The sequence below is a fragment of the Vipera ursinii genome (assembly GCF_947247035.1).
Source record: "Vipera ursinii genome assembly, chromosome: 12".
Taxonomy (NCBI): domain Eukaryota; kingdom Metazoa; phylum Chordata; class Lepidosauria; order Squamata; family Viperidae; genus Vipera; species Vipera ursinii.
Genome location: NC_139525.1, coordinates 3,159,996 through 3,229,794, shown reverse-complemented (window position 1 = coordinate 3,229,794; position 69,799 = coordinate 3,159,996). Strand labels below are relative to the sequence as shown.

The following is a 69,799-nucleotide window of genomic DNA, read 5'->3' as shown; positions in this document are numbered from 1 at the left end:
CTCCTCCCAACTTAGGGGGGTCACATCACCACAGGGACCACTTTGGCCTTGACTTTCCACCTTCTCTCCAGTTCCTCCTTCAGCTTCTCACCCTCCTTCTTCCTGACGTTGCTGTCACTTGGCATTGCTACATCTATCCCCAGCATTGGCTTCTGCTTCTTGTCAACTACCAGGATGTCTGGTTGATTGGCCAGCCTCTCCGTCTGTCTCGATCTGGAAGTCCCATAGAATCTTAGTCCTCTTATTCTCCACACCCGTCGGTGGAATCCCATCTGGACTTGTGGGGGTGGGGTTCTAGCCCACACATTGTGCAGATGTTCCTGTGCACAAGGCTGGCTATTTGATTGTGCCGTTCAGGGTATGAAGCTCTTACTGTAGATCTGACACCTTGCCCCATATATTGGGGTTTTCTCTGAGGCTTTCCTGCATCGCCTGGACTTCTGGTCTGGTTCTGAAGTCCATGTGGCAAGAGAATTGTGTGTGTGTGTGTGTGTGTGTGTGTGTGTGTTACATCTTTTATGTGTATTTTAATATGTACGTATATTTCCCATGTATGGAAAAACAGGCCCTCCTGGATTCAGCTTCTTTTACTTCCCAAACGTAGGCACCTTAAAAAAACCACGGGAAATATCTCTTCTCCTCAAAAGGCAAAGAGTTTTCATACCAGGATCTGCCGCAGGCAAAAATGCCCTAACAATTCAGGCTGTACCTTTAATTATGCAGAGATCATTTCTCTGGAATGCTGCCTTAAACACATTTTAAGCGGAATTAAAAATGCGACTTCCAGGTAGGCTAACCTTTTCCGACGCCTTTGATCTTGTTTAGGTGGATTCTCTTCGGCAGTGGTCTCCCTTTGATTCCCTCCTCTGGTGTTTCACCCCATCCTCTCCGCCAAGTCTTCAGGCAGATTATTGGGAGACTTGAATACTAATTAATTTCACTTGGGGTGGGGTGGGGGAGGTGGGTGCGTGCGTGCTTGCCTTGAGATGGCACCCTTCCACGGGGATGGGGGCCTGCATCTCCCTGCCTCATCTCGGATCCTTTCCTCCATTTTAGCTGCTGCTAATAAACTTGCCTTTTCCCCGTGCATATTGATTTTGCTTGTTAAGTGCTGTCTGGCATTACTCTGCGTTTTAGGGCAGCCAAAGATGTCAGCTTGCGTTTTGCCCCCAAGCGCACAGATACGGCTGAGAACAAATCACTTCCCAGCTTTATTATCCCATGTTTTGGAACAAGCAGCCCTTCATTCTTGCAATGGCTCATAAACTAAAAGAAAGCAAGAGCGAACAGGGTCGGGAATGTGATGCAGTTGCCTATCGCTGAGGTCAAGGGCGGCTTGGACATATTGAGGCTTCGATGTAGTTACAGAGGAACGAGGGGACTGTCTTCATCTTAAACTGGTGAATCATGCATTTACCCTCTAAAGCAGGGGTCCCCCAAACCCCGGTCCGTGGACCAGCACCGGGCCACGGCCTGCCAGGAACCGAGCCACGCAAACAAGCAAAGCCCCATCCATGGGATGCAGGCAGCACACGAAACCACGCCCCGTCTGGTCTGTGGGAAAACTTCTCCCCATGTAACTGGTCCCTGGTGCCCAAAAGGTTGGGGGCCTCTGCTTTAGGAGGACTAGTCTGGTCTAGTCCAGGGGTAGGCAACCTCGGCTCTTTTATAACTCATGGACTTCAACTCCCAGAATTCCTGAGCCAGCATAGCTGGCTCAGGAATTCTGGGAGTTGAAGTCCATGAGTCATAAAAGAGCCGAGGTTGCCTACCCCTGGTCTAGTCAGCTGATGATCTTCTGGAAGGCCACAAGCCTTCCCTTGGTTGCATTCCAAGTTTAACATGCCCGTTCTTTAGTCAACCTTATACTCTCTTTCGACCACAAGAGATTTTTATCATTGTCCCAACTAATAGCTATGGCAGGTTATGAAAATGACGCTATTACATCCTCCTTCCTGATTTACGTTAGCAGAGTAAGTGCAGCCAGGTAGCCCTTGACGTATGGCCACAGCTGAGCTCAATGTTTCGGTTGTAAAACAAGACATTTGTTAAGCGGCCTATGGATGCCATGCAGAGATTCGAAGAAGGACACTTTGAAAGACTAATAAATAGCCAAAACCTGTTCAAGTCTCACTTAGAAAAAGCTAATTTGTAAACCTCTACTTTCCTGGCTCTTTAAGCTTGCTATCCTGACAATCCTAAAATAACCACAGGACAGATGCTTTGCAAGTATCCTACAAATAACATTTACGCCTGTGGAACGAGATTTCAATAGGTGTTTCCACACACACGTTATTACTATAAATATACACAAACGGTCATTTCCAGTGACTGAGACTTTTCAAAGTGAGGAAAAAAGCTCTTCTTTTGAGAAAAAATGGAAAAAAATATAAAGAAGCAAATCAAAATTCACAAGAAATGACCAATGCCACTCTAACAAAAGAAAAAAAAACAAAAAAAAAACCCTGGTGTTTTTATTCCTGTCTCTCATAAAGTATAGACCGAAAAATATGAATTAGCTCTTCAGATCACCAGGAGTAAAACATCATTGTGAAGAACAAAAGTCCAGGATTTACACAGTAATTTGGAATATAACGTGAGATTATTGCTGCCTACAAGGAAGGAAGGAAGGAAGAAAGTAGCATTTTCCAAGCTTAGTAACTTTAAGATGATGGGAAACTCTGAGAGTTGAAGTTCACACATCTTACAGTTGCACAGATTGAGAAACACTATGACGGTATTTGAAGTTGTTTTATTTATCTGTCCTTTTAGGGATTATTCTAGCCATGGCAGGAGAAGATCTCGGTTACAGCATATCTCGTGGCATCTTCTCCGTTTTTCCTCTCCGCTCACTTCCACTGGGTGCCCGTTTGCAAATACCCATTTCAAGATCCCGAACTTTCCTCTTGAAATCAATGGGAAGTCAATTCCCCAGATTTCTTAAACTTCCACTTCCTTATCCACCAATTTATTTATTTATTTATTTATTTATTTAATTTCTATACCGCCCTTCTCCCGAAGGACTCAGGGCGGTGTACAGGGCAATAAAATGCAATAAAAATACAATATACAAAAGTTAAGATAAGAATTAAATAGAAAAGCCCAATTGCAATAAAATTAATTAAAATTAAAATCCTACGTGTGACATGCTAGGATCTTCCCCAAAGGCCTTGTGTTTTCCAAGCCGCTGCAGAAAACTCTCCACGATCTTTCAAAAACGGTCCTTCCCTGCACTATAGTTAACCTTTATGGTTCCTTCTGCGGGTTAGAAGGGCCGCCTACTTAATGCCAAAGTGACGGCAATATGTAATCAATGTCTGAAGAGCACATGCGGTGCTAGTAGTCTTCCTTGCCCCTGGCAGCGGGTAACCTATCTGTCCGCTCTGCTTGAGGTCAGGGTAGGCGCACTGTGTGGTATCATTACCAGACACCGAGAGAAGTGAGATTTTTTTTAAAAGCATGTTCTTTTCCTCGGTGAGAAAATAATATACAATAATTTACCTTTCAAACCTGCAAAACTGGAGTGAGAAAACGTCCAGCGGTGAGAAGAAGCACATTGTCTCGGGTTCCTGTCTCTCTCTCTCTTTTATTTTTTTTGATCGTGGAGTTGCAACAGGAGCGTGTGGGTGAAGCGTGTATGCAATGGGGCATTTCTGGCATGTGCTGGCGAGGACAGAGCATGTTGCCCCCAACTCCCTGGTCTGTGGAAGTGGGTATTTTGGTGTGGCCAAAGGCAACAGGCAAGCTTGAATGCTGGTCGGGGTTCTCCAGCTGAGAAGAGGCAATATCACCGAAATGTGACATCTCCCTGGAGAAGAACAGCAGATGTTCTAGGTGGCCAGCATCCTGAGGAAGTAGAACACCACCAATGGCCTGAAGGATACGTCCATCTGGCCTCTGAGGCCCATGGGTCTGGAGCAGTGGTGGGATTCAGCCGGTTCACACTACTTCAGCAGAACTGGTAGCTATTTTTTTGTTGCCCAGGCCCAGAATGGACTTCTGGAAGTGGCATCCACACAGAGAACTGGTTGTTCACCTGTTTGAATCCCACCACTGGTCTGGAGTGCAGTTTAATCTTGTAGCTGAAGCTTCAGATAGCTTCAGGGTACCAATTGATCTTTTGGCCTCCTCTACTATGGTCCTATGAAATTACCACCACAGTCCATCAGAGAAGACAAGGTGGAATGCTTTTGATTGACAGCTACCCATTCAGCCAGTTTGGGATATCTATGGAGATTCTCAGTTATCCGTGTCACAGTTGTACCAAAGGTGTTTTTTTCAAAAGGCAACTGAATTTTCTTTGTATTTTCCTTGAAGACCTTTTGGTTCCCATCCAAGAAGCTTCTTCGCTTCTGAACTGCGAGGGCTGCTAACCAAGTTACTTTCTCCACCACCCCCCCCCCATCATTGTCCTAACTGTGAGTGATTGCTAAATGAGGACGTCCTGTGTCGAGTTAAGCTTGGACGTTCTTGCACAAAATAGTAATTAAACCTTGTTTAAAAATAGGACAAGACAGACAACAAGGACTCAGTCAGAGTAAGCAATAAACAGAATTGTTATTTTGATGGCAGATGAAAATGTCAACAAGCAGGACTGGAGAAACAATGAAGCCCACCAAGGCTTAGTTTGAATCCTCCGTTTGTATATGGATAGAGGTTTTCATTTAATAATATACTTTTCTAACTTTCAGGGTTGCGTGATAAATGAATGGCATACTGTATGTGGCTCTTCCTAGAGTCATAAAAAAGCAGAGCCTGTTTAATTTAGCCATTCTTAGGAAATTCAGCACACCTGTCACAATGTGGGGTTTTGCTAATTTTATGAGCAAGGTTTTGCCTCTGCTGCTTTCAATCCACCTTTTTAATGGATTGATTATTATGCTTTATAATGGTTTGAATTTTAACCGTATGTGGTTTCTGAGTCCTGAAACTACAAGGTGACTAATAATTTTGAAATTAATTAAATAGATAAGGTGGCTGGACCATGGCATACCAGGAATGTTAGCAAAGGTTTCCCAAAAAAAGGGGTCTCCAAACCTGACAACTTTTAAGACTTGTGGACTAATGATGCTAGGCTAATGACCTGTTTAACTTTGCCTCCTCTTCTCCAACCTCTAATCCTTACTGTAAGGTTAAATATTATCTGTTTCTCCTTTAAGTTTTGCAAGTGATGTGTGAAGCTGGAGGACCAGACCATCAAAAGCCAACAGCCATGGGCAAAACCATTTGGGGGACTATTTATGTGCCCTTACGTTGGTATTAACAACCAAATAGATGTTCTCCAGGATGATGTCCCCAACCTGTTACTTGAAGTCTTCCTATGGAGTACCCAATAAAAGAACCTTAATGTTTGTCATCCTCTTCTGCTCTTCTCTTTACGTCCCCAGCATTATGGACTTATTAAGAGAGCTAGGCCTTTCACAGCCTATATATCAACTTGATCCTGGTCATTTGTGTCTCAAGTGAGAACTCTGGAAAAAGTGGGTGAATATCCAGCGAATTTATTTACAAAGGAGACCTCTTTTCCACACCAAAGAAGTGCTTGCTTGTATTATTAATATGGGTGACTAATTGCTCTGCAAGTGGCAGAGTCCAAAAAATAATTGACCTAAGTTATTCAGCTATCCTGAGGGATGAAGAAGAATCTGCATGCCAAAACAAAGTGGCAGGGAGGGAGGGAGGGAGGGAGGGAAGAAGGAAGGAAGGAAGGAAGGAAGGAAGGAAGGAAGGGAGGGAGGGAGGGGTGTAATCAGGAAATGTAAGGTCATGTTACTTCTAAGAATCTTCCATAATGACCAGGTTGCTGGGCTGGAAGTTTAACCACCATCAATTTCCAATCCTTTCCTAAGGTGTCTATATATCGACTGACCCCTCACCCAACCATTTCTTAACCCCGCCTCTGATCACTCAGAATATTAACCAAGATTTTGGATGCTAAAAAGAGGCTCCCCTTTTGAACTCCACCCACGAAAATCAGCCTAACTCGCTTGAGTCGCTCGAAAAGCCTTGAAAAAGCAGGATTCTTATTAGCAAGTCATATGGAAATCCAGGCGCTTCGAAATGGACCCATTTATTCAGCATAATCAGCCAATTCCTTAGCTGCGTGTCTAGTTTTATAATAAATCTCATTATCTCCAATGTGAAGAGTCTGGAGTTTATATTATATTGTATTATGTGATTCTTGCAGTTGGCTGCTTTGAACACTTATAGGTAATTGGGGCGGGGGGATATTTACTATTCTAAATGTGTACATAACTGTGACACATTTGTATTTAGAGTGCAGGCGAAAATTGTAAATGAATATGCTTAGTACCAGCTCCCTTATAAAAAAACACTAAGCCACAAAATGGGTTTAAAAGGGAAACTCACTACAAGTTACGTTGTATTATAATTATATAATATATACTTATAAATATATTATATAACTATAATTACCTTATAAATGACTTACAACCTGTTGACTTATCATTCAGTATTACAACCGCCCTGAAGAAAAAGACTTACAACTGGTCCTCCCATTTACCATCGCAGCATCCCCTGGTCATGTGATCGGAATGTGGGCGCCTGGGATCAAGTGATCCCCATTTGTGACCTTCGCAGTTGGCTTCTGAACAGCAAAGTCAATGGGGGGAGCCAGATTTGCTTAATGACCACGTGATTCACAGAACAAACGGCAGGGATTCGCTTAAAACCACAGGGGGAAAAAAGGTTGTAAAATCAGGCACGACTGCCTTAATGTCAATCTTGCTTAGCAAAAGAAATTCTGGCCTCAGTTGGGAATCCTGGTTTTTATACAGGATGACAGGCAGGTTGGACAATGCCCTGGGCTAGCTGCTGTCCACGTCTCCATCACTGGAGGTTTTCAAGAAGAGATCGGACAGCCATTTGTCTGGAGTAGCAATAAGCACTTAGACTTATATACCACTCCATAGTGCTTTACAGCCCTCTCTAAGTAGTTTACAGAGTCAGTATATTTCCTCAGACAATCTGGGTCCTCATTTTACTGACCTCGGAAGGATGCAAGGCTGAGTCAACCTTGAGCCGGTCAGGATCGAACGCCAGGCAGTGGGCAGAGTTAGCAATAGCAGTAGCACTTATACACCGCTTCACGGTGCTTCACAGCCCTCTCTAAGCAGTTTACAGAGTCAGCATATTGTCCCTGACAATCTGGGTCCTCATTTTACTGACCTCGGAAGGATGCAAGGCTGAGTCAACCTTGAGTCATTCAGGCTCGAAGTCCAGGCAATGGGCAGAGTTAGCCTACAAGACTGCATTCTAACCACTGTGCCACCACAGCTCATTGTAGGGTTTCCTGCTTGAGCAAGGGTTGGACTAGAAGACCTCACCGGTCCCTTCAAGCCTATGATTCTATGTTCTATATTCTCTTTCTCCAAATCTCTGGCTGCATCCCTTCATTTCATCATCCCTACAGATAGCTGAAATACCTTTTTAGCCTGGGAACATACCAATTCGGATAAAACTTTAGTCCAGCTTTAATAATTTGATATAAACCCAATGACCTTTCTCCAAATCCACCTTTTAATCTGTCTCAACGACAAGAGACGACCCTCCGGGATTTGCCACAGGTTGTCCAAAGGTTAACCAAGTATCCACAGAAGCAAAACAAGCATCTTAACAATACATCCCACAAAGAGCTACACAACAGGGGGGGAAAGGGGGCCCTAACTCATATAATTTATAAGACACAATCAAGAGGGTGGAGAGAGCATAATATGTCAATGAATACTAAATTGCTGAGAGAAAACCATCTCTGTTCTTAAGGATGCCCCACCTGGTCTGCAAAAGACATCCACATGTGTGATCAATTCCCCCCCCCCCAAGCAAGAAGCTGTATGTTAAGAAAGAAAGATAGGAAAACAGGGGTCCAAATCCCATCGTCCACAACCCAGCATTCGCTCCAGAGATAGACAGTGTCAGCCTCAATGCCACTCCAGTCTCAATCTCCATTCTCTGGATGTCCTCAGAGCCAAGCAGATGCTAAGCTATTGTATCACGCAGGCCGGGCCTGAGAGCGGGAGGCAGCTGTGTCACAATGAAATGTTCCTCAAGATAATCGCCGAATATAAACACTCGACTCCTCAGCCCATTGAGTTAGGCTGAGAATGGCAACAACGACGACAGGACTCTTACAAGGCGAAGAACACCCTGCTGGATTTAGAGTTTACCCAACATAGAAGCCGGACCATTATCTGCATCGAAATGAATTGGAAGTAAAAAGTGACTCAAGCTGAGATGGTGAGACTCAGTTTCTGAGCTGTTCGAGCGACTGAGCGAGTCCAGCTATGACTGGTCTCTTTGACTCTTCTTTCCATCACTTCGTTCAGAGCAAAACAGACTTCAGGGTCTTCTGAGAAGCAGGAAAAGGTGATCCGATTAGAAAATAATAGTCCCAGGTGTACAGCTAGTGGTGGGATTCAAGTAGGTGAACAACCGGTTCTCTGCGTGGATGCCGCGTCCGGAAGTCCATTCTGAGCCCGGGCAACGCAAAATTAGCTACCGGTTCTGCCGAAGTGGTGCGAACCGGCTGAATCCCACCACTGTGGGATTCCCACAGGGTACAGCCCACTTTCAGTATCCCAGCTCCAATAACCAATTGTAGCTGAGAATTCAGGAATCGTAGTTTTTACAGCATCTGCAGGGATAAGCAGAAGGAAGCAAATGAGGAAGGAGAGATGGATGGAAGGAAGGTGGCGACCGTGTGCATTAATGTGAGCAAAATAACGTAGGTCCCAAAAGGTAAAAAAAAAAAAAAAAAACAACCACCAGAGATTAAGATGGACACAGAGAACGTTTGTATTCATGCTTATTACTTTTGGAGGAGGAGAAGGACAAATCTACTTCTTTTGGAGCAATATCCTGGCGGGTGTACAATTGAGGTCTTCATCATGAAGAAGCTAAGTGGGAACTAAGCAATGTTCACTTCTGCAAAGCTGTTTTATGTCGGACATTTATAACGTATCAATCCACATATAAGGAGTCCGTTGCAAAGGGTCTGCCTAAAACCTACAAGTAGGATTGATCCAATGAGATCAGTCTTAGCCTAACCTAACCTAACCACTCTTTTGGATTCTCTGCAGTTCTCTACGCTTCTTCCTGTCATATAAAAAGTGTATTTGCCCAACATCTGGAAACCAACATATTCATTTCGTTATACAGCGCTATACATTGAAGCCAGGATGCAAAGGAATGTGTAGGTCTTGCAAACCAGTTCATGGCTGCTATCTTACATTTATTGCCACTGAAAAGGAAGCTGTGTGTTTCACATCCTTAGTTCATTTGGAATGTTTCCAGTAATGTGAAGATGGTGCTTAAGGAGTGGAGCTCAGCAGCTTCTCATGAAAGTAGGAGCAGAAGCTGAGCAGTTGAAGGACGGGCCAGATACCAAACCTCTAGGCTTAAATTCCAACCAAAAAGTACAGCTACAGAAGGGCGCCATCTAACGGTCTGGGACTTTAACTGCAGGACTGGGAACCAGAATAGAATAGAATAGAATAGAATAGAATAGAATAGAATAGAATAGAATAGAATAGAATAGAATAGAATAGAATAGAATAGAATAGAATAGAATAGAATAGAACAAAATAGCTTTAATTGTCACTTCGAATGTACACTAATCAGCATACATTAAAATGAAATTTCGTTGCATACTCAAAGGGTCACCACCTCAACATACACTACATAAATACGATGAAAATAAATAAATACAGAGTTATTCATATACCCACATATATTATGTGACACAGAGAAACAACAGTCTAGTTCGGATTATCAAGCTGCTTTAAGACTCTATCCCAGTGGTTGGCAGGCTAGAGATTTTCCTTTTGGCTTCCTGAAATGGTGATGACCTATAAAGCCCTAAATGGCATGGGTCCGGATTATTTACGGGAGCACCTGCTGCCGGCGTCAACTTCCCATCGCCCCGTGCGCTCCCACAGAGAGGGCCTCCTCAGGGTGCCGTCGGTCAGGGAGTGCCAGCTGGTGGCCCCCAGGGGGCGCGCCTGCCCTCTGGAACCAGCTTCCTGTTGAGCTCCGGATGGCTCCCGACCTTGGCTCCTTTCGCCGCAACCTGAAAACTTGGTTATTCGAGCTTGCCGGCCTGGACTGAGGGATTGGGGTTTTAAATTTCATAATTTAATTTTTTTTGTTTGGGGCTAAATTTAATTTAATTTATTTTTAACTTTTGTATGCTATATTTTAATTGCCCTGACCACTGCCCTGAGTCCCTCGGGAGAAGGGTGGTATATAAATCTAATAAATAAATAAATAAATAAATAAATAAATAAATAAATAAATAAATAAATAAATACCCATCTCCATCTAATCTTATTTGTGGTGATGGTGGTGGTGGTGATGTTATCCAGTCCTGTCTGACTCCTGGCAATTCTGTGGTCCAGGTCTCTCCACATCGTCCAATCTTGCATTACTTCTTTGAGTTGTTCTATGCCCTGCCTGGAGTCCGTTTTGATGGGTGTCCAGCCATTGCGCTCTTGGTGGCCTGGTTTCCTTTTATCACTAGCTCTTTCCAACTTAGTTGCTTCCTCCAGCAAATTCTCCTGCACGACATGCTTTGTTTAGGCTGGTCTCCAACTTGAAGGATGAGCCTCAATTGGAAGGGGCTAGTTCATTTCTTGAAAGGAGCTGTAGCCAGCCAGAGAAGTCCACTGGGCCAAAAAAAAAAAGTCTTGCTGAGCAGATAGGAAAAGTGGAGGATCTGCCAGCTCAGATCTGGAATCCGGGTGAACGCTAATGCTTATACCAATATGGTACTTAATCAATGATGGGATTTTGCAGGAAACTCTGATGTAAATCAGGTTCTTTTTCTTTCTCTCTGCTGGGATCCTTTGGCGGTCCTGAGCAAATTGCAAATCGTGTAGCCTTATATTTCCTAATGTCCGTGAGAAAGAAATACCGGCCTGCTATTTGAAGGCCAGGAAAGCAAATAAGAGGCCCTGTGTAGTTAACAAAAAATAGCCCCATGATTTATTACCAGAGGCTACAATTCCAGGAATAGGGAAAAAGGAAAATCAAACAATTGGGTGGTTTTGAGCAGCATGAAATGCTAACCTCTTGCTTTTATTGGCTTCTGGGAGGGTGTTGTTCCTCCTTTTTGCTAAAATGGGATTTTCACAGTTCATCGCCAACAACTCTCTTCCGTGCCAACTTCAAAAAGCTGGACCATCAGCTAAGCAGATACACGTGTCCAGGAGATCAATATTGGTTTTTCTGCCCCATATAAACCAAGACGGTGGCATGGTCTCTTAACAGCAAGGAGAGAGGCTTAAGATCTACCCAATGCTCTCGTCCACCACTTTAACCATCATCGTCCACCTTATTACCTCCATACACCGGCTGCTACTCCAAGTAGCAGCGAAACAGTGAATCAAAACTCAAATGTTGAAAGGTTGACCCATCGCAACTGTTCAACCTTTGTCAACCCTAACCCTGAAGGCCCGATCATCTTCAGTGGTCAAATTTGCAACCTTAAACACATCTATCTCCAAACAAGATGCCCAGGAAGAAGCCACAAAAACCCAAACAAGAAAATGTACCAACAAGGTGGGAAGATTACTGTTTTGTGCCTTCTTTTGAAAGCTTTAGCTACTAACGCTAACATTAAGCTGTCAATAATTCAGCAGGCCTTCCAACGATGCGACGTGTTTGCGAGCAAACAATTTGCATCTCCAGGAATGTGAGGGTTGCACTGAAGAGATTCAAAAACAGGCACATTCACGTTTATTATGTCTGTGACAGACCTGCGTTCTAAACGTTTCTCTCTTATATTAGATGTTCAATTCAGCTGGGAAAGAAGGAAGAGAATTTACAGGAATTGAGAGGAATGAAAAGATAAAAAAAGGGGGGGAAACTATGCAGAGATAAAGTTCCACAGCAAGTCCATCTCAGTCTTCCACAATCCTAAATCTCAGCTTACAGTTATGCAATCCTGTTTATTGATGGAGCTAAATTTTAGCTTCCCCTTCATCCAGGAGAGATAAATTGGTCCAGATGTTGGCTTTTTGGTGGTCTCTGAGCTTAGTTGTTTTCCTGAAGATGTTTCACTGCCAGGTTAACAAGAACGTTATTAGTGCAATCGTCCTAGATACCTATATGGGTCTTGGAATGAGTGGCATTACCTTGAAACTGAATGCCATCATCCATGGCGTCTATCACTTCTGTTTCTTGGATAAATGCGAATGACATGATCGGGATAAAAAACACAAGATGTCTCAGATTCAAGACTCATCAAACCCGCTGTCTTTCTTCAATGATGGTCAACCAAACGATCAGAGAAAGTCCCCAAGAGCCATCTCCTATTTGGTTTCCTGTCAAGTGGCACTGAAAGATTTACTGTCTCTAACAGGAGAAAAGAAGGGACGCGGTGGCTCAGTGGGTTAGGACGCTGAGCTTGTCGATCAGAAGGTCGGCAGTTTGGTGGGTCGAATCCCGAGTGCCGCATAGCAGAGTGAGTGCCTGTTACTCGTCCCAGCTTCTGCCAACCTAGCAGTTCGAAAGCACGTAAAAATGCAAGTAGAAAAATAGGGACCACTACGGTGGGAAGTTAACAGCGTTCCGTGCGCCTTTGGCGTCCAGTCATGCCGGCCACATGACCACGGAGATGTCCTCGGACAAGCACTGGCTCTTCGGCTATGAAACGGAGATGAGCACTGGCCCCTAGAGTCGGAAACGACTAGCACACGTGTGCGGGGGAACCTTTACCTTTACCTTTAACAGGAGAAATAATATTTTAGAAGTACAACTAATGGTAGCCACATCTTCAGCAATGTATTCAGTCTTACACAGTCATTCAAGTTAGTAACCTTCATTAAATCTTAAACTCATTAAACTGTAGATGCAACAGTTTTCCATAAAATGTAGTTCCTTCTCCGACTTCATTTCGTAATCTCTTCATCTTCTTAAATTTGAGTGACCTCCTTGAAAATTAGCAGCACCACAGGTTTTCCAAAATATATTTAAGAACCTCACTTACCATCAACCTTTAACAGCAACAGGTGGAAATAATGAGCAGTTTTTGCCATGTAGCATAGATTAGATTTTCATTAGCAAATTATATTACTATAAAACAGAATTAACACTTTAAGCTTAACAATTCAGACGCATATTCTATTGAATTCAATAGGCCTTATTCTACTGAATTCAGGTCAATAAGATACATACTATTGCAAGGCAAAACTGGTTTACATTTGTTCATCTATTCATTTAGCTAAATATTTTCATAATTTGGGAGAATCCATATGCCATTTCTAAAAAACAATTACATATTTTGCATGGAACGATCAAAGAAGTATTTGGTTCACAAAAACACAACCCAGATTTAAAAGTGGTTGGCCAAAATGTGGCTGGTTTTTTAGAAGCCCGTTTTGGATTACATCGCCTTAGTCTTTTGTGCAACTTAAAATAAACCACCTACAATCTTATTCTTTACTTGTATCTTAAAGTAAAATCAAGGCTAGTTGAATAAGTAGTGACATTTCCTCCGGGTTAACAGCCCTCCCTATAAACTAAGATGAAGAGAAACAGACATACAATAACCTTTAAAAAAATAAGTTTTGTATGTGGCTCTCTATATCACGTACTTACAATTAAATATATATTTCAACCAAAATGCCCAATAAATAAAAATGATTGCATCCTATGCCGCAGTTTTAATATATTCCATCTTGCCCCTGAGGAAGAATTCCTTTGAGGATATAGTAACATAAAGTTTCTTGGGAGCTTGAGAATCTGGTTACTATGAGTGGTTATTACAAGTCACAACCAAACTACCTGTAAGGGAACTGCAAAAATATCTTGTTTCCTACTTGCATCAGTTTTGTCCATTGACAATGCTGACAATCTATTACAGATTTCTTAGAGACAGACAGAAGATCACTATGGATAATAAAGGTTTTTGGTTGTTGTTGTTTTTTGTCTCACCAAGAACAAGGAAGTGTAATCTTTGAAATATAGTACTGCTTTATACTGGTCTGGTGAGGCTAATCTTAGAATACTGTGCCCAGTTCTGGTCACCACGATACAAAAAAGATGTAGAGAGGCTAGCAAGGGTGCAGAGAAGAGCAACAAAGATGATAAAGGGTCAGGAGGTTAAACTATAAAATGAACAATTGCAGGAACTAGGCATGTCTAGTCTAGCAAAGAGAAGGACCACGGGTGACATGATAGCCGTGTTCCAATACTTGAGGGGCTGTCACAAAGAAGAGGGAGTCAAGCTATTCTCCAAAGCACCTGAAGGCAGGAGAAGAAGCAATGGATGGAAACTAGTCAAGGAGAGAAGCAACCTTAGAACTAAGGAGAAATATCCTGACAGTGAGAACAATCAACCGGTGGAACAGCTTGCCTTCAGAAGTTGTGGGTGCTCCATCACTGGAAGTTCTCAAGAAGGTGTTGGACAGCCATTTGTCTGGAATGGTATAGGGCCTCCTGCTTGGGCAGGGGGTTGGACTAGAAGATCCCAAAGGTCCCTTCCAACCCTATTATTCTATATTCTATATTTGGAAGATCTCCAGAGTAAGAACCACATCTAGAATGTGCCTAGATGGAGGTGTTGACTATAAAAATGTATCTGACATAAAGGTGAACCCCTTTCTCCAAATGCCTTGATAGCATCTGGCCCCAACTCAAAAATAGGATAAACATGTACTAAACTGTCAGGATTCTCCTAGGAGCTTGACTCACCGCAACTGAGAGAGAAGGCTGTGTCTATTGGACTTCCTTGTCCTTGAAGAATTTGTCATTAGAACATAAAAGAATTCCATTGCTTTTAACATTTGTAAAGAAAAGTGTTGGTTAACAGTATTGGCATTTGCATATCCTAATGTTGTAGACACTTACAAGCTGTAGCAGGAAGTATGCAAATGTAATACATGTTTAAACCGGTGCGATTTTAATTATGGATGAATTCTATTTTATTTATATGTTGGTTTGCAAAGGACACACACGTTCTATTTCAGTGTTAATTTTTTTTTAAAAAACAACCTTGCCTTGAGATTTGGTACAGATATGGAACAAGACGATCAAAGATATATATATATACACACACATACATACACACACACACACACACACACACACACACAACTATATATAACTATATAAACCTCTACAACTCCTGCTTGAACGGGGTGGGTGGGTGGGGTGGACTAGATGACCTCTAAGGTCCCTTCCAACCCTGTTATTCTAATTCTAATTAAACCCTCAACCCCTCTTTGAAAGAATGTCCTACAAGCCACCCAACCTGAGACCGGACCCAGAACTGTCCCTCTTCTCTGCCTTGGTCAAACAGATCCCCATGATTAAAAATCTGAGCTCTCCATGGTTATCACACACAAAAGTATGCATTACACACCCTGTCACAACAGTTTGTCATTATAAAGTCGCAGGCTAGGAAAAATAAATGCCTCACTGAACAAAGTGGAAGGCAGAGATTTTTCACTGTCGGGGCAGAAAAGCTTTAACAACTGAGCGACAAGAGAAAAAGGTTGGACCGCCACAGTCCTATTTCTTTTTAATCCCTGTTTTCAGAATATTTACAGGTGGAGAAAAATAAATACTTAGAGGGAGGGATCTTGCCCTAAGCAGATTTACTTGCTACCCGCTTGCTGATGAGATTGCTGTTCCTTCCTTTCTGATTGTGCTTCTCTAATTTTTTTTTGAAAGCTGGGACTAAACAGTGTGACCCCTGAGTAAGTTGTTAGTTCGGGCGCTAAAGGGGAAATATCCACCGATCCTTTAGCGTTCCAATATTTGAGTAGGAAAAATGAAAAAAGGTGCTCGCCAAAAGAATGCAGTTGGTCTAATGTTGTGGTATATATCAAAACAAACACCAAAACACACCCACTCACTAACACACAAACCACGCCTTAGAGAAAAGAAAGCTGAAAAGCTATTATTTCCCTTTGTTGATTAATGGAACCATCACAGAGATGAAGTTAATAGAATCGAAGCTTTATAGATGCAAAGAAAGGTGCAAAGAAAAATCAGGTTTGTTAACCAGTTGTTAGATTTGTATTCTGCCTTTTTTTAAGGAACTTAAGACTTGTGAGTAGATAGATTGATAGAGAGAGAGAGAGAGAGAGAGAGAGAGAGAGAGAGAGAGAGAGAGAGAGATGAGAGATAAACAGTCAGATACATATAAATAAATAAGTAACAGACAAGATAGATAGATAGATAGATAGATAGATAGATAGATAGATAGATAGATAGATAGATAGATAGATAAATGGACACTGAATGTCACCAGCCTTTTATGCTCTTTTTTGAAAGAACCTCTGTGGAGGTTATAGGTTGATCAGCAACCTATCTTAAAGACCATCCTGTAAGATAGTTGACTTAGAGAAAGTTTGATTAGCCTAAGTGATTATAGAATTATTTTTGTAACCAAAAGGGATCCAGGGACTTCTCCCATTCCATCAACCCCGAGAAAGACAAAGACCTTCAGCTTGGATGTCCAACACCATGAAAGAAAACTTTTCCACCTTTCCAGAAGTTGAAGGACATCTTCAAGGGCATCCGACATTCTAATTCCTGTAGATATATTGTATGCAGGTCTCATGACATGAGAACAATGCTCTTCTCCCCAATACAATAAGATAAATAGAATTAATAACGTTGCTAAAATAAGATCCAGCCAACATGGCTAAAAATACAATCTCTCCATAAAATGTTCTTGGCTCCTGAACAATGTGGAGCAACGGAGTACAAATTGAAATTGTTTATTTGTGTCTATTCAGTAACGTTCCTTCCATCATAAATGGATTTGTCAAACATCATTAGCCTTGCCCTTTCAAACCAAAAGCAATAAAACTTTTATTTGATTCAGCGGCCGTATATTCTTGGACACTCACTAAAGCACATTTGTGGAACAGCGTTACGAGCGCTGCTGAATTTCCATTTGGACATCATCACGTGTCTTTGTGTTTGCCCCTCCTGACGCTAATGTCTGCATTCTTCTGAGGTAGGGGTCTCCGAACCTAGCAGCTTTGGAGACTTATGGGCTTCAAGTCCCAGAATTCCTCAGCCAGCTGGGGAATTCTGGGAGCTGAAGCCCACAAGTCTTAAAGTTGCCAAGTTTGGAAGACTCCCATTTTAAGGTTATCTTTGGTCCAGCTCCTCCTTCTTGCAAGCTGATGAATGAGCAGGCATTAGGTTTGCAAACTTAGACCCCAGGACTGACGCATTTCTTCACGATGGGTCAATACAGGTAGCCCTCGAATTAGGACCACAACTGAGCCCAGATTTTTCTGTTGCTAAGCAAGAAGTTAAGTGAGTTTTGCCCCATTTTATGACCTTCCTTTCCCCTGTTGTTAAATGAATCACTGCAGTTGTTAAGTTAGCAGCACGGTTGTGAAGTGAATCTGGCTTCCGCATTGACTTTGCTCATCAGCAGGTCGCAAAAGGGGAACACGTGACCCCCCCCCCCCCAGGACACTGCGACTGTCATAAGTATGAGTCAGTTGCCCAGCGTTTCAATTTTGTTCACATTCCCATGTGTGCAACGGTCATAAGTGTGAAAAACGGTCGTAAGTCATGTTTTTCAGTGCTATGGTAACTTTGAATGGTCACTGAACAGACTGTTGTAATTTGAGGAGTATCTGTAAAGTCAAGATGGTTTCCCCAACGGGATGATCAAAGTTCTTTCTGTTTTATAACTGCATTTTTGACCACTCCAGTCGAGAGAAATCTTCCTCTAAGTTCTGCCAAGGGTTTTATTTCATGATTCTGAAACACACCGCAGATATTTTTCCCCCTTTTTCTTTGTTTAACACAAATAGATACAATGGGGAGTAAGTTAATCCTATTAGTTCCTGAAAATTCCCAGCTACAACGGAAGATTAGGGCTAATCTTGGTGATTGCCACTAATGTTATTATGTTGTTTGATTGTATTGGTTTTTATGTCTACCTTTTACTCATATGTATCTATATTAGGTGAATACGTTGCTGTAGAGGTAGTCCTTGAATTACACCCATTCGTTTAGCCACGGTTCAAAGTTACAATGGTACTGAAACAGGTGGTTTAGGACCAGCCCTTGTCCTAACAGCCGCAATTCCATCCACAGACACATCAACCTTCAACCAGCCTACAAACCCCTCAGAATCCAAATCAACCACACAGCCGACCAGAGACAACACCGGCCTTCAACCATCCCGCACAAGCCCCCATCTTCCCACCAGCAGTTCATCTCCCAATGATCTTGACCTGATATAACCTCCCCATCGCAAGACCCTCACGGATGACTCACACCGGACCCATTACAAGCCCCTCACTTGACACACCGACACCTGAAGCCCTTATAAGCAGAACACCGACACCCCCTAAACTCCGCTGAAGATGTTGCCTAGCCTGGTAACGAAACGTTCGGAAACCAAGCCACAAGCTCAGAGAACGAACCTCATCCTAACAACCGTCTCAGAGTCCCCAGGGTCAGGTGATTAAAATTTGGGTGCTTGGAAACCAGCTTCTATTTACGATGGTTGCAGTATCCTAGGATCACACGATTGCTGATTACGACCTTCCCAGCCGGCTTCTGACAAGCCAGGTGAACGGAGGGAAGTCAACCGTGCGGGCTGGGGAATTCTGGGAGTCGGAGTCCAGGGCTTTCAAAGTTGCGAAATCCAAGGGCTTAAACAAAGAAGCGGAGCGCCACGAACTCTGGACTTAAGAAATTTCCTCCTAAGTATTTGAAAGCATCTTTACCTGTCTAAACCAAAGAATTTCAGCATCCGGATCCCATTCGTGGGGTTTGCTCTGCAGTTTTGCACGGAGGTTTTCCTTGAAACCTGCATTCTGTTCATGCTCCACAGGCTTTTTAAGGATACATCATGCCTCTCCTCTCTCGACAGACACGTCCTGCTGTGGACAGTTTCATGCGCTCACCAAGTCTCCGCGGGTCCTTTGCACGGAGGAAAGGTAAAGAGTTCACCCTGCCAACTCTGTCTCTTTTGCACCGACAAGCAGCTTTTCAGCTATCAAAGTTGGTGAATCTTTTGGCACATCATCAACAGAAATCAGAGAAGGCGTTTGTGTGATATAAAAAGAAGACCAAGCTAGTGGAGACTGTCCTGGGGAAAAAAAAATCTAAATGGTTGAGGCTGACTTGCTGGCATAAAATCGATCAATCTTTCCCTTTCCTGAAAAGCACTTGATAAAAATACAATTATCCCCATCCTCAAAGCAAGTGCAAACACCACGGCTTCTATCCATAAGTGATCGAGATCGATTAGGCTGCTCAAGGTAAGGAGGATCTTCACACTGATCAGGGGATCCACAACTCATCCCCTGATAATATCAAAAAGTCCCCCCCCCTCTTTTGGAAAGGATATTGAAGATAGCTTAGTTAATATCTTAGTTCAGGACTGCACTCCTGTTGTTTGCAAAAATACATACATACATACGTATCTTCCATTGGAAATGCAACTGAGCAAAATAAAAAGAAAATCATAAAATCTTTCGCTGCCTGAGGCATATTTTAGTATTTGGTTGGTTGCCAAGCTCAATTTATTTCAGTTTCACTTTTAATCGCTCACTTAGTTGAACGGAAGTAAAACACACACACAGAGTGTGTTTTCAGGGTAGTTTCCTCACCGCGGCTTCAGTCTAAATATATTGCTAACAGCCTCAAAAGCTGTAATAATTTGCTTTGAATTCTGCAGCAGCCAGAGAAATGACTCCTTCTTCGTTTTCACAGAACTGGGTACCTACCACAGTGTGGCTTAGAACCACACACAGCCTGAAGGCAAGACAAGTTTTATTCCTGTGAAAAAGTTTAAAAAAACAAACAAGCAAAAAACAAAACAAAAACAAAACACCAATCCTCCGGCAAGGCTTTTATTTCTAAAATACAAATAGTCAAGAGTTCGAACTCATTTGCAAGCCAAAACGCTGAGTGAAAAGATCATGTGAATTAGCTAGCTCAGGGGTAGGCAACCTTGGCTCTTTTATGGCTCGTGGACTTCAACTCCCAGAATTCCTGAGCCAGCCGGCTCAGGAATTCTGGGAGTTGAAGTCCACGAGCCATAAAAGAGCCAAGGTTGCCTACCCCTGAGCTAGCTAGTTAAAAGGAAGAAGAAGAAGAAAAATGTGGTCCAGAACCATTCAACTCTATAAGCACTCAGAAAAGCCGATACTACATTAGCTACTCCTTGATTTGAAAAAAAAATCAACTTTCAACACAGAATCGGTTTCAACTTGGTAGACGATTCTGTCCCATTGGTCTGTACAGAATAACATAGTTGGAAGGGACCCTGGAGGTCTTCTAGTTCAACCCCTTGCTCAAGCAGGAGAACCTCCTAGACCATTTCAGACAAATGGCTGTCCAATCTCTTCTTAAAACCTTCCAGTGTTGGAGCATCCACAACTTCTGGAGGCAAGGAGCGCCACTGGTTAATTGTTCTCACTGTCAGGAATTTTCTCCTTAACTCCAGATTGTTTCTCTCCTTGATTAGTTTCTATCTGTTGCTTCTTGTCCTGCCTTCAGGTGTTTTGGAGAATAGGTTGATCCCCCCCCCACTCTTCTTTTTGGCAGCCCCTCAAATATTGGCAGCTATCATGTCACCCCTAGGATTAGTACAAATAGTGCTCAACTTACAACTATTTACTGACTATTTGAAGATACAACAGTGCCGGAAAAAAGAGAATTACGGCTGTTCTTCGCATTGAGGGCCATCTCAGCTTCCCCAAGTTCACGTGATCCTTCTCAGAAGGAGCTGTTTTAACCAATTCTAGCCACAAAAAGGAGGATATGGCTGTAACAAAGCCCCTCTACTTATTGACAAAACATCTGCTGGTATTTAAAAGAAGGCTTTCTTCGGCATGTGAAGTAAGATATTTTACACTTACGCCCTCAGGAGCTGGAGAAGTGTGGTCAGTGCTAGAAATAATTAGGTTTCCTGTCTCAAGACTTGGGGGAAAAAAAGAGGGTTTAAAAAAAAAACCCTGCAACCCCAAAACAGAACATTATCTATCCTCCCCCCACCCCAAAGTGCATCATTTGCTCCAAATCTACTATTAGATTGCTCCCCTTATTAGGCAGTGCTTCCTGCCACTTACCGTCCAATCTAATTCATTCAGAGAAGGAGGGTTGCAAAGATCAGCACTGGGAAAGACGTGTGCAAGACGTAGTGCACACACATGTTCTTCTGCATGTTACGTAAAAGAGAGCCGGCAATATTTAAAGGTGTGTCACACCCAGGTATATTTCGTTCAATTGAATATATATTTCATTTAGGGAGTTCTTGAAGCTCTTTGAGCTTGGCTGTTTGATTGCAGACGTTTCACGACCCAGCTAGGTAACCTCATCCATTTGTAGGTGTATGTACGTACGATGGATAAATAAGATAATAAAAATAAATTATAGGCAGGGAACTGGGTTAGTCTAGGGTAGGGTATCTGAATGTGCAAAGGAGGAACTGGGCAAAATCTGCGGCATCAGATCTGCCTGGCATAATGGGAGCTGCAACGGGTGAAAGTTTTTGCCGATGAATAAATTAAGGCGCCTGGCTAGACGGCGGGAGGCAGTGAGTTCTAGTTCTGTCTGGGTGACCTGGGGCTAGTCCTCCTCTCTCAGCCCACCTCCCCTCACAGGGTTGTTGTTGCGGGGAAAAATAGGAGGAGGAAGGAGTAGTAGATATGTTTGCTGCTTTTAGCTATTTGCAAAAATAATGGCATGATATAAATAAATATATGTAAATGTCAATTGGAAAACGTGTTTCTCTATTTTTATTTTTATTTTTTAAAAAAAGCTTTTTGCGGGGTGGGGTGGGGACAAAGCACTTCCAAACCTTTTTTTTTTCTTCTCAACCTGGTCTACCTCAAAGGGCTGGCGTTATGTTTGCCTTCCCTTCCATCTGCACATTGCTGGAAGGAGGAAGAGGAGGAGGGGGGAGGGCCCCTTCTGTTTCCTCAGCCTGCTTGCATGCCTGCCTGCCTCCCTTGGACGACAAGTCCCATCCTCCTCTACCTGGAGCAGCGTTTTCCAACCTTAGGAACTTGAAGATGCGTGGACTTCAACTCCCAGAATTCCCCAGCCAGCATAGCTGGCTGGGGAATTCTGGGAGTTGAAGTCCACGCATCTTCAAGTTCCTAAGGTTGGAAAACGCTGACCTGGAGAAGAAGGCGCGCCTGGCTGCTTTAAACCGGGCTGGGAGAACAGGTGGCGGAGCTTCCGGACTACAACTCCCGTCCTGCGGCGCGAGGGCTTCTGGGAGTTGTAGTCGGCTTGCAGCCGGGTCGCCGCCAGCAGGACGGGTGGGGGGGGGGCTCCTCTCCTCGCTTCTTTCCGAGGTAGACTGCCTCTGGATGGGGAGGTTGCGGGCCCTGCCCGGCCCTCTCCAAGCCCCCAGGGAGGCTCCCTGCTCCGGACCACACGGGAAGGGCTGTTGCGAAGCTTCGCCTTGGCCTTCGATCCTCTGGCTTTGCAAAATCGCGTCCTTTCGCTGCCCCAAAGCTGCATTTTGGCCCATTGAAGCCTTGGGTGGCGAAGGGCCCCGAGACACCTGCGGACGTTGCAACGTTTCCTTTTGCGGCTTGAAAAGGGGAGGAGGGGGAGGAAGAGGAGGAAGAGGAGGGGGAGAAGGAAGGGGGAAGAAGAGGAGGGGGGGAGATGGAAGAGGAGGGGGAGGAGGGGGAGAAGGAAGAGGGGAGGAAGAGGAGGAGAAGGAAGAGGAGGGGGAGGAGGGGGAGGAGGAAGAGGGGAGGAAGAGGAGGGGAGGAGGGGGAGAAGGAAGAAGGAAGAGGGGAAGAAGAGGGTGAGGGGGAGATGGAAGAGGAGGAGGAAGAGGGGAGGAAGAGGAGGGGGAGGGAGGAGGGGGAGATGGAAGAGGAGGGGGAGGAGGAAGAGGGGAGGAAGAGGAGGAGAAGGAAGAGGAGGGGGAGGGGGAGAAGAGGAGGAGGGGGAGATGGAAGAGGAGGGGGAGGAGGGGGAGAAGGAAGAGGGGAGGAAGAGGAGGAGAAGGAAGAGGAGGGGGAGGAGGGGGAGGAGGAAGAGGGGAGGAAGAGGAGGAGAAGGAAGAGGAGGGGGAGGGGGAGAAGAGGAGGAGGGGGAGATGGAAGAGGAGGAAGAGGGGAGGAAAAGAAAGAAGAGGAGGGGAGGAAGGGGGAGGGGGAGGGGGAGATGGAAGAGGAGGGGGGAGGAGGAGGGGAAAATAGGGCAAGTTGGATTGTCCATCTTTTGCCTTCCTTGCTTTATTTTATTCCGCATGGATGGTCTTGTAGCTCTCCTCTGTAGGCTTCGTAGCCTGGGCTGTCTGGCCTCCAATACAGAACTAGAAATCAGCAGCTTGCTAAAAAAACTTTGGAAACCAGAGTGACACGGATTTAAGTTCAGAAAATGCAGCCTAATAATGGATAGATTTGATGGTTTAGCGAACCGGTTATGGCTCAAGACACTTATCAAAATATTTTTAAAAATAATAACTATGTTGTGTTGGACATCCAACTGGGGGGTTTTTGGCGCTTATAAATGTTAGAAAAAAATGTTATGTTTTTTTCCCCATCCAGGTTCACAGACCTGAAACTTATCCAGGAGCCCTAAAAAGTTGGAGGGCCACAGGTTTTAAGTCTTGCTCTCGGTGGTGTCACCTTGCCCCTTACCCTTCCCACTGGGCATGCTGGCTGAAGCCTGAGTTCAACGACATTGGCCTGGCCGTATCCTGACCCACCCCGCCACAAAGGTGCCACGAGACTTCTAAGTGCAGAGAGTCCACCCTATGTCGATAGTCCTCTACTTATAACTATTTGTTTGGGGACTGGCCGAAGTTCCAACGGCATTGAAAAAAGTGACTTACAACCAGTCCTCACCCTTACAACTGTAGCCAAAAGAATCATAAAAAATTGGGCGCGACTCACATGCTTAGCCAAAGAAATTGTGGTCGCCATTGTCATTGTGAGCCCAAGAGTATCTCTACTTAATTCTGATTTTATTCTTTTCTTGGCGCAGAGAGGAGAGGAGCCAGGAGGGAATAACCCTTGCAGGAAAATGAAGTTTGCTTGCCTCTCCTTCCGACAACCTTACGCCGGGCTGGTTTTGAACAACGTCAAAACCATCGAGAGCCGTTGGCGCCCAGTGCTGGCAAACCACCAGGATGAGACGGTTGCCGTCCACATCGCGTTTAGAGACTGGGAAGACGACAGCTGGAGAGACCTCCTCTTGAACAGACTCGGGTGGACTTCGGCTCAGATTGAAGATTCGTTAGCAGAGGGGGAGAAGTTTGGCCGAGGGGTTATCGCTGGTACGTCCAACGGAGACCTGTCTCTTCAGCCAAGCAGCCAGAGTCACGCTGTTACGGGGTGCCCCAACGTGGTTTGTTTGGTTCTTGGCCTAGGACTTTGCAGAGCCCAGCTCTTGGGTCTTGCAAACCATGGTTGGTGACTTCTTATACTTCTAAACCCAGCACTATTGCTGGTCTGCAGAAGTACGGTTGACATAACGCCATAGATCAATGTTTGTCAGCCGTGTCACCTTCAAGATGGGTGGACTTCAGCTCCCAGAAGGCTGTGGGAATTCTGGGAGTTGAAGTCCACCCACACTAAAGGGCTGGCTGGAGAATTTTGGCCCCAATCTCCTAAAAATCACTAAATCTTACCGAGTTTTGGTATTTCCCCTCCCCTGAAATTTTACAGGCTTGTCAAGGAAAGTACCCAAATCTCACAAGGCCTCACGTATACCCCAAGGCCTATAAAGCTGGGTAAATTTACAAGATTTGGGGCATTTTATTTTTGTGCCTGGGCAGCTTGCACCCACTGAATCACAGACTAGCAACCAAGAATTTACTAGCAAACGATGATGGAACACAACATATAAACCTGGCCACAGCTTTGTCGCAAAGACATTTTTTTTCTACATGATCTATGTTTGTCAAAAGAGTCGCCTCAGAAAGAGGCGATCCTAGGTCATGGTAGAAATTTCTCTTGGGGCGCAGAGAAAAAATTATCTGCTGTGTAGGCATCAGGAAGGGCAATAGGCCAGTAAACGCTCAGCTCCATTCAGTCACCCTGACTTTATACACACACACACACCACACACACACACACACACACACACACACAGAGAGAGCAAGGGATTGCAAGGTTGTTAAAAGAATATATATGTGTGTATATATATATATGTGTGTGTGTGTGTGTGTGTGTGTGTGTGTGTGTGTGTGTATGTTTGTCAAAGAGGAAAAAGAAATAATTTTCTTTGGGGGAAAAAAAATTAAATCAAGGGTTTGGGTCTTCCACTGTAGGTCTTATTGACGTTGGAGAGACGTTTAAGTGCGCTGACCAGTTGCCTCCGGAAGACATTTTCCTGTTGGAAAACAAAGCCCTTCTCCGGGGTCTTGAAGGAAAATACTTGACGGTGATTTCCAACCCCAGATGGCTGCGGAGGTCCATTCCTGCACGAGGACACAAGGACATCTGGGAGGTGCATATCCCAGAAGATCTGATCCCCTTCCGTTGAATCTGGTTGAACTTTTCCCTTAGGATTTGCTGTCCTGCTCGTGATGGGATTTAACGGGACAACTGTTCTCAGTTTCGATCATGGCAAATTTTAACTCGTGTGTTCAGGACTGCTGTGCAATTCCTCATCGCTGGGATAAATCGTTGGACTTGGGATAAATTCAGTCTCCAGGGAATTTTGCACCATTCCAAGGGTGTTATTATTGGATGCCATCAAGCTGAAGTTCATTTCATTAGAAGCACTGACTTTTTAAAAAAAAATTAAAACATGTTTTTCTCTTCTTCCGCGCATACATTATCCAGTAACCTACATTCTCGTCACATAAATGAGGTGATCTGCTTTGAAGCATTTCATTATTCACATTTTTAGACTTCAAATCATTAGCGTCCAATAGGACTACAGGAATTCTCCTGGCCAAATTCAATGGTCCTTGACTTAAGACCAATCACTTAGCAAAGTTATGATGGATCCGCTCGAAAAGATACTTACAATCCAATTCTGAAGTTCTGATGGTTGCCCACCCCACAGTCACATAACCACATTTTGGGCTCTTGAGAATCACATTTATGACTGTTTTGCAGCGTCCTGCAGTCACACGGCCACAATTACAGTTGTAAGTTGAGTATTTTTCATGCTTCCTCCTCGCTTGCCAGAGAAGCTTACAAACCAAATCACACCCAAGGAGAAATGTGTGGCCTTCCAGAATAGTTGACCTCCCAAATCTTCATTCCTACAGGCTACGTCATCTGGGAAGTCTTTCGGACACGTTTGTAGGACCTCAAGTTCCCCAACACTGGTCCTGGGTATGCTTGGGATGGAAGAGTCATTTTTTTTTTCATACATTAAGACAAGCAATGGAGCTTCCAAAACCTATGGCATTAATGCTGATTGTGTACTATTTTTCTATCTAATGGAACCCCATTGCTCAAAATGCTAGGTGTTTAAACATCTTTCTGTGTGTGAAGTTTCATGCCCTATTTTTAATATGTGCTTCTATAGTGTCTATGTAAACTCTTGAAAGCAATGGGGGAATTTGGCAGCGTTGAGGGAATTTTTCAAGTCTGAACAAATTAGTCTGAATCTACAATTTTAAAATATTCCCCCAGTGCTTTAAATTACAGGGCTCTGCAGCTCTCAAATCGGTGAGTTAGAAAGGTTTCAGCAATTTAAGCAATTCAGATGTAAATATGCTAATTTGACTTTTTTTCCTTGCTATCCTACTTGTGAAGGATTTAACAGGACCATTGTTCTCAATTTAGATCACAATAAATTTAACAGCACATTTAGGACTGCCGTGTCATTCCTTATCATTGGATGTAGGATAAATACAGTATCCAGAGAATTCTAAAAAAAAAACAAAAAACCTTAGATGGCATAAAGCTGAAGTTCATTTAATTAAAAGCACTGATTTTTTTTTATTTTAAAACACATTTTTCTCTTCCTCCGTGCATACATTATCCAGTAACCTACATTCTCGTCGCATAAATGAGGCGATCTGCTTTGAAGCATTTCATTATTCACATTTTAGATCTCAAATCGTCAGCATACCATGTTACTACAAGATTCTTTTTGCCCAAATTTAACATTACTGAACTTCGTGGCACCATGTGGAGTAAAAGCAAATACTCTGGGGAACAAATTTGAGGCTGTTGATAAAATGAACTCCCGCTTTATTAATACGTAGCTGAAAATTATGAAAATAGTTGAAGTCTCTTTAAGGAGACAAGTGTTAATCGAAGAACATGAGAACCGCCCCACAGCTTATAAATAATGTGTCAGAGGTGACTTCCCATCCAAATTAAATATTTGCTAGGATTACAATACTAGGTTCTTCTTAGTTTACAGCTTGCAGTTCCTGATGTTAATTTTTGTCTAGCATTTTTATTAAAGGAATAAAGTTCAAATTTGCAATATCCATGACTATCAAAAGAAATGTGTTTTAGGGAAAGCAAAACAAACTCAGAATCATGTAGATGTTTTAGCCAATTTAAATACATTTAGAGTAAAGTGTGCTTCTGGCTACTCAAAGTATTAATTTGCTGTATTAAAAAAAAAGAAAGAACTGAACAGAAGAAACAAGATGAGCATTATTAAAAAATCAGTCAATACTTCAGCCAAACCTAACTTGTCCTCTTGACTTCACCAGATCTTCAAACTTGATTAAGCCCAGATCCAAGCTGAGAATTTATAAATATTGTACAGGAAGGTCACAACAGCAACAAATTAAAATGTATTGATGAATTCGCTGTTGGTCCTTTGACTACCTATCTTCCTATTGTCTTGTCCTTCGCCAGATTCAATAAACTCCCCCCCCCCACACACACCTTTTAGAAAATGCAAATAAGATCTAGGTACACAGTAACAATCTCACAATTCAGCCATGTTTTCTTTAACCAATCACTCTCCCTTAAGCATCAAGGTCAAAATCTGTTCTGGTAATTGCTTTCTCATTGCGTAAATCCACTGAGATCTCAGTAGACTGAACAGATTCGTAGTGACAACTTAGGAAGTGGTTAACTTTCAGTGTTTCTCAATCTTGCCCCCTTGGAAGATGCGTGGACTTCAACACCCAGAATTCCCCAGCCATGGGGAATTCCGGGAGTAAAAGTCCACACATATCTTCAAGGGGGCAAGATTGAGAAACACACTTTTATTCTCTAGGATACCTACCTTGAGAATCGGGAGGGCAACGTCCCCCCCAAGACAATGCCAATGCCAACACACGGGTCATTGTGATTCACCCACTATAACACCGGGTCACATATTGTTCCCAGAATCAACCTGGGCAAGCATCTTTCCCTCTTCTGCCCTTTCCAAGTTCTGGTGGCATGACCGATTCTCTAGATTTTTAACCGGTCGAACGATCTCCTCTTTCAGATTTTTAAAACCCTTAGATGTCCCGTGAGCTACTGACATCAAATTGTTCCTAACCACAATTGGCCAACTTCAAAAATGCTGCCTGCAGAACTCTGAAATGCATTTTGTTGAGGAAGAGAAATGGGAAGCTATTAATCCGAATCCATGCAATTACTTCCCTAGGCATTTCCCCCCCAATCTATACATTTAAACAAGGAAATCTTTGAGGGAAACATCCCTCCTGGGTTATCCATGGTGAAAGAAATACAAAGAAGTTAACCTAGGTAAACCAGACAGGAAGAACAAAGTTTATTCTTCAGTCCACGCCATGGTTGAATTCCCTTATTTTTAAGTAGATTCGAAACATCTCTAGCCTTCTCCCGTCCTTTTTTTTTTTTTTACCGATGGTACCCAGCATATTCTGCCGTTTTGGGTCCAACTCCTTTGGAAGCGGACGGAGGATTGGACGTACAGTTGCAGTTGGGACAATGGTGGTACGAAGGAGTTCGGTGGTGATGGGAAGACCTGGACATGGAAATTGCCGAAGCGGCCGCTATCATCGGCATGGAGAACCACGGATTGCAAAAAGGGAGGATGCTGGCCCAGTGAGCTTGCATGGCTGATAAGTCTGGATACATGGTCGGAAAAGTGGGCAGCCCCATCATTGGCGCAAAGGGGCTGTTGGGGACGGGCGGGATGACGTGATACAAAGAGGTAGCTGAGGTGGTGGTGGTGGAATCGATCTCGTGGGTGTTGACTCGAGCGTGGCTGGGGTGTTGGGGCAAGTGGAAAGGAGCCAGCTGGTTGATCTTGTTCTCAGTGTCCTCAGGTGACCCCTGATCTGAAGACCTCAAAGGGCTCGGAGAAGTGGAGAACCCGCTTCTGAGACGACCTACCGTTCCGGCCAGTCCTTTGGTCATGGGTGGCTTCCGGAGAGCAGATTTGTGCATCTTGTCCTTGGGAGAAGTTGTAAGGAAACTATTTTCCCTGGAAGAAGATCCCAGAGAAGGTGGAGCTTCTGGGCTTCTGGATCTGCTCTTCAAGCAGATTTCGCCAAAGTCTTCCTCTAGGGAGAAAGCCATGGGTGGCATGTTTTTGATTCCAACTCTTCGCTTGCACCTTGCGAGTAGGTGTGGGCATCCTCTCTTGAAATTGGGGTTATGGTAGAACTGGAGCTAGAATGGGGGGAAAATGGGGAAGTGGTTAATCTTCTAAGGAGAAGTCAACAGCTGAGACATTTCTCATTTCTCGATGTTTACCTCTGGCCCTGAATATAGGACTTTTTTTTTCAGTCCCCAACGTAATCGCTTTGCTCCTGCACTCAGAGGAGTATGTAAATTCAGAATTCGTGGCCACTGGCCACTGAAGTTAAAGACAAGTAAGTATCTACGTCAACACTGAGGTTTCAAAGTTTTCATGAAAAACAAATTATAACCATCGGCTCAGCGGGACATATTTTTGGAAGATATAATTCATATTCAGTCCCTCTTAAATGGAGAAGCTAGAACAGTGATGGCCAACCAATGACATGGGTGTCCAAGGTGACACGTACTGCAAAGTTTTGGAGGACATGCTAGCGTGCAACAACTATTCACGAAGGCACACCCTCTTCTTGTACGTTTTTCGGAGGCTGTAGGGGCCACACCAGGCTCTCAGGAAGTCCATGAGAAGACCGGGGTCCTGCGCAGCCTCTGGACCTTCCACAAATGAGTTTTACCTGTATTTCATTTTTATAATTATTCAACGTTTCTTTAGATACTACATATAGCACCACACAATTCGACTGCATTTTTTTTAAAATAAATGAATACAGAAAGAATTGTTTCTCTTTTGTTCACTGGGCAGGGTGGGCAGTGACATTGCCAGCAGAGTCATGTCAGGCATTTTCCAAATTTTTGACACCGAATGACAAAGTTTCGTCCTGACTGGTCTAGATGGAGCAAAGTGGTTTGCGTGTAATTTTTTGTGATTTATAATGGTCCATTTACAGTCCTTTTCATGAATACGGGGGGGGGGGGAGGAGAATATTGTAGCCCAGAGAATATCATGGGCCTAAAGTTAGTGGTGTTGCCCAAACGTTAGGAGAGCAGCTCATAATATTAAAAGATAGGGCTGCCTGCAGAACGAAGGGGGACCAGCTAAAATCCACCGAATTGTCTGCTGGATGGAAAATTAGGCATTTCGCCTACATGAGCCACTTCAAAAAATGAAATATTCAAAACAAGACTGGAGGGACCTGTCCTGGTGCTGCTCCCATCCAGTGTCCTGTATCCAAAAGAATAATTGTGCACCAGGATGTTGAATACTGAAGATGGGATTATACTGCTACCGTTGCGGTGCAATATAAAACATAACTATTTTGTGTGTTTGCTCTACAAGCTCTAATTGCAACAAGTCTGCTTGAAATACGCTTGTCCAATTGATTCCTTTTCTACAAACAGTTGTTTGAATGGCTTAGCAGAATTGGCTCATTCAAGTATCTGCTCTTTGCTTTGCTGAAATAAACCATCTTTACAGTGGCTTAGCGCTAAGGATTCACAGGCTGCGGTAATCCAAGACATAAAACCGTCATAAGTCACTTTTTTTCAGCGATGTTGTAACTTGGTCACTAAAAGAAGTGTTGGAAATGGAGGACTGCCTGTATTCAGTTAGCACCTTCCCCACCTTCAATAAAACATCGTTTCTGTTCCCCGGCATAGTTTTCAGGAGAGGACTAGGAAACCTCCCGTTCCTTTGTCAATTGATGGCATGCCACGTACAGGATTTTATTTCCTTTCAGTCACGTCCACTCCCAATTACGACAACCCTTATTTGCCAGGAGCCACCGGCACTCTTATAACCCCGGGGGAAGGAAGGCGACGGTGCTGGGCCCAGCGTGGTGGATGCAAGCGGGTGGAAGCACCGTTGCCAGTTTGGTAAAAGAACGGCCCTGAGCCCACGCCGTGGTGGATCTACGGCAAGGTTAAACCACAGTTAAGTGGGTTTTGCAAAAGCCGGGCCTTACCTTGCTAAAGGCGTAGGCGGCCTTTTCTTCTGCCAAAAACTCGGCGAGGGAGGCCGACCGTTGGAAGTTCTGCCTCATCTTGCTGAAGCCGTAGAGGTTCAGCTGGCGGATGAAGCTCTTCATGCAGTCCGTCTCGAAGATGCGCAGCGGCCCTTTGCGCTCCAGCACCTCTTTCTTGAAGAGATCCTCGTCGATCACCACGCAGTGGCCCTCCTCGTCCCACCAGAGGGACTTAAACTGCTCGCTCTCCACGATCTTCCAGAGCTTCTTCGGGAAGGTGAGGGAGAGGAAATCGTTGTCCTCCAGAGCGGCGGTGTCCTCGCAGAGCGACAGGCGGGGCCGCTTGGCCCAGGGACCGTCGCTCAGCGCTTGGAAGGCGTCCTCTTCGATCATGGACCTCAGGGCGAAGTCACCGGCGGCCGTTTTGTCGTGCAAGGGCGCGGAGGAGAGGGACACGGCAGGAGGGGCCGTCTCATCTTCATCGGAAACGGGCTGGGCTTGCAGAGGGGCGTCCAGTTCCCTGGGATCGCCCAGGTCACTTTCAGCGGTTGCCATGTTAGGCCATTGGTCAAACCATGCAGATAAAAAGTGCCAGCAGGTCTATTAAAAAAAAGGAAAAAGCAAGGGGCTAGCCAGTAGGAGCTTCAGGAAAGAGTTCTGGAACATCACAATGTTTTTATCTGGGATGAGTGTGACCTCACACAATGGAGGCTGGTTTCCTAGCAGGCGAGATCATAATGGCAGGAAGAGAGAGAGACAGGCTGCCTTACAGCTGCGCTGAAGGAGAAGAGAGGATTTTGGGGTGAGGGGAAGAGAGGGGAGGTGGGTTACAGAGCTCGCATATATATATATATTTGGGGGGGGGAAATCCAAAACATACTTTTCAACGCTAAAGGGCAATTTTCCACCTAGAACGGGGGTGCCCAACCTTGGCAACTTTTAAGACTTGTGGACTTTAGCTCCCAGAATGCAACTTTTAAGCACAGCTGGCTGGGGAACTCTGGGAGTTGAAGTCCACAAGTCTTAAATTGCCAAGGTTGGACACCCCTGACCTAGAAGCTAAGGGCTCCTTGATGGATGCTGTCTTTTTCCATTAAGGATATTGTAGTCTTTTGCATTGAGTCATGCAGTGTCCCCCAATTCTCACCCTCACTTCTCTTTCCTCTCCTGTGGTGTGACGCGACATTTTCCCAGCAGCGACGTCCTTCCTGATTCCCACATTACATTCGAGTTTCTGATCCTGATAAAAATTCTACCAAACTCTCATGCCAAGAGCTCTTACCTGACCCTTCCACCCCAGATATTTGAGAAGGTTAAAGAGTTCGCTCACCCTTACAAACGCACTCCCGGCTGACATTTTTCACGCTTTCCAAGAAAACGGGGGTGCAGAAATCCGGCAGGTGGGTAAGCTTTTCCAGACAAAAACAAAGGACTCGGCAAACTTCGGGATGCTTTATTGAACAGTGAGGTGTGAGAAATCAGGATTTGCCCAAATGCAATTTTAACAAAAGTGGACTTTTTTTTTGGGAAGATCTGGCAGTCTTTTTCCTTTCCCCGCCCCACCGCAGATGGTAGAAAGACTGGGTCTATTTACAGGAAAATTTACATACCTCTTCCAAGGCAATTTAATCCAGCATGGGAAGTGTCAACAGTCCTACCAAAGACCCGCGTCCGAATAGTAGTAAGATTCATGGTTCAAGGGGAAAAATCGAAACGCGTGAACGACTTGGTCTAAGGTACTTCAACCAAAATAGAAGCCGAGAGGAACACGCAACAACCACACACCAGTGATGACGCATTTCGCACAGCCTTTAAAAAAAATACTTTTACATATTTATAATGTACAGACTCGTGTTCCCCCCGCCCCCCCAATATATTACACTGCCAAAAGTTCATATAAATACTATGTACAGAGTAACATGACTTCCACCAAAGAGGTAGGTTCATATATCAGAAATCTCCATTTTGGTTTCTCCAAAATAACACACTCATCCACTGCAGGATGGTGTGAGCGCAAAGCCCTTGGTGGGCTTTTGTCCAGGGGGAAATGTGGACAGGAAAACTCAGGGTGGGGGTGGGGGACTATGACCTTGATGCTGAGACCTGAACTCAAATCTAAGACTGTCGTTCCGTGAGGGCCGACCCGACCGTTTCCATCGCTGAATCCTGCGTTACTGGTTTCTTCCTGCTTTCGGTGGGGCGATATTTTGCACCCAAGACAGACACTTCTTAAGGAAATGACACGAAGGCAAATCCACAGGGCAAGCCGCCGAGGCCCCAATCCTTAGCCATCAACCAAGTAAGATAAAGGCATGAATTTAAAAAAAATAAATAAGAAGAAGAATCAGGATTGGCCACGGATACCCAGTGGGGATTATCACATGGAGACATCTGTCCTTTCAGAGTTCCTTTTTAATCCGGCATGTCGATATTGAGTTTGGGCGGCGGTATGACGTACTTTCCGGGACTCTGCGTAATGACCACCCCGGCTTTTTTGCGAAACATCGGAGCAATTTTGGGAGCTTCCGGAACCGGAGTTTCTTCCGTTTCCTCGTTATCTTCGTAATGCAAATCGTACGAAATGTTGCCGTACTCTCTCAGGAACGGGAAGATCTCGAGGAGGAACTGGCAGAAGTCTTTGCGAACGCCGAACCACCCTGCGAAAAAGGAAAGTTGTGGGCAGTCACTCCCCCGTCCCATCTGAGGAGTCCCGCCTCTTCCCCCCTGTGAGGGGGTCCCCGGGTGGTCTCTGAGCTTGGCTTGTTTTCTTGCAGACGTTTCATCACCCGACTAGGTAACATCATCAGTGCTGGGAAGGGGTGGGGTTTGCTCTCAGTTTATATTCTAGTGCAGGGGTGTCAAAACTGCCAGCCCGTGGGCCAGATGCGTCATGCCGAAACTGCGCCCATCCCAGCCCTGGCCATGGGGGAAAAGTTGTGATATGTCACGACACGTCACGTGACGAGTTTGACACCCCTGTTCTAGCGGCTGGCCCTGTCAGCGTTGGTGGGGATGGTCTTGGAAGTTCTTTGGTCGGGCTGTTTAATGACAGGGCAAGGCACTAAACTGAGCGCAAATCCCACCCCTTACTAGCACTGATGATGTTACCTAGACAGGTAATGAAATGTCTGCAAGAAAACCATCAAATTCAGAGAGCACCAAGGACCCCCGAGTCTTTTCCTCTCTGCAAACCCCTCCTCCTTTCTAGCACTGATGATGTTACCTAGGTGGGTCATGAAACGTCTGCAGGAAAACCACCCAGCTCAGAGAGCACAAGGACCCCACAGTCCTCCTCCTCCTCTCTGCAAACCCCTCCTCCTTTCTAGCACTGATGATGTTACCTAGGTGGGTCATGAAACGTCTGCAAGAAAACCACCCAGCTCAAAGAGCGCCAAGGATCTTCCACAGTTCGACCCTGAGCTACAAATATTCTCCTTTATTCCCCCCCCCTTTCTCTGCACTTGAATCACAGTAGGAAGAAGGAAAGAGAGCTCTGATGTGAGATACTTACAGTGATTGCCCCCTTTCTGGCCAAACGTTGTGGCCATCAAAGTGATCAGCGAAAGCCACAGCGGAACAAACACGGGTATGTAGGAGAAGGAGTTATGTCCATCCAGTCTGTGAACCAGCAGGATCTAAAGAGACAAACGGACAGCTTCAGTTTCAAGAGGGAACAGAAGCCTATCAAATCCTTCCTTAGCTAGTCCTTGGCTTATGACTGGTTGCTCAGGGATTGTTTGAAGCTACAACCTACCGGGGGCGGGGGAGAGAGGCGGGGGGGGGGGAAGAAAGGGACTTAAAACCCAGATCCAAAGTTCTAAGGGTTGAGGGGGCCGCCCTGGTCAGATGTCCACACTTCCGGCTCTAGGCAATGCTGCTGCATTTGGCAGAGTCTCACAGTCACACAAACGCATTTTTATAACGGTTTTGCTGAAAACTGGCACTTAACTTTGTTTTCGGCAAAATCCCACCAGACTATAGGTTCGCTTCCAAAATGCCGCTTTTGCTTAACGACCACTGCAAATAAAGTCACAATTCACGGGCTCCCTCAGCACGCACAAGTAGTATCGCGATATTTGGTGCCGACGCTAACGTCGGATGCTTTTGCATCGACAACAGATGGAAATGTAGCCATTTTCTTCCTTTCGCTTTTAGAGTTAGAGGATGCTGGGAGGGGGGGGGGAATGCGAATGAGAGCCCAGCTAGACATAACAACACTGAATCTAGCGTGAGAATCAAGGTTACTGAGCCCAGAGCTGAGAAAGAATTGGCAGGCTGGAGAGGAAGCCCGGGCTTCAAGCTAATTGGGGAATGTGATTTATGACTGCAAATTGGAGGAGGGAATTGTGCTTTGATACTATGTGCCCAGGGGAGGGGAATTCGGTTTTTGGCTTTGATTATTAAGTGCTGATATTATGTTACTCGAATAAAAGATTAAGGTAAACAATGCCTCAAAGTTCTTTTGAAGAGTTTCATTTGTTGGAACCATGACATTTGGTTTCTAAAGACTTTCACTATACATGCAGAGCAGGCTCGGCTCCCCTTTCAGCCATGATAATCCTATTTGCAGCCTATTTGGGCAGTTTTTGAGAAAAAGGAGCCGTGAACAATCGTCCCATCTCAGAAGATTAAAATAAAAATAAAAATAAATAAATGGGTCACCTACTTCAAAGGTGAGCAACGGAACCACGATTGTCATCCAACTGATTGCCATAGTAATGTGTGTTCTTCTTTGTTCGGCAATGACGTCCATCGAGCGTAAGAACAAGACTGACCAGACAATATAATACAACACAACCAAACAGAGAAAGGACATCAGGATCCACAGAGGGACACAAACAACCTAGAAATTAAAACGGAGAGGGAGGGAGGGGAGAGAGAGAGTGTGAGTCACCTGTCACTCAAAAGGACTATTCATTTCCATTCTACGCATCAAAGGTTCGAAAATCCAGGCTCTAGCAATGAGTATGAATGGTTTGAAATATTTATGTGGGGTTCCTTTTAGCACTGGTGTTATTACATAGGTTGAGTCATGAAATGTTTGCAAGCTCAAAGAGCACCAAGGACCCCACAGTCCTCCTCCTCCCTTCTAGCACTGATGATGTTATGTTATCTAGTTTGGGTCATGAAACATCTGCAAGAAAACAAGCAAGCTCAGAGAGCATCAAAGACCCCACAGTCGTTGTCTTCCTCCCCTTCCTCCCCCTCCCCCTCTCCACACACCCCACTTTCTTCTAGCCCTGATGATGTTACCCAGTTGGGTCATGAAACGACTGCAAGAAAACAGCCAAGCATCAAGGACCCCACAGTTCAGCCCTGAGCTACAAAGATTCTTTCCTATTGAAGTGTTTATTTTTGGCAGCATGCAAGGATTTCCTTTTTTTTTAAACTTAACATTCCCTAAAACTCTCCCTACAATTTTACCTACAGTCCCACCTACAGGCTGGATTTTCCTAGAGGAGTTATCATTCAAGTCCTAATTAGATCTTATGCTGCTTAACTTGTTCAGGGGACGATGCCGATTTTCGATTTTGCAACTTCATCTCAAAAATCGACAGTCCTTAATTTTGGTGTGCCGGCTGCTACCGACCTAACCATCCTGACATTCGGAAAAGAGAATGATGTACAATCACGGTTTACGTACAAGCCATGGCCACTTGATGATTTCGTCCAATCGGAGGGCAATAAATATGAACTGGAGTATATTGACGGAACACAGGATTTCCAGCTAGGAGAGAAGAAAAGCAAACATATTACAGTCAAATGGATTTTGCTGCAACCAGCAGAGCGACAAGTTACAAAGTACCTTGCAACTTAATGCAGAATACTCCAGCCGAATAAAAGTCTGCTCTTTCTTTAATTGAGGGAAATCTCTCTCTCTCTCTCTCTCTCTCACGCACAAAATATTCTGAATTATAAAACTTATTGTTGGGCTCCCGCGAACGGCACATGGAGTCCCTTAAGAATAGTTGACTTTATTGTTCTTCACCTAGAGACGGAATCTTGCCAGGCTAAAGCAACTATCTGCATAACTACTGATGTACTCGGGGATGAGCTACGGAGGAGCTGTTTTAACCCTCCTCCTGCGGATCAAATTTTCCAAGCTGCCTCTCTACCTTCTGGGAAACAGCCCCTCCTTCCTGGGAATCCAGACTGCATTCCACCCCACCTATAGCCCAGTACTTCTAAAGGTGTCACATTGCCCCAAAGGCACACAACGCCAATCAATCATGTACATCTACAAAAAAAAAAAAGAAGAAGACCCGTCCACAACTTAACTAAAATTTGGGACTAGCTTTGCATTATGGCTCACTCCTCCAATTTCTAACGTGGAGCGTCCTCACCTCCAGAGATCTGTCATGCCGGAAGCCCCACACGCAAGCAGCCACGGAGACGGGAGACACGAAGAAGAGGGGCATGAAGACCAGAAGCCAGAAACGGGTCCCTCGCTCGATTCCGTCGCAGACCAGAACTTCAAACATCAGCAGAAGAAGGTGGATGCCGACGGCAATTAGCATGGCTTTGAACTCTACGCATGTTTCCCCTTCTGCTCTAAAGGGTGCAATTTAAGTTCCGTTAGCTCACACAGACTACAAGTTTCCCCAAATGTTTCCTGACATTTGTTCATCGTGGGCCCTATACGAATTTCCAAAAGAAGATTTGCACAAAAAGACTCATGCAATACATTTGCAAAGCAAGCACGGGGTCACTCTTACCGATATTGTGGGTTTCGTGCCCATACTCCAGTCCCCACGGAGGCCCCCACAATAACCATTAATTTCCACAGCCATATCGGAGCAAAGACTGCCCAGTAGCTCCACTCAATCTTGTTATCCAGCCGGAGAGACAGTAAAATTGAGAACAGCAGCAGGCAGGCATAAATAAGAAATTTGCTATGGAAGGGGAAAAAAAACAGGAAGGGAGGGAAGAGAAGATCAATTTCTGACATTTATTGCCTTCAGAATCGTGGTGTGTAGTTTGTATTTCAACAACAACAAAAAACCCACCAAAGTCATTAAAAAGAGGTGAACTGGAGACAGCAAAGATTCCTAATAACACACTGAAACTTCTTAATTTTAAATCCCTTTCAGCAGCTTCCAGTGCGCTTTAAAATCATAATCTTAATTTTTTTATTTTATTTTATTTTATTTTAATCCCATTTATATCCCGCCCTTCTCCGAAGACTCAGGGCGGCTTACGAACTTAGCAGTAGCCTTCATTCTATGTATATGCCTGCTTATTAGGGTTTTCACACACACCCCAGCGGCATTATTACAAAGTCGGCTTATTGCCCCCAACAATCCTGGTCCTTATTTTACCTACCTGGGAAGGATGGAAGGCTGAGTCAACCTTGAGCCTGGTGGGACTCGAACCTGCACTAATTGCAGGCAGCTGGTGTTACTTAAGGAGGCATTAGCCCACTGCTCCACCAATTTCCCAGTTAACCGATGCCAAAGATAAATTATTTTAAACCAGCGTTTCTCAACCGTACCTCCTTAAGCTATCTGGACTTCAAGAATTTTCCCAGCCAGCATTGCTGGCTGGGGAATTCTGGGACTTGAATTCCAGACATCTTTAAAGACACCAAGGTTGAGAAACGCTATTTTAAACGAAACCAAATAAGTTCCTACTTGTCCACAGAACTCTTTAGGTAACATGTACAGTGCTGTTTCCTGAGAACAAGGACGTCGTTCACATATGCTGAGCCTGAGCCTGATACTAGCGATGGGCAGGACCCCACACGTATGGGACTAGCGCCTTATAAAACAAAAGGAGCATCTGTGTCATCCAGCTCTTTGCAATTCCATACGGCAACGCCTCATCCACCCCAAGCCGTTTCATCTTCCCAAATGACAGCTGTGAAGCATTGCAATACGCCGCCAATAAAAAATCAAAGCAGAAACTTTTTCAGGCACCACCATTTTCCCATGAGGACTTCAGGTGGTTTCCTTTCTGATCCGATTATCCACAGCTCATTCAGTTCTCCAGAAATGTATCTGAATTATATTGGTTATATTTGAAAACAAACAAACAAAAACCCAGAATATTATTTGGGCTGAGCAAGTCAGCCCAAGCATCCGATCCTACAAATCATCAGTGGAATTCTAGATACTAGAAAAGTTTCAGATACTTCCCAATTTCTTAAGATCCAACTAAATATATAGTTAAAATAGTTCATTCAGGGACCGTTCAGAGTTACAACGGGGCTGAGAAAAGTGACTTACTACCGTTTTTCCACACTTGCAACCGTTGCTGCATCCCCATGATGAAGGGATCAAAATTCGGACACCTGGCAACTGACTCGTACTTATAACGGTTTGCAGTGTCCTGGGGTGTGTGTGTATCATGTGATCACTTTTCGCAACCTTCTGACGAGTAACCTCAACGGGGAACCTAGATTTGCTTATCAACCGTGGCAACGAAGGTCGTAAAGGGGGGGGGGGGCTGAAACTCGCTTAACAAATGTCTGGCCTAGCAACGGAAATTTTGGGGTCAACTGTGGTGGTTAAGTAGGGCGGCCACCGTTCCACAGGACCCCAAAACGTATCTGTTAGCTCCACCAGTGGACTTTGCAGGATGCGACACAAGACCCTGAGTGGTAGAACCACACAGACACAATCTCCTTTAAGGCAGCATTTGCCCTCCTCTCCGTTTGAAAAAAAAAAGAAAAGACAAAATTCATTAGCAAGGAATGCAAGAGGCTTCCTTCCCAGGCCTCCCACCAGGAAGCTGAGTAACACGCCAGCAGCTGCCTTCAGACTGTCATTATTCCGTCAACACAAAGGGAGGAAGATTATGAGCTGGGAAGCCGATGCAGACAGCTACGATTCAGCGTCAATTACAGATGTTCACAAAAACAAGAGCCAAGAGGGCTGCAAGGGCGACAACACGATTTTGAAACGATCGGAAACGTTTGTAGCTCGGCTGATAAAAGTTTTTTTTTTTTGGTGTGGGTTGGCTCTCCGAGCTTGCCGTTTTGCTCCTTACGATTGTAGGGAAGCGATTTTTCAAGTGACTGTCGATCTCTTAGTTGTTTTATCCACCGCAGTGTCATACCACCCAATCGTGGGATGTTTTTGGACGGCTTAATGTCTGGATGATAATGGGAGAACCTGGTGATGCTCTTCATGTGCAATAAAGGCAGACTGGTTAAGTCCTGGGAAGCGCAAGACGTATCGTCAGCTGAAACAATACGCTGGAGCAAGGAAGGAAGGAAGGAAGGAAGGAAGGAAGGAAGGAAGGAAGGAAAGAAAGAAGGAAGCAAGCAAGCTTGGGCAAGGTCAAACTAGAGATGCTGGCTAATTCTTTATGGCTAGGGCATAAAGAGGACGTTTGAGAGTTTACAAGGTTGATACTGTAGGGAACAAAACTGTGACTGAATCTGTTCTGCTTCCAGACTGGGTAAAAGCGTTCCAATTTTGCCTTGGCGGGCTCCCCTCTGTCTTGTTTGGCTCCCCCAGAGCAACGGCAGTGACATGACTAGGAAATTTCCCCCCATTGTCGCAAAGGGCCAAGCAAGCTCTTGAGGCTCCATTTGTATTCCGTGATTTAGCCGTTCTGTAAAAAGAAGCCTTGATACAACACCCTGTTCCTAGCTTCAGAAGGCTGCAGAGTGAAAATGAAGGAGGATGGAATCCACCACGGTGTAAAGAGAAAAAGGAAGTCAACGTTTTCACAATATCCCTTTTGCGAGAGAAAAGTAGGAATGTTTTTCTTTCTCCTGAAGGGCATAAGCGGAAATGCTCTTCCATGTGAGAAACTCAAAAGGGGGAAGCAATCAATTCTTAAAGCTCCTTCCTCCTTAATGGGGCCATTGTTTTATTTACCTACTTTCCTCCAGCCCAGGGAGGGACTTGGTGTGAAGCTCTACAAATGCTTGTTGAAACTACAGTTTTACTCTGTAAAACTACAGTTTTACTCTGTAAAAAGACAGTCCTCTCAACGTTTCAGATTCTCCCAAATCCTATCAGCACGACCAACATCCAGATTGGTGGGTGCTACTAGTCTGACACCAGAAACTAATTTTTAAACCCAGGGTATTATTTTTAGGTTGCTTTCCTGGTGCTATAGCCGTACTCTATATTCCATAGGTAAGAATGAGCGTTTCCTTGTTAGAACAAATCCCCCCACCCCTCAATACTTACAAACGTTAGCCCTGTGGCAAGGCAAGTTTTGACTTTCCTTTTTTTGTCTAATACTTAAGATTTAAAATTACAGCTCAGACAGAGCACAATACAAGTGACAAATATTCCATCAACCAGTGCAAGTCAATTCCAGGAGTTGAAGTCCGCACGTTATAAATTTACTAAGATTAAAAACTCACAATAAAAGTCTGATCTATATGGCATTGTTTTCTCGGTGTGGGCAGATGGGTGGGTACCACCGTTAGGCTGATATCCTTCCTCCCCTGCCCTTCTCAAGATCTCCATCCCTAAGTCCAAGGGGTCCATTGAGGGCATGTCTACTGTAAGAAAGAGGTCTAGGACAACTCACAGTGGGCAACTTTCCGTGGGTCAATCCATGTGGAAGAATTCAATGCGACAGAGGTTATCCGCCACTGCTTCTTTGACATTGTTTCCATTGGCAAACATGGAAATAATGTAGAAGAAACAGTGGTGGATAATATGTATTGCACTGAGTTATCCCGCACGGATTGTCCCAGAGCAAATTCGGTATTATGAGAAGCCTTGAAGCCTAAGACCAACCTCTCTCTGGGAGCAGCCCTAAACAATAAACCCCCACTCTACCACAAAGATTACAGTTTTTCCATTTATTTATGAAGTGTACATGCCAGCCCATCTCACTTATCCTATATTAGGGAACTCTAGGGTGGCAAAGCTATTTCCATGGTTGGAAAGACATGGGTGCAAATCCCCAGGCGCTCGTAGCATTGCCTTGACCTGCTCCCCTCTCTCAGCTCCAACCTGCCTCGCAGGGTTGTTGTTGAGGGGATACAAACCAAGGGGGAGCCCCCTCCCCGCATGTCACCGACCCTCTAGTGGGAGGCCATGAACTTCCAAAAGGAAAAAGGGGACGTTTTTCCAAAATACAATTGGCCAAGTCATCTGGAAGGATCCAGGTACTCTGAAGTCGGCTGTGCGTTATGGGAACTGGGCTGTGCCTTATGGGGATTATAATCCAGCCCTACACCACAGGGGTGGATCTCTTTCCCCCACCCCCAAATACTGGCTGTGCCTTATGGGGATTATAATCCAGCCCTACACCACAGGGGTGGAACTCTTTCCCCCACCCCCAAATACTGGCTGTGCCTTATGGGGATTATAATCCAGCCCTATCTCAAAGGGGATGGATCTTTCCCCCCCACCCCCAAATACTGGCCTGCACTGCAAGGTCGGCTTCCCACCCTCACTGCCCCCCCTCCAAGGGCTCCCTCTCGCTGGCCCCGCCCCTTCCACCAGGCCCCGCCCATTTCCGGCCTCCTCTCACCTCGGATTGAAATCTTGAAAGAGGCCCCTCAGGTTCATGGCGCTCCGCCCGGCCTCGCCGCTCCCGCCGCTCGGTCACCACGGCCACATGGCGGCTCCAGCCCGAAGCCCTCCCGCGAAGAAACCGGGCTCCCCGCCGCAGCTCCGCCAACCATCGGCCGCGTCCCCTTGACTCCGCGGCCGGGTCGCACTGCGGTTGCGCCGAGGCACAGACCGCGCAGGCGCGGACCTCAGAAGCGGGCCCCGCCCCGGCCTCTCCGCCCCGAGTCTTTCCTTCCGCGCCTTCGCGCTCCGCCCCCTTGACGCTAGAAGAGTGACGTAAAGACGCAGCGAAGCCGTGCCCTCTTATGGGCGTGCCGGGCGGAAGTCTCTTCCAATTTTGTGCGAGGAGGGATTCTGACAGTGGCCAAATACGTGTCTGGAGAGCTGCTATTTCTGTGGGGCAGCAGTGGATGAATGCACTTTATTTATTGCAGAGGGGTGGCACAGAAAGAGCACTGATATGCATCGAATTCATGGACGAAAAGGGTAGAAATGTAACACTGAAATGAAACAAATCAGATTGCCGAGGGTGTTCGAGGCAGATCCAGACGACGTGGGTGCCCCGGAGGGAAGACCCTGACTTCGTCTTGTTCGAGTGAGTGATTGCGTTTGTTCGCTGACTTTTCTCTGACATGCAAACCTGTCCCATTTTATCTCCCTTTTAAATTCACTTTGATTCTTTTATTTGCCCCAGGACAGTTATATGTATCAAGGTTGTGATTTTAAGGGGCCAATGCATGGCATCCACCGAATGCCAACGCTTGTGAGTCGCAACCTTCCAATCAAGCTGCTGGGCAGGGCTGGTTCTTGGGGAATGAGTGCCACCTGGCGATCAACTGGTAGAAGGATTGATAGAAGAGAATCTCGGGGTTGAACTTGTGGGTTCCTCGGTGCGCTCTGAGCTTGCTTGCTTGCAGACGTTGCGTTACCAAACTGGGTAATGTTATCCGTGCTAGAAGGGAGTGGGGTTTGCAGAGAGGAGGAGGAGGAGGAGGAGGAGGAGGAGGAGGAGGAGGAGGAGGAGGAGGAGGAGGAGAACAGCTCTGGGTCCTGGGTGCTCTCTGAGCGTGGGCATTTTTTTTTTGGCAGACGTTTCACGCTTGGCTAGTCTAGAGAAAAGGACTAGGGCAGGGGTAGGCAGCCTCGGCTCTTTTATGACTCATGGACTTCAACTCCCAGAATTCCTGAGCCAGCCAAGCTGGCTCAGGAATTCTGGGAGTTGAAGTCCATGAGTCATAAAAGAGCCGAGGTTGCCTACCCCTGGACTAGGGAGGGGGACGTGATAGCACTATTCCAGTATTTGAGGGACTGCCACAACCAGGAGGGGGTTAACTTATTTTCCCAAAGCACCTGAAGGCAGAATAAGAAGCAAAGGATGGAAACTAGCCAAGGAGAAGCATCGTGGGATGAAGAAGAAACTTCCCGACAGTGAGAACAATTAACCGGTGGAACGACTTGCCTCCAGAAGCTGCGGGCGCTCCATCGCTGGAGGTGTTTAAGAAGAGACTGGACAGCCGCTTGTCTGAAACGGTATAAGATCTCCTGCTTGAGCAGGGGGCTGGACTAGAAGACCTCCAAGGTCCCTTCCAGGCAGCTCTTATTTTGATTCGCATTCTCTTCTAATGCAGGTCTACAGTCGCCAAAAGAGCGGAAGGCAAACCCGACACGCGTTTTGCTCGGGACGCAATTCCCACGAAAGGCTTGCAAAACCCAGCTCGGCACGCCCTGGAATCGCCGCCGCCGCCGCGGGGTCGGGGTGGGGCTTGGGAAGAAGCCCTGCCCGCCGCCGCTTCCTCCTCCGGAGACGGCTCTGGAGCCTGGCTGGCCGGCGAGAGACCTTCCCCGGCGGGGCCATGGCGCCGGATAGGCTCCTGCAAGCGGCTTCGCTCCGTCTCCTGGTCGCCGTCTGGCTGGGCTGCCCGAGGGCTGCAGGTGATGCTCCGGGACAGCCTCGGACCCCTCGGGGTGGGGGTGGGGGGAGGAAAGCCGGTGCATCCGCGGGAGACGGGCGTGGGCCAGGCGGAGACCCCGGGCAGGAGGTTCAGACGACCCTCGGGGAGCGCCCCTGTCTGCAAACGGGAGACTCGCGGTGGAAGATGGAATTTGCCCCTGGGAGGGAAAGCGTGGTGGTGGTGGTGGTGGTGGGGTTAGGAAAGCTTCCACCCGGATCTGCTTGGAGCCTCCTGGGCAAAATTAAGAAGGGGAGGGGTGTTCCTGTGTGTGTGTGTGTGTGTGTGTGTGTGTGTGTGTGTGTGTGTGTCTGTTCCATCAACTGGAAAGAATCAGTTTAGCCTTCTTGTTTTGAGGTCCTTTGACTCGGAAAGTCAACACCCGGCTTTGACTTCAGGCTTTCAAGGAGATGCTACTGGGGAAGTCCAACATTTAGGACCCAGCTGGGTGGGAAGAGACTGGACATCCCTTTGTCTGAAATGGCCAGGGTCTCCTGCTTGAGCAGCGGGTTGGACTATACCAGACGGGTTGGGGTTGAGGAGGTATAAGTGGCAGACCCAAATTCGGTTCATTTGCTTTGTGGTTAAGTGGGCCTTGAACCCAAGTCTTCCTCAGTCCAGAAGTAGACTAACATTTTAACCTCTGTGGGTGGTTGTGTGCAGCTATTCTGAACCGCAGCTAAATAACTTTTTTTTTATCAGCTACTAAAATCAAATTAATCTTTTTGTTGTTGTTCCATTTCAGCGTTGGAAAGTCACTGAACTTCAGTTTTGTTTTTTCCCCCAATGGTCTTCCATTGCATAACACTTTTAATAAAAATTGTTTATAAAATTCTCTCCCCTCCCACAGGAGTGCTTGAAAATGTGGGGATGATTCATAATGACATGATAAAACCACTGTTCATTTAAACCAGGAAATGTACAGAAACTGCTAAAACTTCCCTGTGTTAAATGCTCTTGCAGTGTCTCTAAAGCAGAAGTGAAGATTTTGGCGAATTGTAGCCTCTCTTGTCTTCTCAGTAGCCTTCCCTTCCCTTCCCTTCCCTTCCCTTCCCTTCCCTTCCCTTCCCTTCCCTTCCCTTCCCTTTCCTCACAATGGGGCAATTAGATGAGATGATTAGGATATCAAAATCAAATCTGATTTAACTGTGCATTATTGTCAGAATCCATTTATATCATATTCATAAATGGAATGTTTCAAACATATCCCATGGATTCTGCCATCTCCGGAAGAGAAGAGGATAGATGTGTATTGAACCGGCAATAGGCATTTCAAAGGAAAGGAGAAGCCTTTTGAACTGGGGAAACAAAAGGGGGGGCTAGCATCTGGTTTTTGTCACGGAAGACAGCAATAAACAAAAGGGTCCTAACTTCCTTTTTCCCACGAGAGGGATGATACCAGAGGAAGGATGGGGGACTGACCAAATGGGGATTAAGGGGGGTTAAACCGGGAACTCTTTATAAGGGGTTTTCTTCTTGGAAATATTAAGTCCTGTCTCGCCTCCTACAACCAAGCATGTCATAGTAAAGATTCCTTTTGGACTAAGATTTGGCTCCAAGAGTTTTGTCTTCCTAAGACTTGGTTTGGGGTGGGTCCTGACAATTATCTCCTTCGAGATACGTTGTTTGTTTTTGCCATTCATAAAAACTTATGCTTCCTGAAGTTTAGGGCATTAATCTTTGAAAGTATTCAGCGTATGGTACTAAACCACCGCAGACCTTTTTTGTTTAAGAGAGTTCACAGGCTAAAAGGAGCTGCTTTGCACTTCCCCCAATTAGGATCGGCTGCTGGTGCCCAGAGGCCTGTCCTTGGTTTTCAGCCTGGAGGCTTAAATGTTCTCTTTGTGATTGCCGACGACTTGCGCCCTGCCCTGGGCTCTTATGGGGACCCCCTGGTGAGATCGCCCAACCTCGATCAGCTGGCCTCTAAAAGTGTGGTGTTCCAGAATGCTTTTGCCCAGGTAAGCGATGTTGTCTTCATTATTTATTTAATTTTTGCGGGAGGGGGGTGTCTTGGTTGTCTCTGCTTATCTGAGCAAGACCACAAATCAGCTTTCCCTCCCTCCCTCCTTCTCTCTCTCTCTCCCTCCCTCCGGTCCCCCCCCCCGTCTCCCTCTCTCCCTCCCTTCCCCCTCCATCTCTTTCCCTCCCTCCCTCCCTCTCATTCTACCTCCTTCCATCTCTTTCTCTATCTCTCCCTCCTTCCATCTCTCTTTTTCTCTCTTCCCCTCCCTCCCTGCCTCCCTCCATCTCTCTCTCTGTGTGTGTGTGTGTGTCTTTTTTTGCCTACAGCAAGCTGTCTGCGCCCCAAGCAGAGTCTCCTTTCTCACGGGCCGTAGACCCGATTCCACCAGGCTGTATGACTTTAATTCATACTGGCGAACACACGCAGGGAACTACACCACGTTGCCACAGTACTTCAAGGAGAATGGGTACATCACCCTGTCTGTTGGGAAGATTTTCCACCCAGGTGAGCTTCCCACAGCTTCCCAAGACCTGGGGGGTGGGTGGGAGTGGGTGGGTTCTGTATAAAAGCGTTCGATATCCAGATTGAAGGATTGGGGCCCATCTCTCTTCTGGCTTTCCGTTTCTCAGGCATCTCCTCAAACCACAGTGACGATTATCCGCATAGCTGGTCTATCCCGGCTTTTCACCCGTCTTCTGAAAAATACGAAAACACGAAGGTAGATGAGCGCTCCGGTTGTTGACCATCAGTGGTCACTGATCATACAGGTCGTCCTCAACTCATCGACCACAATTTCTGTGGCTAAGTGAGACATTGGTTCGGCGAGGTTGGCTCCATTTTACCACCTCTCTTGCCGCAGTCGTTTAGTTCACCACTCCCGCTGTTTTAAGTTAGTAAAACGGTTGTTAAGTGAATCTGGCTTCCCCCGTTGACTTCGCTTGTCGGAAGGTCGCAAAAGGGGATCACAGGACTCACCCCCCCTCAGGACACTGTGACCGTCACATATACGAGTCAGTTGCCAAGCGTCGGAATTTGGATCGCACGATCAATGGTCGTAAGTGTGAAAAACGGTCCTAAGTCCCTTTTGTCAGTGGCGTTGTAACATTGAATGGTCACTAAATGATGAAATGTCACAAGTTGAGGATGACCTGTATATTTATTATTTTATTATTTTATTTTGAAAATTTATATTGCCGCCAATTTGCAACATGGTGACTCCAGGCAGCTGACACGGATACAAGAACGCCACTTAAAAGCAGTAAAGATAAGAAGAAAACAATAAAATAATAATAATATCATGGGCTATAAATACAGATCATCAAAAGAGAGGATGGCGAAGTCTTTTTTTTTTTTTCTTCACGCGTCGCTGGGCCAACCTTGAGTGTTGATTTTTCCTCCACTGATTCAAGGAAGTGGTGACAATTCCTTCATCTCTGGAGTAAAAGAGTAGTAGCTAGTGGGTAGCAATTGCTCTCTCCTGCCTCATACTGCTTTTCTCTAGCCTTGTTGAGTTTGTCCTGGCCCAACGACCAGACTTCTTTATGACGGTTGCCGGTTGCCTTCCAGATTTGCACAGGGAAAGATGGAAAGCTTCATGCCAACTTGATCTGTCCTGTGGATGTGGCCAAGATGCCCGAGGCTACTTTGCCGGATATCCAGAGCACCGAGGAGGCCATCCGTTTGTTGAAGACTCTGACAAGAATCAAGAGGACGTTTTTTCTGGCTGTCGGCTATCATAAACCCCACATCCCATTCAGATACCCTCGGGTAAGGAGGTTTCTCTGCAGCGGAGAAAAAGTGACATTTCTCCTAGGTGGGTCTTCAAAAAGATTGCTCCTAGAAGGGTCTTGAAAAGAAAGAAGAGGTTGGCCTTGAAAGAGTCAAAAGGACTTGGCTGGTTGATTTATCTAAACCAGGGTTTCTCACCCTTGGCAACTTAAAAGATGTGTGGACTTCAACTCCCAGAATTCCCCAGCCAGCCAAGCTGGCTGGGGAATTCTGGGAGTTGAAGTCCACAATCTTCAATCCGCAAAAGTGAGAAACACTGATGCAACGTATACATCACAGAGGCTTTCCTGTATTTTTATGGCTGGCTAAATTTCTCCCCAATATCCAATCTTTCCGAGCGTTGTGTTCCATAGAGTCATCAACAACTGGGGGGGGGGGGAGAAATGTAAATTGGGTGAGGTTTCATGAGTAGAATCACACTTTCACTGGTTGAGTTGCCTAAGTGGGAGGGTTAGTTAAAAGAAGCAGATGTACGAAAATATCTCTTGCTGGGAAAATATTTATTTATCGTAGAAGTTTTTTTGTTGTTTGTTAGCTGCGAAGTCGTGTCCGACCCATCGCGACCCCATGGACCACGTTCCTCCAGGCCTTCCTGTCCTCTCCCATCTTCCGGAGTCCATTTAAGCTCACGCCTACTGCTTCAGTGACTCCATCCATCCACCTCCTTCTCTGTTGTCCCCTTCTTCTCTTGCCATTGTAGAAGTAACTGAGCCCCACCTGAATGATGGGGACTCTTTAGAAAGCAAATCAAATCTCACCTCTTCTCTCTAGAAATTTCTCAAATTATATCCCTTGGAAAACGTCACCTTGGCTCCCGATCCAGGCATTCCTAAAGGACTTCCTTCCGTGGCCTACAATCCCTGGATGGACCTGCGGCAGAGAGAGGATGTGGCAGCCTTGAACCTCAGTTTCCCTTACGGGCCCATTCCAGAACACTTCCAGGTAGAGTTGGCGAAGGCCGTTCTGTCACATTTCCATTATTAGATGAAAATGGATGGTCTGGCCCTGAAAGACGCCGGTGGGATAAGGAGGTGGCTGGCCGGTCAGTCTGCTTTTTTTTGCTCTTGCAGGCAGTCCTTGACTTACAACGGTTCATTTCCTGACCATTCCAAGTTATAGCGACACTGGAAAAAAAAGGAACTTATGACTGTTTTTCCCACACTTCCAATCCCCATAGTCACGTGATCACAGTTCGGACGTTTGGCAACAGGCATGAACTTACGTCAGTTGCAGTAGGGTCCCCATGGTCACGTGATCAGAATTTGAGTGCTTGGCGACTGGCATGTATTTATGACAGTTTGCGACGTCCTGCGGTCACCTGATGGCTTCTTGCAACAAGCAAAGTCAACAGGGATGCCAAACTCACTCAACAACCAGGCCGCTAACTTAACAAGGGGTGGCAAGAAAGGTTGCAAAACGGGGCAAAACTCAACGACACGGCTTTGCTGAATTTGGGCAGGCAGGGACGTTGTAAATGAATCTGCTTCCTTAACGAAAAACAAAAAACTCACCTTCCAGTCTTGTCAGGGGCTGCTTGAATTGACAGCGTAGCAGGCTACAACTCACTTTCGTCCCCTTTGCAAACCTGTTTTGTAGCGGAAGATTCGTCAGAGTTATTTTGCCTCCATCTCCTACATTGACACGCTGGTGGGGAAGTTGCTGAATGCCCTGGATGAGGCGGAGCTGTCTCACAACACGATGGTGGTTTTCACCGCAGATCACGGTAAGACTTCCGCGTGGCTTGGAGACAGTTGCAAATTCCACCGCTTCGTGTTCTGGAGAAGATTCTTGAATGAAATGAATTTTAGCTCTTGCATCAAGATCAGCCTGCTCCATGAACCAGCTTGTATACAGTGGGCTATCCATTGCAATGACTTATGTCAGGGTTTCCCAACCTTGATACCTCGAAGACTCACGAACATCAACTCCCCAGCAGGCGGGGGAATTCTGGGCATTGAAGTCTGGGAATTCATCTTAAAGTTGCCCCGTATGGGAAACCCTGAGTTATGTGGAATCCTAGGCAATATTCCCTCCCAGAAGCCTTGGTTGCACCCTGCCAAGAGCTCTAGAGATCAAATTGAATTATTAAATACATGGGAAGGAATCGTACTAATCATGACTACAGCACTCATAATCCCCAGCTGGCTGAACAAGGAGGGGAAGTCCAGATAGGGAAAGAGAGAGTTCTGCAAATGTGTATTAGTTAGATCTGCTTTGCTGTGTCACTGCTTCGTCGAGACTTGCTCACGCGTAAGACGGAGATGGTGTCTTTTGTCGTTGCCTTCAGTCTACAAATATCATTTAAAATCTTTATGGAGGCAGCTAAAGTGATGGCTGTAGCATCAGACACACCCTGTTTGCACCTCATTGCTCTTTCTGTACCTATCAGGTGTGAACAAGTAAAACACGTATAGAGTATAAAATAGCAACTTTATTGCTTAATGTCCGTTTCACAGGAATCTTCCCAGATTGGCAGTTTGCACCTGGGAAGGACTAGATGAAATTTAATGGCATTCAAGAAGGGTGGGACTTGCCCTCTTATGCCTACGTAATGTTTCCAGACTAATTCCCTGCTTGACTCCTCAATTCGGCCAGTCTCTTCCCAATATCCTCTCCTACTTTGTTCTAAGACTGACTGAAGAGTTTTGGAGCTTTTAAAAGCTTGGTTGTTCTTTGACATCTTCGTGGTCGATCCTAATTGACGTATTATACTCAGTTCTTGATTCTTCTTTTTTTTTCTTTCCCTGGATGGATCCACAGGACTGCTCTCAATGCTGTCTCTCCTCCTGGTTCTTGATTTCATTTAGGCTGGTCACTGGGTGAACATGGCGAGTGGGCAAAATATAGCAACTTTGACGTAGCCACGCGAGTGCCACTGATGTTCTACGTGCCAGGAGTAACAACTCCAAGCTCTGAACCAGGACAGAAAGTTTTCCCATTCATTGACCCCTTTGCTCAAGATCCCCCATCTGGGCTTTCAGGTAAAAAAAAAATCCAGCATTAACCGTACAAAAATTAAAAGTGCAACCTTTTATTTCTGATTCAAGTAGGTCTTCCCTGCTTTTTTCTTGTTAGATTTTATTTAGCGCCCAAATATATTTTAGTATGAAAATTCTGCCGGGCTGCTTTTGGTTTTGTAAGCCATTCTGGGAAAAAAAACAAGTAGATGCCTTTCTTTTAAGTTCCCTAGCTTCAGTTCATTTAAAATTGCAAAGCCCAGATCAGCTCTGCTTTGCCAAGGCAGGGCATCAATAAAACTCACATTCTGTTTGGCATAAAACACACAATACCGGACACAGAAGAATGGATGGAGGTTGCAGGAGGACCAATTCTGATTGAAGGTTGGGAGAGAAACATGTCTTAAAGATAAATATTTGACAGGGGAACCAATTCCTTGAATTAGACTCACGTTGGTCAACCAGCTGTTGGTTATCCTTGTCCTTGATTGATTTCAATGAACTCAACTCAAGGATTCCACTTAAGTTCCACCGTATTTCCATCTTGGCTGGATTCCCGGGCAATGGTCATCTGTTAATTGCCTCTGCCGTTCTTCTGCCTGGAAGGGAACGGAGTTTGGATCCCAGGAGGGAAGGGTTGAATTCCAGGTGTGGCCAAGAGACAGTGTAGCTTAGATAGTTTGTTAGGGAGGAAGCGAGTTAAGAAGTCTCCTGCCTAGTAATTCTCAAAGTGTATCTTTGGCGATGAGAGTACTTCCTTGAGTCTGGCACGATTTCTCTCCATGAGTGAGGAACAATAAAGGAGACGACTCAGAAGTAACTCCAGGTGTCGTTCTTAGACCTGACACTCTACTCTAACTTTTCTCTTATTTTGCTCCAGGAAAATCTAAAGAAATGGTTGAGTTGGTGTCTCTGTTCCCAACACTTGCTGAACTGGCTGGACTGACCGTTCCTCCTGCGTGCCCTCAGCCTTCCTTTCACATCCCTCTTTGTAGCGAAGGGAAGAGCCTGGTCCAGTATTTCCCATCCTCTAGTGGAGGACAGGAGAACCATGGCCTCACACAGAACGAAATCCCGGTTGCCTTCAGCCAGTATCCCCGTCCTGGAGATGTCCCTGCACCGAATTCTGATTTGCCATTGCTTCGAGACATAAGAGTCATGGGCTATTCCGTTCGTACAGCCGATTACAGGTGTACTGTCTGGTTTGGGTTTAATCCCAACAACTTCACAATCGATGTGAAGGACGTCCATGGTGGAGAGCTGTATTTTGAAAAGAGCGACCCCAACGAAGATCACAACCAGTACAGCAAAGTCCCACATGGATTACCCATTCCCAAGCTTTGCAACGTGACCGATTATTTGAAATTGGAATCAACTTCAATTCGGTGAAGCTCTGTGAAGGAATTGACTGCTACGTGGCTTGTGTATACGTCCTGCTTTGTGTTATACACAAAGAAGCCTCCAGGGATGACCATTTTTGTATAAAAGGTTTTAAATTCTGATACAAGAATAAATTTGAATATATATGTATATATTCATTAAAAGAAATCTTCTCATGTGTGTCAAATAGTTCTGGAGAAAACAACAATAACAGAAAGAAGTTAGAAAATAAAGACTAAGTGATTAAGTGATCTGTTTGTAGTTCTCTGCATGTTCTCTTGGAGACCAAGGAACATGCTAGTTGGGAATTCTGGCAGATGCCCCCAAATACCTGGTGGGATTGGGATAGGAAATCTGGTGGTCCTTCTTTTTAGGTTTTTGTCAGGTGCAAAGAATCAAGACCCCATGTTAAACTCCAGTTAAGATGATTGATTGCTCATGTCTATACGCAAGGATCTAGTCAACTAAGGGTCAACACTAAATGGGTTCTAGATAAGAGTTAATGGAATTCAAGGGCTGTTGGAACATTTGTGTGCATGTACTGATTCTAGGCTGGGTCCTCTCTTGATTCCCCTCCCAGGTTCTCCCTTTCCTCCTACTGTTTTGAAGAAACATCTGGCTATCGAGGGAAACAGAATGTCCACGGTCTTGCTCCAGATCTATTAAGGTTGTTCTGATGTCCTTCCTTCCACATGGTTTTGACTAGCTAATTTTCCTGGGAAGCTGTTTTTCTAGTTCCCCGGAGTTTCTCTATCTCACCCAAACTCTGCAGCATTTGTACTCGGAATATATTTCGGAAGGAAGGAGCTTCTCCACCGGAGGACAGCAGCTGTGCAGGCAAATCTTTCCATGATACGGTTCATCAACAGCAGATCCCCAAAACAAATCTATTCAAGGCATTTTTATGCTTGCCTCAAAGAACTAAAATAGAAAAGAGCTTCCAGGCCATTTTATGGCTAATGCCGTGATTTATTTAACTCTAAGGAGGAAGTGAGAGTAATAAAAAGATTCTTGAGGTTCGGTTAAATTCCATTTTTCTGATTTATTTAAAGGGATAGTTGAAAGTAGGCATCTTTAGGAATCTCTTTTCAAACGCCACCAAAATAGCCAGAGAGGGATATCAACATTTGGCTGATGGATTCATCTAATTGATGGATATTTTTTTTTTACTATTTTACTGTAGTTTTTAAAATTATTTCTCTCTTGAGCGGGAAACTCAGCTGAGTTTTGTTTAGAGGAGGCAATCCTATTTATTGATTTGATTTCCATAGCTGCCCATTCCAACGACGACTGATGGGAAGCATACAACATATTAGCAAGATGAGATCCAGGTGAGATCCAGGATTCTGGATCTGGCAAGGGGGTGAGCATTCTCCCAGGAACTCGAGACGGGCTCCGAGAACAAGGAAGCCATCCTAGAAGAACCAAAAGTAGACAGCTTGAAATGTTGGAGGGAAGGAGGACGAGGAAGGGAGAGAATGCAAAGCCATTCTCATGGAATAAATCAGATGCCACTTGTGAACCTCCTCCTCCTCCTCCTCCTCCTCCTCCTCCTCCTCCTTCCTCCTCCTCCTCCTCCTCCTCCTTCCTCCTCCTCCTCCTCCTCCTCCTCCTCCTTCCTCCTCCTCCTCCTCCTCCTCCTCCTCCTCCTCCTCCTCCTTCCTCCTCCTCCTCCTCCTCCTCCTCCTTCCTCCTCCTCCTCCTCCTCCTCCTCCTCCTCCTTCCTCCTCCTCCTCCTCCTCCTCCTCCTCCTTCCTCCTCCTCCTCCTCCTCCTCCTCCTCCTCCTCCTTCCTCCTCCTCCTCCTCCTCCTCCTTCCTCCTCCTCCTCCTCCTCCTCCTCCTCCTCCTCCTCCTTCCTCCTCCTCCTCCTCCTCCTCCTCCTCCTCCTCCTTCCTCCTCCTCCTCCTCCTCCTCCTCCTCCTTCCTCCTCCTCCTCCTCCTCCTCCTCCTCCTTCCTCCTCCTCCTCCTCCTCCTCCTCCTGCTCCTCCTTGGCACCAGCTGGAGCAGAAGGCATTTTGCCTGCCTCAGCAGAATTTGCTACCTGCCTAGCAGCTCAGGAGTGGCAAGACCTGGAGATTCCTGAGGCTAAACAGGAGGCAAAAGAGCCACGTCAACAAACAGCCTTTAGTTTAATAAATGAGATCCGCTTGAATTAAAGCATCGTTTCCAGGGTTTTTTTTTCCTTCCCTCTGTGCAAAAAGATGCAAAGCGTCTTAAGACTTAATGTGTGTTCTGAACCAGCCCTCTTCTCGCACCCCTAATCAAAAGAAGAGACTGGAAAGCGTTCAAGGCTAAAAGGCTTCTGCCAAGATTTAATAGTAAACACACAAGAGCTTATCTTCTCAAGCAAAAGAGTTGCTTTCAGCAACCAGCCCCTCCCCAAACACTCCTTTTATAGAGAGCTCAGGGCGTGGTCTCCCTGTGCCTCCTCCCGAGGAGTCCCATAGCCTTCCTTTGTTTGTCCCTGCTCGACTGCCTCCTGCGTCGGGCGTCCTTGAACAGGGCCAGCTGTGGGTCATCATCCTCCGCACTCTCGGGCTCACACAGCTGAGCAGAGGTTCCCGGCTGAGGACTCTGCAAAGTCTCCAAATCATCATCAGCCGGTTCGTTTCCCTCCTCCCCCACATCTGAGTCCTCCGATACATCGGAGCCGGCTGTCGGACCCACAGGCTGACCCTGAGTCACAACACTATCCCGCACCGCAGGGCCCTTCCCCCGGGTCTGCCGATCCGGATGCGGTCGGGATGGGAACTGTTCGTGAAACGCAGTCACCAACGCAGGGGCATGAACGGCGGTCACGTCTTCCCATGTGAAGTCCTCCGGCCCGTACCCTTTCCACTCGATCAGGTACTGGAAGCGACCTTTCAGCCAGCGGGAATCCCTGATGCTGGCGACCTCGTACTCGGGGGTGCTGTCGCCATCACGAGGTCCTGATGGGGGAGGTTCCGCTTGGCGAAGTGGACAAGCCGGTTGTTCGGGGACCAACAAGGACCGATGGAAGACGGGGTGCACGCGCAGGGAACGTGGCAGAGTTAAACGATAGGCGACCGGGTTGATGACGGCCTCGACTGGGAACGGTCCAAGGTAACGGTGGTCCAGCTTCCTCGCCGGCCGAGTGGATGGTAGGTTCCTGGTGGACAGCCAGACCCGATCCCCCACCGATAGTGGAGGCGTATCCCTTCTCGACCGATCGGCGAACCTCTTGTAGTCGGCCTTGGCCTTCTCCAGCTGCCGTCGCACCAACCGATGGATCGCCTGTAACTCCGCCATGAATTCGTTCGCTGCCGGCTCCGGTGAGTCCACGGGAGAAAGGGGGAAAAACCGGGGGTGATAACCCACATTGGCCAAGAACGGTGTCATCTGCGTGGAGGTGTGCTGCGAGTTGTTAAAGGCAAACTCGGCTATGGCCAAATAGTCCACCCAATTGTCCTGCTGCAGGTTAACGTAGCAGCGCAGATACTGCTCTAAGATGCCGATGACCTTCTCGGTACCCCCGTCGGTCTGAGGATGATGCGCGGACGAGAGGCAAACCTTAATGTCCAACGCCCGCATCAACTCCTGCCAGAAGCGGGCTGTAAACTGGGCCCCCCTATCGGAGACGACTCTATCGGGAAGGCCGTGCAGCCGGAACACCTGTTGGATGAACATGCGACTAGTGGCGCGAGCTGACGGTAAGCCGCGACAGGGGATGAAGTGTGCCATCTTGGTCAACATGTCCACCACCACAAACACTGTCGTGAAGCCGGAGGATGGGGGTAGATCCGTCAGAAAGTCCATGGACACAGCCCCCCAGGGTCTCTTGGGCGTTGGCAAAGGCTGCAGTAAACCAGGCGGGGCCCCTGTCGCTGACTTGGCCTGCCTGCATGGGACGCAGGAGGTGACATAAGACTGGACATCGTGTCGGACTCGGGGCCACCAGAACGTACGGGAGACCAGGTTCAGAGTCTTGAACAGGCCAAAATGCCCCGCAGCCGGGTTATCATGACATTGGCTGAGGACGAGTCCCCTGAGTGGCCCTCCTGGAACATAGAGCCGGTCACGATAATACAGGAGTCCATCCGTGACCGACCAAGGCAAATCTGGCCCCACCTCTTCCTTCCGCTGAGCCACCCACGCCTCCTGCTGCTGCGCCTCCCGGATCCGAGCCCGTATATCCACCGGCTCCCGCACCGCAGCAAAAGACTCGACAGGGATCACGGTCCTGGGCGGAAGCTTGTCTTCCACTCGGGTGTACTCGGGCTTCCTGGACAGAGCATCCGCTCTCTGGTTGTGCCCGCTTGGTATGTACCGCACCCGGAAGTCAAACCTCGCAAAGAAGAGGGACCACCGGATCTGGCGTTGGTTCAAATTCCGAGCGGTCTGCAGGCTTTCCAGATTCTTGTGGTCCGTCCGGACCTCGATTTGATGCCGCGCCCCCTCCAGATGATGCCTCCAAGCCTCGAACGCCGCCTTGATGGCCAGCAGCTCCTTCTCCCAGATGGTATAGTTGCGCTCCGAGGGATTCAATTTCCGAGAGTGATACGCGCAAGGGAAAAGGGTACCGTTGGGCGTCGCTGCCTGGAGCAACACGGCCCCAATGGCAATGTCGGAGGCGTCCGCCTCCACGACAAACGGCCGTTGCGGGTCAGGATGCTTCAAGATGGGCTCCTTCATGAAGGCGTCCTTCAAAGCTTGGAACGCCTGTTGTTCGGGGGCGTTCCACTGGAACCGAGTCTTCTTCTGCAGGAGCCGGGTGAGGGGGGCTGTCAAGGCAGCAAAGCCAGGGATGAATGTCCGATAGTAGTTGGCAAATCCAAGAAGTCGCTGAATATCCTTCACGCGACGCGGGGGTTGCCAACTCTGCAACGACTCAACTTTACTCGGTTCCATGGCGATGCCCTCAGGAGAAATGCGGTGACCCAAGAAATCAATGGTCACCTGGTAGAACTGGCACTTCTCCAACTTGGCAAACAGCCGATGTTTCCGGAGGCGCTGCAGGACCTGACGGAGATGCTGATGATGCGCTTCACGCGACGGGGAGTAAATCAGGATGTCGTCCAGGTAAATCACAACAAACTGGTCCAACAGATCCCGAAAGATGTCATTCATAAAATGCTGAAACACAGCAGGGGCGTTGGTCAGGCCAAACGGCATCACCGTGTACTCGAAATGTCCATAGCGAGTACCAAACGCCGTCTTCCACTCATCACCCGGCCGAACCCTGACGAGGTTGTAAGCTCCACGCAGGTCCAGTTTCGTGAAGATCTTAGCCTCCCGGAGTCGGTCCAAGAGCTCGGGGATGAGGGGCAGCGGGTAGCGGTTACGCACCGTGATAGCGTTGAGTTTCCGGTAGTCACAGCAAAGCCGTAACTCGCCCGACTTCTTTTTGACGAAGAGCACGGGCGCAGACACTGGCGAGGACGAGGGCCGGATGAAACCACGAGCCAAGTTCTTTGTCAGGAAGTCCCGCAATGCAGCCAACTCGGGCTCCGACATGGAGTACAAACGCCCCACTGGGAGAGGCGCATCAGGGACTAGGTCAATGGAGCAGTCGTAGGGCCTGTGCGGGGGTAATTGGTCCGCCTCTGACTCGCTGAACACGTCAGCAAAGTCGGACAGTTCGGGAGGCAAGGAAACCCCTGGGGAACCCTCCACCTGGCCGGCACAGATATGGCGGGTGTGGTCCACGCACTGCAAACTTGGGAAGGTGACCAAGTTCTGAGACCAATAGATCTGTGGATCATGCGCCCGGAGCCACGCCAGTCCCAAGACCACGGGGAAGTGCAGATCCGAAGTGACGTAGAACTGAATGGCCTCCACATGGGTACTGATGGCCATACACACGGGTTGCGTGGCGGCCGTGATAGGCCCGGACAGGAGCACTCGACCATCGATGGTCTCCACAAGCATGGGCGGATCCACTGGACACTGGGGAACAGCCCATTTGGCCACAAAGGCCGAATCCATAAAGTTAGTGGTAGCCCCAGAGTCAATTAAGGCATGGACCGGAATCCCCTCTGGCTTGCCAGGGAGGATCAGTCGTGCCTCCAAAATCAAATGCCGTGGAGGTTCACAGGCACCGTCGGAACGGCGTCGCTCGGCGTGATCGTTGTGGGTCGCCCGATCTTTCACACCGTCTAGATCGGGCTCGGGCCGTTTCCCGATAGCAAAGCAGGGGACTTTCTCGGGGCAGGCTTGGTCACTGACGCCCGCTGACGCTTCTTCGGGCAAGAAGCAGCCAAATGTCCAGGGTCCCCACAGTAAAAACACAACCCCTCCGATCGTCGTCTGTCCATTTCCGTCACCGATAGACGGGACCTGGCGGCACCCAGCTCCATTGGCTCCTCCCTCTGGACTGGGGGCTCACGCACAACAGGGGCGGCAGGGGTCTGTGGGGTGGCACGGCGACTCTTACGCTGCTGCAGCCGGGCATCGATCCGCAGACAAAGATGGATCAGCCCATTCAGGTCTGAGGGAATGTCCACGCGGGCCAGCTCATCCAACATCTCCTCTGACAAGCCATCCTGAAAGGCATCCACGAGCGCAGCCTCATTCCAGGCGGAATCCTGGCTAAGCAGCCGGAAATCGCTGATATAGGCCTGTAGAGGGCGCTGACCCTGCCTCAAAGCTTTCAGGCGTCGGGTGGCAGTCTGCGCCTTAATCGGGTCCTCGTACATGAGGCGCATATGGTCACAAAACCCCCCAAAGTTATCCAACAAAGGGCTAGGCTGTGCCAACAGAGGCGTGCCCCAACGAGCTGCATCTCCTGACAGAAGGCTCAACACGAATCCCACCTTATCTCGGTCAGTGGGGAAATCAGCTGCTCTCACGCTAATATAAAGCTGGCATTGTCCCAGGAAGGCAGGAAACAGTTCTGGTTTACCAGCAAATTTATCCGGCATAGCTATCTGACATTTCCTCCTGGGTGGGGGGGCAGCATGTACCTGAGCCTGCAGTTGTGCCACCTGAGTGGCCAGCAAGGTGAGTTGCTGGTTGAGCTGGGCATTCTCGGCAAGAAGCTGCTCCATCGTAGTATTAAGGGGTGGGTGGCTGAAAGCAAACTGTTCTGAACCAGCCCTCTTCTCGCACCCCTAATCAAAAGAAGAGACTGGAAAGCGTTCAAGGCTAAAAGGCTTCTGCCAAGATTTAATAGTAAACACACAAGAGCTTATCTTCTCAAGCAAAAGAGTTGCTTTCAGCAACCAGCCCCTCCCCAAACACTCCTTTTATAGAGAGCTCAGGGCGTGGTCTCCCTGTGCCTCCTCCCGAGGAGTCTCACAGCCTTTCTTTGTTTGTCCCTGCTCGACTGCCTCCTGCGTCGGGCGTCCTTGAACAGGGCCAGCTGTGGGTCATCATCCTCCGCACTCTCGGGCTCACACAGCTGAGAAGAGGTTCCCGGCTGAGGACTCTGCAAAGTCTCCAAATCATCATCAGCCGGTTCGTTTCCCTCCTCCCCCACATCTGAGTCCTCCGATACATCGGAGCCGGCTGTCGGACCCACAGGCTGACCCTGAGTCACAACACTGTGGTCTTTCAAACCCACTTTTTTATTTTTTTATTTAAAAAAGATGTTTTTCTTGCTGGGAGTTTGTAGAATGGAACCGACAATCCTATCGCTTTGCAGTTGGGCTTGCAGTTTTTACATCTGTTGAATTGTTTCCTGTTCTCGCGGTTATGGAAATGCCCCAAAACGTAGTGAACAGCCTTTGGGCTTCTGACCAGGCTTAGCTTATTTGAAAGGTGTGTGTGTGTGTGTGTGCCCTCAGATGGGGGTGTTTTGTGGCTCAAAAGTTGGATAGGAGGATGGCTTGCTTTCAGCCGCTCAGATGCCAAATTGCAGCACTGTGGTTAGGGAAGGAGATGCACAGAAGTGAAGTTAGAGTTAACCATAATATGTGGGACATATAAATGGTCCTTGACTTACAGCCATTTGTTTACTGACTGTTCAGAGTTACAACAGCATGGAAAGTTTGTTCTGCGACGACTCCTTGCCCTGAAAACTGTTGCAGCCTCCCTGTGGTCATGTGTTTGAAAGTCAGGCTCGGCGACTGGCCTGTCTTTATGACATTTGCAGCGTCCCAGGGACCCATGACCGCCATTTGCGACTTTCCCAGTTGACTTTCAACAAGCAAAGTCAACGGGGAGAGCGAGACTTGCTTAACGCCTGTGTGACTCATTTAACGACTGCAGTGGCTTGCATAACAGCTGTGACAAAAACAAAAAACCAAAAAACAGGTAAAAATTGGACGTGACTCCTTGAATGAACACTTTGCTTAGCAGCAGAAATTGGCTGAGACTGATTGGGGGATTCTGGGCGTTAAGGTCCAGAGATGCTGGCTGGGGAATTCTGGACGCTGAAATCCACACATCTTAAAAGTTTGTTAAGGTTTGAGAAACACGGTGTTATGCCGCTGAAAAGCAACAGGATGTAAATCTAGCCTTGCCCACTAGAGGTCACTAGGACTATAGAGAAAAATTGCTTTAATTCCAACTCTTCCAATTCCAGAATTACTATTATTGGGTCAGTTATCCCCTTTCCTTTTATTTGATGGCCAATATGGACCTCACAGGCATTTGTGCAAAGTAATATAGTAGCTCTAAAGGACGTCTGAATTCATAGGATTGCAAGCGTAATTTAGGGCAGCAACCAGAGGACAGAGATGACATGGAGAGAAATATGGTGGTAGGTGTTGCTGTGCAGAAAAATCACAATTTCGGGTTGTTACAGTTTGGGAAGCCCCTTACTTGCAAAGCCACTAACAACAAGCCAACCAGCCAACCAACCAACCATGATCAAAAGACATATAATAGGAAATAGATATTGTATTTGCAAGTCAAAAATGCCCAGTTCTGTCAATTAAGTTTTGACCGAACCATTGCAGGATGCCTCTCCATCAGGTTTTGCACAGAAAAGATCAACATATGACAATTGAGAGTGCCGTGCATTTTATTTCATTTTTCCTGACTGTTGACACCAAAGCAAGTCTAGCAACTTCTACAAATCTTGTTTTCCTTTCTACCTGCATGTTTTTAAATAGCAGGAAAAATTATTCCACAGTACTCATATTTTTGTTGGGAAAATTAAATCTCTCTTCCCCTTTCTCCTGGCAAATTCTTGAGCACAACCCAAATCCAGTTTGTTATTTTTCCTCGGATGCAAAAAATGTGGAATTGCAGCTTTGCACTAAATAGAAACCAGCAATTTTGCCCCAAGAGTTAAACCCCGATTCATGTCCCCAGCATCACAAAACCTAGTTACCAGACAATATGTTCAGAGCAACTAACTGGCATCTGTTAAAGACCTCCAAAATCATTTCTTTTCCCTCTGAATTAGTATTGTTGGGAATAACAGCAGAAGTGGGCTAATGAACAAATGTCATCCTTGTTGACTTCCTAATATCCTTTGATTTGATCCAGTCTGACAGAGTTCCTGCCACTTTCTCTCTGCCAACGAGCGGCAGCCAAGAAACAAACAGGGAATTTCCAAAATTCAAGCTTCACTCTTTTCCTAGATGTTAATGACTGCACGGATGAATTGTACATTGCAAACGGTGCAGGGTTAAGATCACTGCAAAAACCAAGAATGGAAACAGAGACAAGTCATCAAATAGGCTTTAAGCTGAAATTTATTCAACAGGTTTAATAAAATTATATTTCAGTAATCCACTGACAAATGCCAGCTGGGTTCCTACATCGTCCTCTGCCACTTGTTTCTCAACCGCGGCAACTTTAAGAGTTGTGGACTTCTACTCCCAGAATGCAAAGGGAGGCTGCAACGGTTGTAAAGGCATCCCATTGCCAAACACCTAAATTCTGATCACATTTTCAGTGCTGTTGTAACTTCTTTTGTCCCACAAGATGATCAATGGGCTTATATGGATTTGAGGGCAGTTATTGAATCTGCCCTCTCCTGAGACTTTATAAGACTTTGTTATTATTTTATTTATATCCTGCCTTTTATTATTATTATTATTATTATTATTATTATTATTATTATTATTATTATTGTTATTGTTATTGTTATTGTTATTATCAATTCAAAGCAGAGAAAATACCTAATACTCCTTCTTCCTCCTATTTTCCACGCAACAACAACAACCCTGTGAGCTGGTTTGGGCTGAGAGAGAGCGACTGACACAAAGTCACCTGCCTGCCTTTCACGACTAATGTAGGACTAGAACTCCCCATCTCCTGGTGATTATCCCAAAGTCACCCAGCTGGCTTTAATGGCTAAGACAGATCTAGAGCTCACCATCTCCTGGTGATTGTCCCAAAATCACCCAACCGGCTTTCATGCCTAAAGTGGGACTAGAACTCACCATCACTTGGTGATTGTCCCAAAGTCACCAAGATGGCTTTCGTGGCTAAGGCTAGACTAGAACTCACTGTCTCCTGGGCATTGGCCCAAAAGCCACCCAGCTGACTTTCATGCCTAATAGGACTAGAACTCACGGTCTCCCAGTTTGTAGCCTGGTGCCTTAAACACTAGACCAGACTGGATCTCTTGATAAGCTTTACAAGATTTCCTCAGATTTTATATCAGCCTCGGATGGTTTGGAGTTTCAGAAGCCTCCATAAGCTTTGGAGAGAATATATCTAAAGACCGGAGAGTTAAATGTTCTACTGATGTTATTGAGGTGCGCCTAAAGTGGCCTAGCTCGATTTCAGGTCTTATAATATTGTCTCTCTAGCAGCCTGTTTTTTTTAAATTGATTATGGCCTTCTGACAAATGGAACCTGGCCAGTAAGACAGCGAAGACGAGAGCCTTCCCTTCCATCATCTGCCTACATCTGGCCTCACTAAATATTTGATGGAGTAAACAACAAATAGCTCTTTATGAAACTCATCCTCCGCTTCCTTCGGGTTGCAGATTATCGCTTCCTCATTTGCATTTTGCATGTTTCCCTTCTTTAAAAATGGCAAATGAAATTGCATTCCCATCCATCCAAGTGGAAAGCTAAATAATGAAACGGAAATAGGAGCATTTCCCAATCATTGAAAATGACGCCCTGGGTTGGTGGGATCCAGAGATTGTTGTCAAGGGCGGGATCCTTAAAATCAACAGGACTAATTAGAATTCGTGTATGTAGGGAACGCTTCACCTAGAACTACATTTGGATCCCACAAAGTGTTTTTAATTATTGCATTGCTTTATTAGCCAGAAAAAAAAGTCAGCACCACTATTGTGAAATCATGTCAGTATTAGCAAGGAGAATAACCGTTCCGGAAAGATCAATCATATAAACTAACCCACTTGCTTGTCCAATATTTATGCAAAATAACACATCTCAATATGTCATCTCAACCCAGTTAGAAAATTCATCTAATTTCTCCATCTCTCCCAGTAGTGAAGGGGGAAAAACCACCGTGTTTTATTTCCAAGTTTCTAATATATTTCATTCTTCTGTATATTCTAATCCATATGTCCATTTCAAGTGACTTAATAAAAACAGGTGCTTAATTTGCTAACTAATGGAACTTTCCCCTTCTCTTAAATCCTGGCTCCATGACGAAGTAGCAGTATTCCTTGTCTCAGATCCAGGAATTGTAGCAAGTATCCCTCTGTTAATATTTTAAGCGTTCCGGCATTGTAACTCTCGTTATTTTTTCCCCCCAATATGACTCCAGTGGGTGTTCATAAGTGATGAATCCATTATTATCTGAACCATTGTTTCACAGCCTTGGCAATTGTAAGAGGTGTGGACTTTTGACTCCCAGAATTCTCCATCCTAGATACAAGCTTTGCATCTGAGCGATCAAGTCTTTTAAAAAACCTAGGACTGCCTTTACATCATACATTGATCAGTGAGGTCCTCAAAGGAGGTAGAAGGTTTAGGGGTTAATTATGAATGGCCTTTAAGGTTGTATCTGTGCTCTTGGATAGTCTCCCTCTTAAAACCCATAAAACTATGGTTTTATCTTTCTCCTTTCTCCTTTTAAAGAGTAATATGGTAATTTTTCTGTTGTTTTCAATCTACTGCAGCTGTCTCTGTCTTTATCTCTATCGTCTGTCTGTCTATCTATCTATCTATCTATCTATCTATCTATCTATCTATCTATCTATCTATCTATCTATCTATATCTATCAATCTATCTATCTATCTATCTATCTATCTATCTATCTATCTATCTATCTATCTATCTATCTATCTATTTATTTATATCTATCTATATATATATCTATTACCCCTGCCCGTTTCTCTCATCTATCCATCCATTTTTAAAGCACTTTGAAATCTGATTTCAAAAGAAGCACCAAGAAATCTCTAACAAAAGCGGCAACAAAAATGTCATCCACTACTTTTGCCCTGTGGGTTAAAACCAAAGTTGAGATCTCTGTTGAATTAAAAAAAAAAAGTTCTGTTTCCCATAAGAAAAAAAAAGCAGGAAAAGATATTTCCTATCTCCGAGTTGCACACACGTGAGCTTTTTTGGTTTGTTTGTTTTAATGGCAAAGTTACTTGTCCCATTTTTCTCCAATTTCAGAAATGGAAGTTGATTTCTATTCCTTGGTTGCCATCTGCTTCGGCTGCTAACAGTCTTCCCAAGTAAGAAGCCATCTGCTGATTCTATCCGAGGAAGCTTTTTATAGAGCAGCGAAGTGGTGAAGCTTTTTTTTTTAAAAAATAATGACTTAGAATAAGTTGGATATGAACACGAGCAAGGGTTTATATTTTGTTTCTACTAAATGTACCTAAGGCAGGCTGGGTGAACATCAACAAATTTCACCATAATAACCTCTTTGGGGTGATCACAACATCAGATTCTGCCTTCTAATGAGGTGGAACCACCCCAAAAGATGCAGTTCGATGGTCAGAAAAGTCAAGTCCTGTATTTAAGGGGAGAGGGAGGGCAAAAAAACAGATCCACAAGTACAGGATAGGTAGCTCCTGACTCAACAGTGGTGCCTATGAGAAGCATCTTGGTTTCCTGGTGGACAACCACATAAGTGTGAGCCAGCAGTGTGTTGCAGCTGTCCCCCCCCCCCCCAAAAAAAAACAAGACAGGGCAGTCCTAGGCTGCATCAACAAGGGATAGCATCAAAAAGACAATAAATGATAGTACCATTTGTATTGCATTGGTGAGGCCACATTAGGAATATTGTGTCCAGCTCTGGTCACCACGATGCCAAAAAGATGCTGAGACCTATACAAAGAACTTAGGAAGAATGATTGTAGGGATTGGGTATGTTTAGTTTTATTAACAGAAGGAGTAGGGGATAGCAGCGTTCCGATATCTGGTTAGAACAACTAACCAGTGGAACAACCTGCCTCCAGAAGTGGTGAATGCTCCAACACTGGAAGTTTTTAAGAAGAGACTGGACAGCCATTTGTCTGAAATGGTATAGGGTTTCCTGCCTGAGCAGGGGGTTGGACTAGATGACCTCCAAGATCCCTTCCAACTTCTTCTTCTTCTTCTTCTTCTTCTTCTTCTTCTTCTTCTTCTTCTTCTTCTTCTTCTTCTTCTTCTTCTTCTTCTTCTTCTTCTTCTTCTTCTTCTTCTTCATCATCATCATCATCATCATCATCATCATCATCATTATTATTATTATTATTATTATTATTATTATTATTATTATTATTATTATTATTATTATTCTAAGGGGCTGTCCCAAAGAAAAGTGGGGTCAACCTATTCTCCAAAGCTCCAGAGGGCAGGACAAGAAGCGACGGATGGAAACTAATCAAGGGGGGAAATCAAGCTAGAACTAAGGAGAAATTTCCTGGCAGTTAGAACGATCAATCAGTGGAACAGCTTGCCTCCAGAAGTTGTGGATGCTCCAACACTGGAGGTTTTTGAGAAGAGATTGGACAACCATCTGTCTGAAATGATATAGGGTTTCCTGCTTGAGCAGGAGGCTGGACTAGACAATCTCCAAGGTCCCATCCAACTCTGTTATTCTGTTATTCTCTGAGAGCAAAGACTTTCCTTGGGGTTTGATAAGTAGGCTGGAGTATCAAGGAGAGAAGCAACCTAGAACTAAGGAAAAACTTCCTGGCAGTTAGAACAATTGACCAGTGGAACAACCTGCCTCCAGAAGTTGTGGCTGCTCCAACACTGGAAGTTTTAAAGAAGAGATTGGATAACAATCTGTCAGAAATGATATAGGGTGTCCTGCCTGAGCAGAGGGTTGGACTAAAAGATCTCCAAGGTCCCTTCCAACTCTGTTATTCTGACCCTAGAAAGAGCAAAAAAGATGGTCTGGAGGCTACATTCTCCATAATTGCATTGGATACCTCTGTGTCCAAGTGGTGCACAGCAACGGGGTCTCTGCCTTGCACTTCCTTATCCCGCACAAGGCAAGCTGTCACGTCAAGCGTTTAGCAGAAACGCAATGGGAATTGTGAAGCGTTAATGTTTCCCAGACTGCCGTCTGCCACATTAACAAATCTGTTCTCTTTCCAATAGACAATCCTGCCAATCACGGTGACAGTTTGAAGAACACCGTTCATTGTTAATTAATTATTAGCTGTCAGCCGAAAGCTTCTGTTGAACTACCTGTGTTCAAGCAGGCTGTGGTTCACCTGTGATTTAAACTTTTCTGTTTAAAAAAGGATATAAGGAATACCTTCAATTACCAGAGGGGGTGGAAATGCTTTCAGATATTTCTTTTCTTAAGCGATGGCTGCAGGGACAACATTCACGATTAACCATTGCAAGTCGCAAACGTGTCTTGGTGATTTTCTCCAAAGGTTGGGAGAAAAAAAAAATCTAAAACAGGAAGGAATAAGAGAGGCCCGTCCTGACAGCCCTGACAGCTAAACCAGAAAGAAACACAACAAGATGAACTAATTTGACCCCGTTGTAAAGTTCAGGAACAGACTCTTGTAAGTCTGAAGGCACAAAGTTTCTCCCTCCACTTTTAAGTTGTTTTTTTCAACGTAAAGTTATTACTTGGCTAAAATTCTTAGGGATCAGGTTGGGGAATTCTGGGAGATGAAGGACAGAAATTGAACTAAGGCATCCAAATTCAGGTGTCAGAAAGATAGCAATGGGGACAGTGTAAGTTCTGGACAGTCTGAGGATAAGGTAAAGGTAAAGGTAAAGGTAAAGGTTCCCCCGCATATGCGTGCTAGTCGTTTCCGACTCTAGGGGCCAGTGCTCATCTCCGTTTCAAAGCCGAAGAGCCAGCGTTTGTCCGAGGACATCTCCGTGGTCATGTGGCCAGCATGACTAGATGCCAAAGGCACACGGAGCACTGTTACCTTCCCACCGGAGTGGTCCCTATTTTTCTACGAGTAACAGGTGCTCACTCTGTTACGTGGCACTCGGGATTCGACCAGCCAAACAGCCGACCTTCTGATCGACAAGCTCAGCGTCCTAACCCACTGAGCCACCACGTCCCTTCTGAGCGTAGAAGGCCACAAAGCTTAAAAGTTGTCAAGATTGAGACACCCTGCTGTCAGGCTGACTATCTTTGCTTTAAAGTGAAATTTTAGTTTATTTGGAGAGGAAAACAAATCCTTGTTTCACGATAGGACGTGCGTTAATCTTTCTTCTTTGGAAATAGGACAGAAGTCTCTTTTGTGGAGACTTGGTCATGACTCTGCAGCCAATGTAGCTTGAATTCTGGCTGGGATCATCTCAAACACCCTGCTTAATACCCAGCACAGCTCAAAAGATGGTCGGTACAATTAATTAAACTTTCAGTGTGCGAGTAAATAAACCTTACAACAGGCTGAGTGACAATTGGAAGGCGTTATTTTTCCAGCCACATGTTCCTATTAGTTTCTGCATTTGAAGGTTTCCAAAAAAACAAGGCACAGTCAACCCTCTCGGAAAATCTGATTCTGCCTCTCCAGTTTTCTATTGATCTCTATAAGATGCTGTTCTCTTCCCGGCTTCCTGTTTCTCTCCTCTGATTCACAATGTTTCTCTCTTTCAAAAGCAAGAAAAAAGTAGAGGGGAATCCTTTATCTTTGATGGCTCTGACAATTTCCAACCTTTCCAGTACAGCCCGGCATGGCAACATCCTATAGCTCTTTCGGAAGGGATTTGCAAAATTAGAACAATTAAAACACAACCTGGAGAGATTAAAGAGATTAAAAACACGATCAGGGGCCTCCTGTTCCTATAGCCAGTTCTGCTTCTGATGAAATTTTGGGAGGTGTTGCAGAGGGGAGGATGGTGTTCTGAAGTATAATATCCATCAGTCACACAGAAAACTCTTTAAACAAGATGAACTTTAAAGAAAAGGCCTGTAAAGCATTAATTCAAATTTCAAATTTAGTTAACCGGTGGGGAAACTCTTTCTGCTTTGAGTCTTGTGGTGGCCGTTCAGACAACAGGTTGAGAACGTAACCGATGGATCCGTCCTTTTCTTCTGGATTCTTGGAGTGTAGAACATCTCCATGCTATCAATTTGATTTGCTTAATAGGTTTCCGGGGATCCCTAGTCAATTGCAAAGGAAAGAATGGGAATGTTTAACTGAAAATGGTCAATCTCCAAATCAAAATTTGATTCCTAGGATTGTTAAAAGATGGGGAGATAGCGGGGATCAATTCAAGTGATGCCAATTTCAATATCTGAGGGGACGTGACAAAGAAGAAGTGGTGGTGGTGATGGTGGTAGGGTGTCAACCTATTATGCAAAGCCCCTGAAGGCAGGACCAAAAACAATGGATGCAAACTCATCAAGGACAGTCATGACTATTGTCCAGTCTACAGATCTTTCTTCTGTCTCCCAAGGTCATTTCCACCTACCGCTGTAAGCCCTGAATGCCAGTCCTCAGTTTGGGTTTGCGAAGTATAGCAGTGATTAAGCCAGACTGGCATTTAGCAATATTGTCAACCCCTTTTTGTTGGCAAGTGAAACTGATCCATCCTTCTCTGTATGCATTAGCAAGAACAAAGATTGGCAAAACGTCTGTCAAGACGATACGAAGAGTTGTAAGGAACTTTAACGAAGCAACGATACAATAATGAAAGGTGCCACTGTGTATTAATATGACACA

General features: G+C 45.8%; 4 protein-coding genes across 8 annotated transcripts; 2 read left to right on the top strand and 2 right to left on the bottom strand.

Moving 5' to 3' along the window:
- The first annotated feature begins 23,195 nt into the window (after positions 1-23,195).
- On the top strand, positions 23,196-25,754 carry LOC310645915 (protein EOLA1-like). Its single transcript, XM_083371966.1, has 3 exons — positions 23,196-23,704; positions 23,971-24,262; positions 25,259-25,754. Exons 2-3 carry the CDS (start codon positions 24,010-24,012, stop codon positions 25,471-25,473), a joined length of 468 nt encoding a protein of 155 aa, XP_083228092.1. The 5' UTR covers positions 23,196-23,704; positions 23,971-24,009; the 3' UTR covers positions 25,474-25,754.
- A 147-nt stretch (positions 25,755-25,901) lies between these two features.
- Positions 25,902-32,558, bottom strand: LOC310645914 (heat shock transcription factor, Y-linked-like). Of its 2 annotated transcripts, XR_014493612.1 has the most exons (3): positions 31,334-32,558; positions 28,144-29,504; positions 25,902-28,008 (listed from the first exon to the last, which is right to left on the bottom strand). XR_014493612.1 is itself a non-coding variant. In XM_083371965.1 (2 exons), the coding sequence occupies exons 1-2, from the start codon at positions 31,886-31,888 to the stop codon at positions 28,728-28,730; spliced, it is 1,332 nt and encodes a 443-aa protein (XP_083228091.1). In that variant the 5' UTR covers positions 31,889-32,558; the 3' UTR covers positions 25,902-28,727. The 2 variants fall into 2 exon arrangements, 1 of the variants encoding a protein (XP_083228091.1); XM_083371965.1 differs by having other exon boundaries at positions 25,902-29,504.
- Positions 32,559-33,126: 568 nt separating this feature from the next.
- TMEM185A (transmembrane protein 185A) lies at positions 33,127-42,961 on the bottom strand. The gene is made up of 7 exons (XM_083371766.1): positions 42,782-42,961; positions 38,050-38,226; positions 37,678-37,885; positions 36,978-37,061; positions 36,000-36,176; positions 34,845-34,968; positions 33,127-33,990 (listed from the first exon to the last, which is right to left on the bottom strand). Exons 1-7 carry the CDS (start codon positions 42,817-42,819, stop codon positions 33,746-33,748), a joined length of 1,053 nt encoding a protein of 350 aa, XP_083227892.1. The 5' UTR covers positions 42,820-42,961; the 3' UTR covers positions 33,127-33,745.
- Positions 42,962-43,174: 213 nt separating this feature from the next.
- IDS (iduronate 2-sulfatase) lies at positions 43,175-53,092 on the top strand. Of its 4 annotated transcripts, none has more exons than XM_083371885.1 (11): positions 43,175-43,417; positions 44,179-44,352; positions 44,451-44,754; positions 46,551-46,732; positions 47,064-47,241; positions 47,367-47,455; positions 48,304-48,504; positions 49,297-49,467; positions 50,122-50,248; positions 51,333-51,506; positions 52,363-53,092. In XM_083371885.1, exons 3-11 carry the CDS (start codon positions 44,676-44,678, stop codon positions 52,869-52,871), a joined length of 1,710 nt encoding a protein of 569 aa, XP_083228011.1. In that variant the 5' UTR covers positions 43,175-43,417; positions 44,179-44,352; positions 44,451-44,675; the 3' UTR covers positions 52,872-53,092. The 4 variants fall into 4 exon arrangements, with proteins under 4 accessions (XP_083228011.1, XP_083228012.1, XP_083228010.1 ...); XM_083371886.1 differs by having other exon boundaries at positions 44,170-44,352; XM_083371884.1 differs by lacking the exon at positions 44,179-44,352.
- The last annotated feature ends 16,707 nt before the right edge of the window (positions 53,093-69,799 follow it).

Bases quoted from the DNA above. Each gene is read 5' to 3' on its own strand.
- IDS (XM_083371884.1), top strand. From the start codon at position 44,676: ATGGCGCCGGATAGGCTCCTGCAAGCGGCTTCGCTCCGTCTCCTGGTC. The intron at 44,755-46,550 runs GTGATGCTCCGG...TCCCCCAATTAG, and splicing joins GGGCTGCCCGAGGGCTGCAG to GATCGGCTGCTGGTGCCCAG. The intron at 46,733-47,063 runs GTAAGCGATGTT...TTTTGCCTACAG, and splicing joins TCCAGAATGCTTTTGCCCAG to CAAGCTGTCTGCGCCCCAAG.
- TMEM185A (XM_083371766.1), bottom strand. From the start codon at position 42,819: ATGAACCTGAGGGGCCTCTTTCAAGATTTCAATCCGAG. The intron at 37,886-38,049 runs GTAAGAGTGACC...TGCACCCTTTAG, and splicing joins GCACGAAACCCACAATATCG to AGCAGAAGGGGAAACATGCG. The intron at 34,969-35,999 runs GTAGGTGACCCA...TTGTCTCTTTAG, and splicing joins TTCCGTTGCTCACCTTTGAA to ATCCTGCTGGTTCACAGACT.
- LOC310645915 (XM_083371966.1), top strand. From the start codon at position 24,010: ATGAAGTTTGCTTGCCTCTCCTTCCGACAACCTTACGCCGGGCTGGTT. The intron at 24,263-25,258 runs GTACGTCCAACG...CTTCCACTGTAG, and splicing joins TGGCCGAGGGGTTATCGCTG to GTCTTATTGACGTTGGAGAG.
- LOC310645914 (XM_083371965.1), bottom strand. From the start codon at position 31,888: ATGGCAACCGCTGAAAGTGACCTGGGCGATCCCAGGGAACTGGACGCC. The intron at 29,505-31,333 runs GTAAGGCCCGGC...CCCCCATTCTAG, and splicing joins CCGCCTACGCCTTTAGCAAG to CTCCAGTTCTACCATAACCC.